This window comes from Urocitellus parryii, chromosome 7, assembly GCF_045843805.1.
Source record: "Urocitellus parryii isolate mUroPar1 chromosome 7, mUroPar1.hap1, whole genome shotgun sequence".
In the NCBI taxonomy this organism is placed as follows: Eukaryota; Metazoa; Chordata; class Mammalia; order Rodentia; family Sciuridae; genus Urocitellus; species Urocitellus parryii.
In genome coordinates this window covers 18,378,841-18,450,929 of record NC_135537.1, presented here as the reverse complement: position 1 = coordinate 18,450,929, position 72,089 = coordinate 18,378,841, and the positions used below count along the sequence as shown (strand labels likewise).

The 72,089-nt window shown below is 37.4% G+C and overlaps 1 protein-coding gene across 1 annotated transcript; it reads right to left on the bottom strand.

Moving 5' to 3' along the window:
* Positions 1-28,500: 28,500 nt before the first annotated feature.
* Has2 (hyaluronan synthase 2) lies at positions 28,501-41,936 on the bottom strand. The gene is made up of 3 exons (XM_026406678.2): positions 41,310-41,936; positions 30,860-30,961; positions 28,501-29,466 (listed from the first exon to the last, which is right to left on the bottom strand). Exons 1-3 carry the CDS (start codon positions 41,934-41,936, stop codon positions 28,537-28,539), a joined length of 1,659 nt encoding a protein of 552 aa, XP_026262463.1. The 3' UTR covers positions 28,501-28,536.
* Between the last annotated feature and the right edge of the window lie 30,153 nt (positions 41,937-72,089).

Here is a 72,089-nt window from a genome sequence, read left to right as displayed (position 1 = left end):
TATTTTTAAAAGTCATACTCCTATGGATTGTTATAATTTTACCATCTCCCTGCTATTAAATATATGGGTTCTTTTATTCTTTTCTCTTATAAAGAGTGCTGTGAAGAATGAGGCTTCACACCTGCATGCTTGTCAAAATCTCAACATCTATTCAACACAAATTCCAAGAAATAAAATTACTGGGATCAAGTTATAAATATCTGTGCTAAAATTTTTGATGAAGACTGCTTTGTCTAGAGTGACTTCAGAAAAGATTACAGAGATTCACATGTGGCCATACTTTCAGATAATTATTATTTTTAAACATTTTTAAGTGGGTAGTTAAAAGAGGAAAACAGTATTATTTTTATTTGCATTATTTAATCATTGTAGTAAATATTTTCCAAAGTGTACTAACTGTGGGTATGTCTTCTGTGAATTATTTCTTAAGGTATTTTAACCGTTTTCTATCATAATTTATGTGTTTTTAATGTAGCAAAGATACTAACTCTTTGCCATATTTACTCAATTTGAGTAAATATTTCCCATTAAAAAAATTTATTTAGGATGTGTTAGAAAATAGAAAGGATGCAATTTTACATGCAATGAATTGTTCTTATTGGACTTGTATAGATTGGTAAGCTTTGACAGATGTGTAAACTCACAAATACACCACCACAATTCAGATATAGAAGCTTTCTGCATCAACCCCTCTGTAGTCAGCTTCTCCCTGATCCCAGACCCAGAAACTGCTAGTTTGCTTTCTCTTGGTTGGGGTTAATTTTGCCATTTCTAGAATCTCAAAAAAAAAAAAAAAAAAAAAAAAAGAACCCAAGTTTTGGGATCATAGTATGATCTGGTCCTTCATCTCTTCCATTTAACACCTGTGTATTTCCATAAACTTTTAGAATCAATTAGTCTATTGTGGCCAAATAAATGAGAAAAATAAAAAAGTGTGCTATAATCTTTATTGGGATTATATTGAGTTGTAGGTCAATATAATTTAAGAGAATTAACATCTCATCAATATTGAATCTTTCAATCTGTGTGTATAAAATACCACTATTTATTTTGGGTTTCCATATCTTCTCTTAACATTTTATGTTTCCAGTGTATGTTTTAAGTGAACCTTGTGCTTATTTTATTAAAATAATTCTTATTTCATGATTTTTTTAAAAAAATTAAACTGTTTATTTCTAATATGTAGGAATTACCATTAATTTTCATTTATTAACCTTATTCCAAAGCATTTGCTGAATTTGTGTATTAGTTATAAAAAAAAGCTTTATAGATTTCTTAAGCTATTCATCTTACATAATATGGTCATCTGTAAATAAATACAATTTTTTTCTTTTGAATGTTGTACATCTTGCATTATGTTGCTTGTTTTATTACCCTGGTTAGGGCCTCTGGTACAATGTTCAGTAGAATGATTGATTGTGAAAAATCCACTTCCTAACTAAAGGTGAACCATTCAGTTTCTCATAGTTAAACATAATTTAGATTTATTGTGGGTGATATTTTTCACATTGAGGGAGTTTTCTTCAATTTCTGGTTTGCTAAGATAGTTTATCAAAAATGTATAAATACATTTTGGCCACTATTATACCTTGAGGCTACTATTATGATTATAGCATTATTTTTCTCTTTTATTCTTTTTGTATGGTAAATTACTTGCAGTGTTATTTGCAGCATTTTTCATAATATTTCTTTCTTTCTCATTACAAAGGCAATAAGTTGTCATTGCGGAATGTTAGAAAAATGTAAGAAAACACTCAGGACAAGTAAAAATTTAGCTATGACTCCACAACCCACATTCAGTCACTTGTTAATTTATTTCTGTAAAAACAAACAAACAAACAAAACAAAGCTATAGCAATTAAATCATGCAAATTAGACTTGGTGGGGATTCAGCCTGCGAGTTTCAGCATAATATATCTTTTTCTTCTTTGCAGATGCACTGGTCTTCTGGTTTCTGATGTGGGGACAATTGTTTTGCTTAGCTTTACTAGTTTTGAAAGGAAGATCTATCCAGATGTGATATTTGCCAACAAGCCTCTCTGAAAATTGCCCTTGGCTTCTCTCACTGCCCATTTGGCTGTAAGTTCCATCCTCTGTTCAGATTAATAGCTGGGGCAGGAAGGGAGGGAAGGGAGGATAGTTTGATGTGCTTTATGTCACCATTTTCCAGGCATGCATTCATTAGCTTTAACTTTGCCGACTTGAAATGGGCTTCTATCTAATCCCCAGGGTCTGATTCTTTATCACTCTGTGCCTAATTCCCAATGTTTTCTCTTACCAGACCTTTGGACTTTTCCTATCATTGCATTGCTCTGTCCCCTACTTAGCTGACTTCCAGTTATTTGGGAGTCAAAACTCCCTGGATGCAATGCTTACTGTGTTGTAGAAAAGAGATAAGGATGGTATAGTCTATGGATTTGTGTGAAGCAAAGCACTGTAACCCCAATTAGAGGACCCAGCATTAGAGGAACAGCAGCCTAATCTTTTCTTTTTGTTCATAATTTAAACAAGAATTGAATTCAGGTCTGTTGACTACAATGATCAAGCTGTATACTAAATGCTGCTTCTAGAAGCTGATCCATTGCCTTGAAACCTGAAACCAGAAAATTCCCACCTCATTTGTGGCACCAGATACACAAAAGAGGAAGATGTTTGTTGCTGTTAGAGATGTAAACGTTCCCATCTGAAATAATAGCATAATTCATGTGATTAATTCTACAGTAGAGAAAAAGTTCAGAATAAAGTTTTCTAATACAGGTACCAGACGATCATTCCTGTAACACAGTCAACCCCTCTATGTAGAGAACACTATAGAGACGGAGTGTGGGGGGAAAACAAGAGCTGCAGGACATTAGGTGTGGTCTGATTCATGCTGAGACTACAGGCCATCACTCCCTTTGGTCTGGACACTACAGTCCTGTTAATTCAGCTCCAGATCAAATTATGCTCTTGGCAGTCTCAACATGCTGGTGAGTCATGTTGGGCTGGCAGTCAACTGAAATTGCTAATCCCTCTCACACGTGCAGCTGTTTAGCTGAGTCTCCCGGATCCTGGCTTGGTGCAGTGCTTATGAGAACTTGCATACTGTGTTTTCATGTTTCTAAAATCATTTCATTTACAAGTAAGTATGGGAATTTCATATACTGCATAAGCATTGTGACTCAGGGATAAAACAAGCTTATTAACTATTATTAAGTCATCCTTTAAGACTAAAGGACCAGATAAATCAGAAAGATGCAAAATGTTAGAATAATGTCCATCTCTCCATCTTCCCCAGTTTCTCATATCTAATAAATTAATTTTCTCTTTCTGTCCTTCTAAATGCAGACATTACACAAATGCTTTGCATCCATATTTTTCTCTGTAAAGATCCCAGCTGAGGAGCTCAGGGAGATTCTTACACATGAGCAGAGGGGCTCAGAAGGCCCATGAAGCTGCTCACTTACACTACCTCAAACTTGGTTCCAAATGACTACATGTTCCCCTGGGAAAGATGACCTCCTCCTCCAAACTGGCTAGGGCCACATGAACTGGAAACCATTTTCTGAGCATATGCTACATTATTTAGGTTTAGGCACTTTTTTATATATGCTATTTTATTTCATCATTATAGCAATTTTGTAAGTTATATATGATTCTCTCTTTTAAAGTGAAAGAACCAGTACTACAGGGAGAATAAGAGTATTATCCCAGGTTACCAAAGAGAAACCAAGAAGCTTGGATTTGACCCTCACACTGTCTGGGTTTAAGACCCAACCTATTCAATGAGCCATGTAGACATACCTGTCAGTGCACAGAAAGAAGCCAGCTCTGGGAGAAAAGTTGTAGGGTAGAAAAGTGACCAGACATATGCACTAAGGGAAGATAATAAGGGTGTGCACTTACTTTGGTTTTAGCTTCTAGAGCAATGCCTAACTTATATGAGGCACTCAGTAAATCACTGCAAACTCATAAATTGGAAATTGTCAGATATTTGCGATATTACTTATTAAACTTAAAACTTTCAATTAATCAGCAGAAATTTATTACAGCCATCTGATTTGGTGGCAGTTCAGTAGACATGAACAATGTTCTCCAACTTAATTAAGTGCCAAGGTGTATATGATATTGATTGTTAATGCTGTGTGTATTTAGAGATGGGGGAATCTAGGGGATTTGGGGGGAAAGGTGTCATTGAACACACAGTGCTCATATGATGTCATCCTTGAAGGAAGGATAGAAGGTTAGTAGCTTTCGTGGAAGGAAAGCATCATTAGGAAGGAGGTCACAGATCTCACAGATGTCTGGGGGAAAAGAGAAACTGAGAAAAAGGAGTAATAAGAAATGATTTTAGCAGTAAGGGTTGGCTGCTATAACAAACAATCTGCAAATTTATAATGCATGAAAGGATCTTATCAGGAAGCTCTTCAGAATTGGATCCAGAAGGGCCATACGTTTCCATTCTCATTTCATTGTCTAGAACTCAAAATTTTGAGTAATAATCAGAGGTAGTAAATATAGCCTGTGTATACCTAGGGAGAAGGGAATGTGGATTTGGTGAAACGTTAGCCAGTTTCCATGGAAAAAATGAATGGACTTGGAAAGCAATAACAGACAACAAACACACACACACACACACACACACACACACACACACAGCTGAAGATTAAGAGAACTGATCTTTTTATGATTCCATTTTATTAATTTAAAACAGAACTATTAACCCTCACTACATGCTCATAGGGTTATTTAAGAGAGTCAAATGAGATAATAAATATAAAATTGCTCTGAAAAACCAAGTGTTTTCTAATTATTTTATTAGTAATGGGGTAAACTTCTTGGATGCCAAGAAATTCCTATACTCTAAGTATGTAAAGAGTTTAAAGGATACAGAAAAAGCTGGACCCAATGGCACATGCCTATAATTCACAAGTTGGAGGCCAACCTCAGTAGTTTGGCAAGATATTATCTCAAAATAAAAAAAAATTAAAAGGACAGGGGATGTAGCTCAGTGGTAGGGTACACCGGGTTCAATCCCCAGTACTGCAATAATAAAAAAAAATAGCAGTACATAAAATACCCAATCATCGATTTTGGAGTTTTGATTGGGACAAAACAGGAAATTATCCTTTTAAGACAACTCCCATTGATCCAAAATTTTATCAGCTGTGTATTAGTAACTAGATGAATCTTTGTTGAGTGAATGAATAGTGCCATATTCTCTTAATACACACCCACACGAGTGCAGATAATATGTACAAAAGGGAATTCAAAGAGTGAATATATAGAACAGAAGGAGGGAGGGTGGGAGGTGCTATTAATTAGCGAGGTAAGGGAAAATATGAGGAATTAACCTTTTTTAAAAGTTTCTTTTGGAAAATCAGAGTTAGAATCCTAGACTTTGTAGGGTCATTAAAAACTAGCAAGTTAAATTGAAGACCAAAAAGAGAGCAGTCATGACAGAGCCAGACCCAGGAAAACTCCTGATTTATGGTCCATTAGAGAGGTTGGGACTGGGGAAGTGTTTCTTAAGGCAGCGTGAGGTGCTGTAGGCACACCCTGTACACAGCAGTGCACATCCAGGAATTTCTCCTGAGCCTGCGGGGTTTTGAGACAGGATCACACCTTAAAGTAGAGCTGGGTTGCTGGGTCATTTCTGAAGGAGGGAGTGGGCTAGTCTGAGCAACCACACATCTGTAAACGTGTCAGGATTCTTAGGTGAGTTGCAAAATTGATGACCTGATTGTGAATTGAGAGTCAGGAGACCTGACTCAGACTTCATGCCTCTGGCTACCTCTATGACCTGAGCCCTCACTTTCTGTCTGTGCTACACTTCCTTGCTCATCTTCACTTTGTAAGATAATATCAGGGAGTAACTGACCAACACAGTATCTTTTGGGCTGCTTGTATTAACTGGAAAATTAATCCATACACAACATTGCTAGTACTGCTTCCCACAGTGTACACACACAAAGTTGGAAGGCTATTTATCTAGTTTAGACAAGACAAAATGTCCATGTGAATTTGGAATGTTTTCATTAAAATTTTTATTAAAAGGGGCACACTGATGGATCTTATATATGCTAACATGACATTCCAAACAAATTAATAATGATGATAAAAAGAATAATGACTGCAATTCATTGAGTGTTCCCAGTGCTAATTTTAATAGCTACATCATCTCAATGCTTTCACAATAAATCTATGAGCTGGGCACCTTGCATTTTAAGAAACCAAAGGTTCAAATAAGTTTGTGACTTGAGCAACATCACACAGAGTGGAAAGTAGGTCCCATCTGGATCACCAACCTCATATTCAAAACACAACACCATCATGATCCTCCAAACACATCTAGATTTAACAATTGGTAACATTTTACCATATTTTCTTTATCTTGTTTTTAAAAAAAGAAATATCAGATATCATGAAACTTTACTGCTAAACATATGGTATATATTAGTAAATATCTCTGAAAACTGAAGAAATTCTCTTCCTAGATGACAAGATCATTATCGTACCCAATGAAGTTTATTTTAATTTCACCAATATAGTCTAATTTTATCTTAGCTCATATTCAGCTTTCTCTGATTGTCTCAAAAATATATTTCACATTCACTTTCTTCAAATCTGGATTAAATCAGGTTCATTTGCATATAATATTTGCTCACTAAAATATCTTTTAATCCAGAAAATTGCCTCACTTCTCCTCCTCCTTTTTCATGACATCCGATTGTCCTACTGGAAAACCTTAGGCAGTTGTTCTGAAGATCCTGACCTTTCAACTACGGCAGAAAGACACACTGATGAGGTGAGCTATGAGTCAGATCTTGAGACAGACTTACCTGAAAAAGTGAAAAAGTACTGTGACCATATGACGAGTTCATTTTCATGTAATGGGTATCCACCCTATGATTGGGCAAATTTCATGCAGAACACATGTTGGAGAACTCCAAGCTTAGTAAAACAGTCCCTCCTTCAAGGAGATAAAATGATGCCCCCCAAACTGGAACAGTGTGAGAGGAAGGGTCAGGAGAGGTGTCCTTGAGAAAGTGTGCAGAAGTCTGAGCTGTGCCTTGGAGGGCAGAGCAATTTTGATGGTTGAAACAATGGAGAGATCACCTTAACTTAGTGTTTTCATTCATCAGTGAATGAACTGATCCCTTAAGCACTGAGAAGACAAGTGAGTCAATCAGATTAACAAAGTGGTATCCAATCTCTAACCCAGTGAAGATTTCATTTCCCTATCTTAAATTGAGTCAGATTTAGTGTCAGAATGGCCTATACTAATTTTCTGAGCTGCTTTAACAAAGTATAAAAACCTGGGTAGCTGAAAACAACATAATTTTTTCCCTTAAGTTCTGAAGGCTATAAATATGAAATCAAAATGTTAGCAGGACCACGTGCTTTCTGTTGGATGGAGGGGAACCTGTTTCCCTATCTCTTCCTAGCTTTTCATGGTTACTGGATGACATGTTTTTTGGCTTAGAGACTATAGACCCTTCCTCTGTCATCTCAGGACCATCTTCTCCCTGATTCTCTTATAAAGACACCAGTCACATTAGGTAGACTAAAGGGCCATCTACTTTGGAATGTCCTTAACTGAAGGTACATCTTCAGTGGTCCTGCTTCCCAATAAGGCGCACATTCTGAGATGCAGATTAATGACTTCAACACTCTGATATATCTTTGAAGTTACTTACATAAAAACCTGCAGCTGTAAAATTAAAATGTGTGCCTTGGGCTTAGCTTACTTAGAAATACTGACAACCTTTCTTCAAACACAATTTTCTCATGCTCTGTTGAACTACACACTCTCTGGGGGCACATGGGATTCTATAACTCTAAGATTAATGAATTTTTCTGATATGTTCTTCTCTTAATTTTGACTATTTAAATATAAAAACACATTTTATGATATCTTGATGGACCTATCTTATATTGTACAAACATAAGTTGATAATTTAAAGAGCAACCTCTTATTGTAATTTAATAACAAATGTGTGCGTTGGTTCATTGAGAAATAACTTCTGGCTGCTTGTAGGTTTCTTGGCAACCTGTAAGCTATTTTTACCTACAGAAAACTAAAGAGTAACTGAAGGATATTTAAAACAACAGAGACCCAACTGTTTGTAATTATGAGTCTTTCCCTGTGTTATGTCTTTCTGGACAGCTGCCTCTGTTGTACCAACTCAGAGCCCTGTGCTCACCAGGTAGATTTTTTTTTTTTTTCAAATGCCCTCTTGGCAGGGCATGTGGACACGGTCAGGCAACCCATGTCCCATATTTATGAGAAGTTCAAGATGCTTGTCAAAGGAGAAAATTGTGCAGCAAGTGGTGGGGGTGATCCCTATGTTGAGAAATCTATGCAATTTATTTCAATTATTTTCCATAACCAATTACTGAGTTCCACCACAGTCTCATGGCACCATGGGTCTGGATTAAACCCTGGGTCGGTATTCCTTTGGTTGTGTCACATCAACTGTTCTCTTAGCCTCTTTTATGCTCAGGTTCATGGTTGGTAAAAATTGAAAACTAATACACACCCTTCAAGTTTAGTGAGGAAATCAGCTGGTATAGGGCCCAAGGTGAAGGTCAATGATGACCTTGGGAAATGATGGTAGAGAAAGTGTTGCTTTGACCCTTTTCCAGGTGTGTGTGTGTGTGTGTGTGTGTGTGTATGTGTGTGTGTGTGTGTGTGCATGCGTGCGTATGTGTGTGTGTGTGTGTGTGTATGTGTGTGTGTGTGCGTGTGTGTGTGTGTATGTGTGTGTGTGTGTGCGTGCGTATGTGTGTGTGTGTGTGCGTGCGTGTGTGTGTGTGTGTGTGTGTTGTCTTATGTTCTTTACACTGTCCCCAGGGGCCAGGGATCCTAGGGCTCTAAATAGAGAGGAGTTTCACTTTAATACCATCAGCTCAAGGTGACAAGATACCCCACTGTCTTGGATTTCTACCCTCAAGAAAGTGACATCTGCTTGAGAAGGACAGAAGAATTTCTCTCAAACTTCTTCATTATTACCACGAACACATTTCCATGACTTTGTATTCTCATTTCTCTCATCAATAATAATCACAGCTAGAATTTATTAAATGCTTGCTGTAATAAAGGCACTGTGCTAAAAACATTTTTGAGCTTATTGAAGCCTCGTTGTGACCCTTTAGGGTAGGTACCAGACTTTTCTTTCCAACTAGAAGAAGTGTACGCAGAGGAAGCACCATCACACTGAGTTAATCCACATGCTGTGGAGCCCAGTTAACCAGAGCTAAGCTCGCTGGGTTAAATCCCTTCTCCACTGCACAGAACACTAGTTGTGTCCCCTGGCACATGTTATTTAATCACCGTGTTCTTTTGTTCTCAATAAAATCGTAGTGATAATTATGATAAGATTACCCGTTTTGTAGGAATATTGTGACAATAAATGATTTGAAAGCATATAGTGCTTCGAATACATCTCATACAATAAGAATTCAACAAGTGTTTGCTCTTTATCTCCATTTACTAAACGAAGAGAGGCTCAGGGGAGCTAACTGACTAGATTGAGGTTATTCAAGTTTTGAATAGAGCCAAGATTTAACCATAGGCAATCCAATTCTTGCAGCTTACATTTGAAACCTCTATGCCGAATATCTAAATAGATTTTAATCTCTAAACCCATCAAGCATTGAAGAGCTGGCACGATGCCATCTAAATCTATGGGTCAGGGGAATGGCACAGATGACAGGGGCTCTCAGAACATCACTATGGGCTGGAGTGAAAGTGAAATACAACTCTGTTTGGAGATTTCCATGACACTCTCCAAACAGGGTGGAGACACACTGATTTAAAACCCTCTAAATCCTGGAGATTGAATTGCATCAAAGGTCAAGAGCAGGAATACGGTCTCTCACTTGTCTTTTGAAGCCTGGGTTCAGTTGGAGTTTTAAAGGGAAAAAAAAAAAAAAGAATTCCCCTCTGCCTTCTCTTTCCTCTTGGGTTTGGGAGACTGAACCTGAGGACAGCCTGTTCTGAGTGTGGGTTGAGAGCAGAATTTGGTCACCCAGGGTGGTTTAAGTTTCTGAATTGAATGTGGAAAAGAGAGACAATGACTGGGCTACCCAGCCTGGTCATTGGCTTGGGTGTTGAAATGGAAAGATACATCACATCACATAATCCTACCTGGATACTCACCCCTGCCTATCACTTGAATGTATTTAGCACAGCTGTGGCTCAGTTTTGACACTTGAGTTTAGATGATAAATAAAAGCGGTGCCTCCATATTTTATAAGAACAAACACACACCATTTCCCTCTTTGTTATTTTTTATTATGTGCACAGGCTTGAGCCAAGCTTTTCTGGGCTTTAGAAGTGTTTCTTGTTTTGCTTTTTTTTTTTTTTTTCCTCCTCAAACCTGGCACCCTGAGTATTGCATGACAGAGTTGATTCAGAAGCAATCTACAAGCCTTCTACTTGGGGGACCCCGCCAGGCCTAAATGAAAACCATCATGGTGAGCCCTGGGGGAGCCTAAGGTTTGAGAACAAGCTTTGCAAGGAGGGTGGGTTGCCAGGGACCCTCCTCTTTGTTACAAGGAGCTCAGGGTACTTAATTAGGTGTCCCAGAATGTTGTGTTCTCTGTGAAGCATCCAGAAAGCTGGATATATTGCATGAGGCTCTGTGACTTTTTAAATTGTGGCTTTATTTTCATTCCAAAAATTAAGTCAGTTAGTGAGGTACATTTTAGAAAACCCCCTCTCTTTAGCAGTGAACTCTGAACAAATAAAACTCCTGTCAGCAGGGCTTGTCAGATAGGGTTATTCCTCCCTTGGATCATGCCTCCTTCACTTTCACTGGCTTTTTTTCCACAACCCCTAGCCTGGGACTAGCTCATTTGTCTCTTTATTCAGACACCTAGTTTAGTGTTAATTTTTGTACACTGCTTCTGGAGTTCTGGTCCCCAATGTGTGATTCATCTTTGGGGTATATGAACATGCCTCAGGCCCACAAAACAGCCTGGAATCAATGAGAGGTGGATTAAGAAGTCTCATGTATTTTTTAAAAAATATTCTTCAGATGTATAGACCTTTATTTTATTCATTTATTTATATGTGGTGCTGAGAATTGAACCCAGTGCCTCACACATGCTAGGCAAGCACTCTACCACTGAGCCACACAGCCTCAGCCCAAAAAAGACTCATGTATTAATAAATGATTTTATAAGTTACCTCATTCATTTGACCTGTTATTCCCAAGATTCCATAAAGTGGAAAACAATCACAAAACACTGTATATGCCTTTTGCAAGCCCCATTTCTCACAAAAAGGTTTAGGTGTTTTTCCTTAAATATCAGTGTTAGATTTAATATGTCCAATATTTCTTTTGAAGCTGAAATTATGTTTTTATTATTGGCATTTTAGTGCTCTGTCCTACAAAGAAGGCTTCTTGACCTTGTGAAAGAAATTTTATAAATAAGAAAACATACACTTAAGGCAAAGCACCTTACAATCTCTCCTGGTTCCATCTAATGATCAATTTTGTAGGAATTTTTTACTTTTAAAATATAAGGAAAATTATTTAGAAAAACACACCTGTAAGAGAGCAACAATATTAATGTGTACTATCAGGAAAGAATACCTGGACTCGCACCATGAAATATTGCTGATTAAGAATGGTAGTTAGTGTGTGGCTTGAAGACGAAGGAGCATTGCTTCCTTCTTAACCTCTCTTCCAATTCCCTTCCTTCAATTATCTCCTTCCTTACCTCTTTCTTCCCTTGCCCTTCCTTCCTCTTCCTATTCTTCAATGTCAAGGTTAAACAACATTAACACCTAAATATAGTGATCTCAGCACTGTGCTTACCACTGTGCCTAAAAACTGTGTTGGCAACTGATTTATGGCCTATCATCTCCAATTCACACATTTTTTTCTACTCTCTGAAAATGGATCTGATCCATTTAAACATTTTTAATTTTGTTAGCTGGTATGAACAGATTTTGTTGGTAGAGGGTACTGTGGCTCAGAAAGGCAATTTCAGGAAGAAGGAGATGTGCTTCCTGGTTGTGATCTGCTCCTCTTAGAAAGTTCCTACACAGACTTCCATTTCTAGACATCTCCAGTGATGGTCTTTTCTGCAGTGAATGACCCTGCAGCACAGGAAATTTCTCAAGCATTTGGCTGCTACCCAGCATGTGTCTTTCCAGCACCAATGTCCAGCATCATAGACTCAGAGAGTTGCTCCAGTCCCCTGCACCCACAGTGCATTGTAGCCAGCAACAGCCACCAGGGGCAGCCTCCCATAGCATGCCCTTTGGGTGGTCTCAAAAAGAGTGAGTTTTGGGTGATTGTTTCCTATTAATACCTTTCTGGCACACCCTACAGGACAGGTTTCAGGCAAGATCTAGAATGGTGATTGCATTCGTTTTCCAGCACTGTGACAAAATACCTGAGATAATCAACACATAAGGTTTGGGTTCATAGTTTCAGAGCTTTCAGTTCCGTGGTTGATTGGCCCATTGCTTTAGGGCATGTGGTATGACAGTTCATCATAATGGGAGAATATGGCAGAGTGAGATGTGTACCTCTGGGTAACTGGGAAACAAACAAAAAACCCAAGAAGAGAGAGAGAGAGAGAAAAGGAGGGACAATATCCTCCTCAAGAACATGTCCCCTGTGGCCTAATTATTTCCACTCAGCCCACCTCCTAAAAATTCATCCACTTCCCAATAGCACCCCGGGCTAGGTACCAGGCCTGTAACCCATGGGCCTTCAGAGGACATTCAAGAACTAATCTCAGCAGTGATCTCCAGCGGTTCTCTGCAGGATGGCAACATAGACTTTTCAGCTATTTAATGAAACAGAGTCTTGTTGTCCCCATCAGGAGCAGATCTTATCCTGTTAGGTGAGAGGGTAGTGCACTTCTGTGGGCTGTCCATCTCAGCTCTAGGAGAGGCACTTGGCCATTTCTACATTTTTTATAGTTTTATTTAATCCTTAATAGTTTATACCTCATTACTCTAGTCTCTGGTTATAGTTATTATTTATTTAAACTTTTCCTGTTGAAATTACAGTGTTTTTCTCTCTTCTGATTGGATCCAGAATAATACACAAGTCTGTACCGCCCCCCCTCAACAAAAGAAGAAGAAAGAGAGAGAGAGCGAGAGAGAGAGAGAACATAACACTGTTCCTCACATTAAATTTCAGTCTTCTGCAGGAAACAAGAAAGAAATATCTAAGAAACTAGAGAGCATGTAAATAAGATAAGCAACTAGAAAACGGAATATATAGTTAAGCCAGGATGGAGAACAAGACCTCAGAATTCTTAGCTGGAGGCTCTTCTTTCCTATGACCTGTTAACAGTGGAGCATTCTGGGACCCTGTCCTCAATTCTCTCTTCTCTGTCTACATTCCCTGCTTGGTGGTTTCAAACAGTCTCAGATCCTTACCTACAGTCCATGTGGTGACAATTCCCAAATTTGTATTCCTAGCTCTAATCTATATTCCCACTCATCATTGACGTTGAAGTCTAATAGAAATATCAAAATCAACCCCTCTAATCTTCTTTCCCAAATAGAATGCACCTTAATTTCTTCCATCTGTCAGGGAATTCCATCTTCCTGGTTCTCAAAACAATCTTGGGATCATCTTTGATTCTTCTCTTTCTCTCCAAACCCTCATTCACTACACCAGAATGTACTGTTTATTCTACCTTCCAAGGTTATTCAGAATCTCTCCTCCTGTCCCTGGGTGTGAACATCCTAGTCTGGCTGTCATCACTTGTCAACTGAGATGCTGTCACGGCCCCTTCACATGTCATCCTGCCTCTGCACCTGTCCTTCTGCAGTGGATCTCTCCAGTAGCCAGAGTTGTTGCCAGGGTTAGGGAATCCATAGGGGGCCAGTGAGTGTGGTCATAGTGTCACCACAAGGGACTCTTATGACATAACTGTTCTGTGCCTTGACTAGGTGGAAGACAAACAGATTATACATGATATAAATTTCTAGAGAACTAAACCTAAACCAAAGCACATACACGAGTACAAAAAGAAAAAAAAACTGGAGAGATCTGAATAAGACTGTTCTGATGTCAATTTTTTGTTGTTGTTGTTGTTATATTGTACTACAGAATGCAAATGGTACCATGAGCAGACTGGAGTACACTGGGTGAAAAACAGCAGATCTCTCTGTATTTATTCTTACAACTTCATGTAAATCTGCAATTATCCTGAAATGTTTAATTTGAAAATATTAAATTAAAAAAAAAAATAAAAGTGCTTTGTAGGTGACAGGTGGGAGTCATTCTTATCACCTTTCACTTGACTAACAGTCTACCCCTTTTTAGAAGAAAAGATTTATTTGCCTGGGGAAAGAAATCTCTTGATTCCTCTTCTGAAGTGAGACAGATGGGAACTGGTTAATCCACATTTTATGTGAAATGTTTTCCTGGCCTTTAATGAAGGGAGATGACCAGGTTTTATTTGTTGCCCTTCTGAGTTATCTTTCTTTATTCCTGCCTAGCTTGGTGGAATTTTGAATCTGCATTCAGAAAATCTGAATTCAAGTCCAGGCTATGACACCAATCTGGTTTGCCGTTTTCTTCAAATCAAGGTCTTCAAAATCCTTGGTATATTCTTCTGAAATTCAAAAAGATACATGGATAAAGAAAGGCAATCGCTCTGGGTGAAGTGGTGCACGACTTAATCTCAGAGACTCAGGAGGCTGACACAGGAAGAATACAAGTCAGAAGCCAGCCTCAGAAACTCAGTGAGACCCTGTCTGGAAATAAAAAGTCAAAGGGGCCGGGGATAGAGCTCTGGGGAAGAGTGCTTGGCGAGCATGTGTGAGGCCCTGGGGTTCAATCCCCAGTTATGGAAGGAAAGACCAACAAAGGCAAGGCAATCCCCCTGGCCCTTCCTGTGTCTTTGGGTTATGACTCTGTACTTTCCTGCCTGGGCCAAATGTTCTTTATGAACACAAATAACATTATGCATTTTGGCTTTGAAGAAAACAGCAGGTAGCACCATGCTTGACTTTTGAATTATAAAGCAAATATTTACAGAGAAGACTCGGGGACATCCTCTCTCCCAGAATTTCCATTAAAATATAACTAAGAACTAAGAGTTTAGTGAACTACCTCTTGGAGGCTTTGAGATTTATTCCCAAGTCTTGGCCACAAATGCCATATTTTATTGGGAGTTTGGGACTGGCAGGCTTGTTTCCCTTTCGAGTCATTAAAAATTGGTATTATGGTAGAAACTCTTGAGAAAAGGGAAGAGGGAAAATGATGGGTGAGAAGCCATTTTGGAAACTGAAGTGAACCTTGTAGTTACAAACTTTGGGGCGTTAGAGGTAAGTCCACTGTTCCCAAAGACAGGTTGGGAGATCCTAGAGGGTTGCACTGATGCATTGATGGGCAGAAGAAATTCTGACTGAGGAATAAAAATTAAGAGAAAGTTTTTTTCAGATGAGGAGTTGACTTCATTATGTATTGGAGCAATTCTTACCAAAATATAGACAAGATACAAAGGATAATGCACAGATTCCTGAGGCCCACGCAGGGTCTGCTGAATAAGAAACTTCAAACACCAATGAATCTGCACATTAATGAGCACAGTGTGGTAGACACAATGCCCACTTTCTCCTTCAGGACGGAAGTGCTCTTTCCCCCAGCTGCCAAGAGTTGACTACTGTTGAATTGCAGGTGTGTTCCTCCTCAAGGAAGAATATTATGACTTCAGCACTCATATGAGAACAAAACCACGATCGAGAATGACTTAATATTTTGTTTGAAATGTCTGAAAATGATAATGAATCTTTTTATATATAAAGATATATATATATATCTTTATATATATAAAAGACATACATCTTTATATATGTATATAAAGATATATATATGTGTGTGTGTGTATCTTTTGTAACATGAAGGGCTTAGAAGACTTGTTAATATTTTCTGAGCACTATTTTAAATGTTCTACATGTTAATCTATTGATTCAAGGCAGTAGACTGTGGAACATCTCCATCAACTATGTACCTGACCATGTACATCCTGTATGTAGCCCTTCCACATGGATCCTGAATTTAGGCATGTGAATTGATGGGGACAATCGGACATTCACAAACATGTCAGAACTAGGGACTTGAAAAATACTTGTGCTCTCGGACATTTTCCATTAAAGTTTTCATTCCTTCCTGAGTCCCGACCAATGAAACCATGTAAAGAGGTTTGGATATCCTGCTGGAAAGAAAACATGATAGAACAGAGAGAAATTGCGATGGTGCTGCCTGACCAAGAAATCACTGTGGTTGACTAAACTAGATTCGTTTCAGAAACTGTAATCGAGATAACAGACTCCTTGGGGAAGAAGCCACTGTGAATGTTTTAGTCCATGCTGAGAGATACTTTGTGAGGCAGACATACCAGCCAACCAGTTGAGCCCAGCCCAGAATTTCAAGTTGTGAAAAATAATAAGTTGTTATAGTTTGAAACCACTAGGTTTGGGGATGATTTGTTACACACAAAAGACCATTAGATAAATTCTCTAATCCTTGAGATAGGTAGTTTTATGATTCAATTTTTATGAATATAGAAAGTGAATCAAAGAGGTTACTTAAACTTCCCCATGACAACATAAGCCATAGCATAATAACCAACTTTCCAATCTAGGCATATTGCTCCAACCAGTAAGCTAAATCACTTCTCTAGGCTAAAGAAGCCTCTGTTGTTGATACTAAAAAGATATTTGTGAATGTTTACTACAAGCCCCACACTGGAATACTTTGTAAATACATTTAATCTTTATTTAACCTTTAACAAGGTATTTGTTGTTTTAAGGACTCTCATTTTTGAGAGAGTTTCTTGGTAAGAGGATCCCTATTCTGTCATGGAGAATCGTGTCCTCTTTGCTGTGATCAGAACTGATGGCAAGGGCTATTGAAGAACTCCGTCATCCCTTAGCCAAAAGTTAGGCATGTAATCTATGCTAGCCAATCAGAATCTCCCTTGTGAAAATGTGACTCAAGTGTAAATCAATACAAAGACAGAGACAAGGCTGGACCACATTCATGGTGGGACACAGGCTTGGGAAGGATCAGACATCAGGGTTCTTTAGCCATAACCGCAATGTCTCTACCTTTCTCCATGCCTGAGTGTCTGGTCTTTGCTCATGAATATCTTCAGTATATTCCTTGCTTTATTTGGCTACTGCTGCTCTGCTGGTTAGGAGAAAGGTATTATTTAGAGATGAGGAAACTTAGTTTCACTGTGTCTATGTAAATTACTTAGGGTTTTACATGTTAGAGATGATGGATTTGGAATTCTAATTTATACCATTAACCCCCAAATTTTGCTTTTAACCATTCTAATCTCAGAAGCATCTGTCTTTTATATTCTCTAGGCAGAATATTGCTGGATATCTACATTGTTTGATGATTTAAAAGTAACATAAATAGGCTCCATTATTTTAAAACCCTATGAAAGTGTGTTTACTGAGACATGATAAATGTCGATACACTTTGTAGAAAAAATTATTTGTCAAGATGGTTATGGGAGACAAGAAAGAGCATCAGAGTTAAAGAGAATAAATCTGTTTTCAATGCTGCCTTAATGTTTAATGGACTTTGGGGAAATCCTCTTATTTTTCTGAGTAACAATTCCTTCCTCTATCTTCCTTTTTAAGTTAGAGCTCTATGGTTATATATAGTAGTTGACAAACTCATGCATGCATGGAAATGGATTTCAGTTCATGACTATTCATTTTCCCTCCCTCTTTTCCCTTCCATACTCCCTCTCCTCTCCCATTCTCCTTCCTCCAGTCTACCTGACTTCCTTTCACTGGTCTGTTAATTTATATTTGATTGGTTCTTTATATTATCCTATCCTTCCTTCCCTCTGTTTTTTATTTTACTCTAACTTCCACATATGAAAGAAAACATTCAACCTTTGAATTTCTAATTGGCTTATTTCACTTAGAAAGATATTCCCATTTCTATCCATTTACTGCCAAATGCCATAATTTCATTCTTTTTATGGCTGAGTAGAACTCCATTGTGTATGTGTGTGTGTGTATATATATATATATATATATATATATATTTAAATATATATGTGTATGTATATAAAACAATTTCTTAATCCATTCTTCCATTGACAGACACATGGGTTGATTTCTATGATTTAGCTACTGAGAATTGTGCTGCTATAAACATTGAGGTGGCTGTATCTCAATAGTATGCTGATTTTCTATCTTTGATAAAATACCATGAGTGGGATACCTAGATCATATGGTGATTCCATATGAGGAATCTCCATATTGCTTTCCAGAGTGGTTGTACTAGTCTCAAATGCAATTATTAATGTTTAACTTATAGGTTTGTTTGGGTTAAATGAAATCACACATTCAAAACTCCTTGCCATTTGATTGGAAATCAATGAGTATTTGCTAGTTACTGACTTGAACAAGGATTTTGTATTTATTGCTTAGTCATAAATGACAAGATCACTTGTTCACTCCACTTATCTACTAATGTAGTCTTCCCTCAGTCAATAAGCATTTTGTATTGGTTAAAATATGTTTGCAAGGATGAATTAGACATAATCCTCCTCCTGAATGGATCACAATCTGTTAGGGAGAAGAGCAAAACTTATAAATAATAAGATATATTGAATGCACAATTAGTGGAAAATATAAAAGATGGAGTCACAGATTACCAGAAACACTTCACAGAGGAGGTTGATATTTCACCTAGGTCTTGTAGGATAATGGAACAAGTTAAGTGAAGCTTTAAAAAGTTAATTAAACAAAATCCTATGAGTAGGAAGTAGGTGAATTAGGAAGTAGATGAATTAGAATAAACTAATTATTGTGCACTCCAAATCTAAACCTCCCTTCACTACCAATCACATCTGTCAATTTAAACAGAAGAAAAACACTGATTTATTAGTGGGGTTAGAATGAAAGTGTAGATCTATGTTTCTCATTGGCTGTGGGAGAAGGGAGGAAGAAATGAGGCTATGTTGTGGGCCCATATTTATCTGACTGCAGAGGCTCTGCTGGGTTAGGTCACCTCTGGAGAGAGAGCTCAACCTTTGTATAGGAACTCTGACCCAGTCATAGTCCTGTAGACAGGCTGTTCCTTATCTTGTCTATGAAGGAAATGACTCAGTCATGCAGAGGGAAGATGGAAATACCTATGTCATCATTGGATTTGTCCTTCACAGATAGTATCATTCCCGTGGAGATGCTTTCTTCATCAGACCTCATCCAGGCTGGGCTCCTATCCATACAGTGAGATATCAGCTCTATACGCCCAGGAATAATGTTCTAAACAAATTGGAAGGTGGCCATCTAATGGGGTCACAGCAACACGAGGACCTCAGTCATCATTCTGGAAGGTCATCGGAGGTTCTTAGCTCTCTTTGTAGTCTCTAATCACTATGTTTCTCCTGCCAAAAATCAGGCAGTTATTGCTGGTCACAAATCACCACCCAGTGCCTTGATTCTTGGCTATCTGGGGTGGAACTTCTCCTGGGTGGGGTCAAATATTGGGCAAGCAATAACTGCAATAATCAGAATCTGCGTATTTCCCTTCCTCTCATTATCAGACATTTTTAAAAGTTTAAAAAATTTTAAATCCTAGCTGTGGACTTAAATACACATTCACTCAATCTTGATTACAACATTTATAGTAAAGAAGGAAAGTTCTAGTTCCAAATCTATACATAACAACAAGCCATACATTTTTAAAATATGGCTAAGTAGATCCAAGATTTACAAAAAGTTGGGGTATTTGGCACCAATATTGTGTATGTGCATGTATTCAACTGTATTCATAGAGCACTTTCTAAAATCTTAAGCAATGTTCTGAGCTCTGAGATACATATCATGGCCCCTGTTCTCTGAGTTTTATAATCTGGGTACTGAGGGAGACAATAGTCAAATAAACAGATAAGTAAATCTACAAATGTCCAATAATGAGGTGGCTGTATTTTTTGAGAAAAGAAACAAAACAATATGGTAAAAAGCGATGGAGGGTTAGAATTTCACTTTAGATAGGATGGGGAAGGGACTCTCTGAGAAGGTGATATAAATGACAAGAAGAGATCAAGCATGCTAAATTCTAGGAGAAAAAAATGCTTCAGTCACCAAAAATAGCAGCTGGTGAGGAATAGGAAGAACACAGTGTGTATTATAATATGGAAGAAAGAAAGATGTTCAACAGGTGGTCATTGAAAGAGATGGAGGCAGGCCCTGTTGAGCCTTATGGAACATGGTATCCTGAAATAAGAATAAGTTTAAAAAACTCTAAGCAGGTGGGTGTTGTGCTTTCCCACTGGTTGTTACCTGATGAAATATAGAACACCAAGAATGGAAGAAAGATAGGATAGCCATCTCTGACAATAGGCATGAAGTGTGGGCACTTGACCTGGGAGGTAGCAAGAATGAAAAGAAGAGTCCATTAGGAACTCAGGAACCTAATCCAACCTTTGCCATGGTAAAAGTCTGAATAACTTCTTCTAATGCTCAGAACTAATAACAGCAAGTCAAATATGGAGAATTTTTTTCTGAATTTACAGTGGGCTTTTTTTTCTTGTGTTATTATCATTTTTTTTTATTTTGATAGTGTCCCTTTATGAAGTTTGTATCAGGGGAGCTCTTACACTTTTAAAAATGAAGAAATTGGGGTGTCTGCTAAATACCAGAACCAATGAAGTCAGGACTCAAATTAATCAGAGGCCAATGTCATGCTCTTTTTAATATATTGACCCGATGTTTTAGACATCTAAAACATTTGTCAGGTTCAAAACTATTTCTTGAGTGTTCTTGTTAAGACATCAGCACATATTAGAAACATACACAGTTAAGAACAGAACAACATATTATACATTTTATGAAAATCTAGAAGAGTGGAGTTCAAAGACTCCAAATATTAAAAAAATAAAAATATGGAGACATTAATTACCTTGATTTGATCAGTACACACTCTATGCATGTGTTGAAATATCACACTGTACCCCAATCAGATGTACAATTATTACATGTGAATAAAAAATTTTTTTAAAGATTTTGCCAGCTCAGTGTCTGAATGAGAGGTTGGCCACCTATTCATAGGGAAAATCTTAAAGCTAGAGAAGCAAAGGAAATGGGTGAATTAAAAAATTTTGGACAGGTAAAATTTCTTTGTAGTTGAGTTACAGTGTTTTGAGCCCAGTATTTTGCTGAGTAGAGAAATTATAGGAAGGAGACCACACTAATGAACCTGGTTGTTTACAAGAGAGGGAAGAGAAAGAAAAATATTATTAAATTCCTATTATTTGGCAAGATTTTTTTCCTAGGCACTTTTCATATTTATTAATTACACAATAACTCTGAGAGCTGAATATCATCCCCTGTATTATTATTCACATGAGAAAAACATGGCTCAAAAAAGTGGTGTAATTTTCTCAAGTTTATACAGCTGATAAGTAGCAGAGCAGTACTCTGAATGCTAGTCAGTCTGCCACCAAAGCCCAAGTACACAATGAGTCAGAGGTTCAAACTTGTGTGGCCTTATCCACTTCCAAAATGGTGTGGGGAAAGAGCATTAGAATTCATTTTTGATGTTTTATGGAATCTCCTAATGGAGGTAAACATTTTAAGTACTGTGCTAGACTATCCTGGGTAGCTTTATATTTAAAACTTAAATATCAAAGCCCCATAATCCTAAAAGCTTATAATTTACAACTCCTTTCAAGGCAAACAAATTTAAGCAGAGCCTCAATGTATCACTTTAAGAGTGGAGAAGCTGTCTAGAACTTGCACATTTGAGATTTCCAGCATATAAAGCAGGACACAAACTCGTATATGGGTAGAAGAGACCCAGATACCTCAGAGTTTGTAACTAGCTTTTAAACCTTGGGCTAAGAGCTGAAGTCGGTTCTGGATCTCAGTTTCCTCATTTGAAGTAAGGAGCCTGGACTTTCTCTCCTCTCCTCTTAATACCTCTGCCTTAGTTCAGTGAAGAATTAAGATAGCCAACTTGGATTTATGTGCTTAAAGTTTCTTTTCTGCTGTGATTCTATCAATAGCTTCATGAAACACTCAATTTCGATTCCCCCAAAATAATCCTTTTTCCAGGGTTTTTATTTCTTTAAAACTTTCATCTTTTTTTTTTTTTTTAATTGAGAAAGACACATGATGTGGTGTCTGGAGAAGTTAAATGTTTACTTAAATGACACACAGTGCCTCTGTTCATTCTGAGAATGAGCACATGCACTGTGATTCTGTCCTGACCTGATGAAAACGACTTAATTGTTTTGTAACTCAAAAAGCCCAATCCAAGACAGAAAATCAGTTCCCTCAGTTCCTAAAGCAATTGTGTTTTTTTTTTTCTACCGTGTTCTCATACATGCCAAAGCTATGTCAAATATTGTCTAACCCACTAATTGTATATCTTCCCAAAACACCAGGATGACATTCCTTGCCCTGAACAGCCGAGCTAAACATGTCACTTACGTTTGCCTAAGCGACAGTGTGGAGAACTTTCCAACCACAGATGAGCAAATTGTGCTCTTTGGAGAAGAGCCTGATTCTGTAGTCAGAGGCTCAGCCAAGTGAACCTGAAAGTGTCTCCCCATTACCCCGTGATCTCCACACCTGGAGCTGATTACTCCAGCAATCTGGAGGTTAAGCTCTGAGTGGTGTTTCCAGATCTGGAGTGAAAACAAATCCAACCTGTGATGTCAGGAATTATATACCAGTGTGGCCTGGACCATGTTCTGCAGAATAATAATGCTCACCCAGATGATAAAAAACCATCCCTGTGGAACAAGGACTGTTGTAATTTAAGTGTGAGGTTTTCTGAATGTGATGGGTGTTTCTTGCAGGTTCATAAAGCTCATCAGTACATAGAAAATTTCTAACAATTTCTGCAGTGTAAAAATCAGACATATTCAGTGTTTGCTAATCTCATTTATTTATTTCATGGATGATAATTCAGCATCTGGGAGCACTGATAGCAAGCACTCACTGAGTCCACATTTCTACATTTTCCAATCACAAAGAAGAAAGGAAAAGTGAAAAAGAGCTTCCGTGTAGGCCCCAAATGTGGTGGGAGTTTGGCTTAGTGGGGGAACTCAATTCCTTAACAAAGTGTCCAAAATCCCAAGAAAGTCTGGCAAATAATCACTATTTAAAATCCACTTAATGAATGGATTTTTCTTAATTTGGTAGACAGTGCCCAAGGGACTCTTTATTGGAACAAAAGCATCAGCCCAAGATTCATTATTTGGGTCCATCTTCCCTTCTTTGTTCTTGGGCGCATTAATTTGTTTATTCACCAAGTTTTATTTATCACCTGTGTGTGCTAGTTACCATGGAGATATTAAAAAAAAAATGATGAGAACCTCGCCTTAGTCCCCCCAAAAACTTTAGTCTATCCAGTCGTGATCACACAGACCCAATCTGTTAGAAATGTGGGAGAAAGTGGGTATCCCATAACAGAGACATGAAATATAGTGAGAAAGAGGGGAGAGAAATCCCTTTAAGTTGAGGAATATGGGAAAGGAGAGGATAGTGAATTGAAGGAAGTAGAAGAATTCTGATCAATAGATGCAGAGATAGAGGAACCATTGAAAATCCATTTCCAGACGAGAGGAAAATGCAAGGAAAGATGAAGGTGAAGGCACAGTGTGCTCAGGAGGAAGCACAGCATCTAGCTTAGTAGGACCAAGGAAAACAGTAGGAGGGAGACTTCCAGGGAAGGTGGAGCTTAACCATCATCACTGAGAGCTTTCTAAAGTGTTCAATGCAACAAGTTATTTGCTGACGATGAGGCCAGGTGAAGCCTTTGTATCCCAAATTAGGCCTTTGACAGAAATTCAGAGCATCCACTGGATGAAACAGAAACGGGGTGAAAAGAGGGGATCAGGAGGTGCTTTCAACGATTTAGTCAAGAGACAAAAGAACTTCTTAACAAGGATGAGAGGTGAATTTGAGAGACATGGCAAAGGTTCAGTCAAATGGCTGTCGTGACCAGCTGGTTGTGACTCCTCACAGAAAGGAAACTAAAGATGGGGCTAGGTAACCAGCAGAAGCCCATGCCATTAATGAAGTGAGGGTGTGACTTCCGAAGGCATGGGAAGGTGTGTGACAAATGCTGTCAAGTGATTCGAAGACAATGCCAGCTTATTCTAAACATGCTCAGACCAAATCGTGACCATAAATACAATGGTTCATGTGGGATATTCAAGCCCAAACCACCTAAAGTACCCAACTTTGCAATACTGTAAGCACCCCATTGAAAACTTCCTGAATGTACCAGGATCTGTCTGAATTAATGTAAATACCCATTTCTAGTGTTTCTCCCAGTTGAGTATGGTCCCCTGCAGTCCACCTTCAAATTGACTTACTATAGTTACGCTTGCTTTAAATGTAACCCACACCTCAATTAAATATTAGTGCTGCTTAAAGACCACCTATTAAAATCATATGTCTATCACTTTAATCATATTATTTATTCCACAGAAAAGTCCTTAGTTCCCATTCATGTTGGCACATTCTTAGGAACCAACCCAAACAGCATGCTATCTATTATGAAACCTCCCTTCACACAGCTGACTGTACCTGTTCATTCCTTCTTTTTATATCTTCATGCCACTATTTATACCTGTATTTTGTTTTACATCAAATCTTTGTGTAGATAATAGTCTTTTTATTCAATGATAGGCTCCTTGAGTATAGAAACAAGTATTCTTCATCTCTGCCCATAACTGGTACTTATTAAACTTAGTTAAAACTGGCTGTCTGCCAATACTCATAAATGATACCAAAAGTAGCAAAGCTTAATAGGAGAATACAAATGAATGGACACATATATTAGAAATGATCCTCACTCTGGAGGGGAAGAATATGATTCTGGATTAGGGCCATGCCTCTCCCACTTACATGTCTACAAAAGTCATCTAGAGGTCTAATTATGCACCTGTTCCAGGAAATGCTATTAAATCCCATGTATTTTGATTCATAACTCCAGAGTAGGGCCATGAATTTGCATGTCTAACAAATTCCCAGTCATGGCTGATGCTGCTGGACTATGGACAACACTGTGAGTAGCCACTAGTATGAAGGGTAACCTTGATGTCAGGATGCCTGGAAACTGAACTCCAGCCCTGAAATTTACTGGTATTATTATCTGAAGTTACCAAATTCCCTTGAGACTCTGCTTCCTCCTCGCCTGTAAAATGGCAGTAATAGTAGGACCCCTTGGAACTGATATGGTGACTTAAATAGTTAACCTATAAAATCTGCTTCTGATAACACCTAACACATTGTAAAGTTCATGCTCAAAAATTAGGTGTCAGTTATTCCATGGTACAAATAAGTCAATAGGTTCCTAAAAGAGCAGGGGTCATTAATTTGTGGCCTGCAGAATAAATCTGATTCGTTGGATGTTTTGGTAATGCTGGTAAGCTATGAATGGCTTTTTATTTCTTAAATGTTTGAAAATTTCAAAAGAAGAGCATTTTCCACAATGTGAAAAATACATAAAATTCAAATTTCACTGCCAATAAATAGAGTGTCACTGGATCACAGTAACACTTTGTTCTACGTATTGCCTAAGGATGCTTTTGTGCTAAGATAGCAGAGTTGAGGAGGATTCGGATAACTGACCATAGGGCCAGCAAAACCTAAAAGGTACCACCTTAAAAGATCTCCAGTCCTTTTATAGCCCCAAATGACTATCAATATTGGAACTGGAACTATACATATTTCTGTTATCTACTGTGGCAATTATGCTTAGTGGCTCTAGTTTGTAATGTAACAGTACCAATGTAATAAAAGATTCACAGAATCTAAGTTATGAAAATTAGGAAATGAGATGAATTTGAGGGAGAAGTGGCAAGATGGGTTACCATCAAAGTTCCTCAAACCAGGAAATGCTATTAGATATCCCAACCCACTTTTAAAAAACATTTATTATCCTTTTTCTGATTATAAAAGCAATACATGTTTATGGTATTTAGAGAACACACAAATGTTTACAGAATAACAATTGGTCAAATTCCCAGTATTAGAGATAACCATTTTTGAACAATTTTTTTTTTTTTACAAAATGGGCATGTTACTATACAAAATAGTTATTTATTATTAAGGATGACACTTCTATGATTTCCTCATATATTCTGAGAACACTGTGCTCAGTGGATAACAATGTTCCATTATTTGGATATGCCATAGTTGAGTTAATTTTCCCCTTCATTATTGAATTTTAGGTTATTTTAAAGTTTCATTATTATTTGTAAATAATGCTATAATAAACTTGCTCATTTTTCTTCATATCTGTGATTTTTCTGCTATAAGTTACTATAATCAAACTTTTGTGTAAATTTGGTTTACTTTCAAGGGAGTTGAGAGAAAGAAGATAAAGACAAAAGGCTAACATTAAGATTATTTTTGTCTCTTAGTTTTCCAGATTTCCAAACCATACTAATTTTAGAGATTTCTACCAACTATGCCATTCTGTAACATTATCTTTGCCCAACATGATTTTTTTTCTATACCCCATTTTTAAATCCATACCATTACAATCAAGAAAACAAAGTTCCCCTTCCCTCAGGAAAAAAGGCAATGATTTTATCAAAAATATTTTATTTACAAAAAATCAATTATACTATACATCCTATACTGGAAATACATTGAATAATTGCTAAAATAAATACAGGCAATTAATTCAACTTTTTAAGAATGAGAGAATTTGACATTTGAATGTTATCAAAGCTTAACTTAGAACATAAATAGTTAAAAAGGCAAACTCAAGTTTTAGTCTTAATTATTGGCATGGTGTGTTTGTTTCCCACAGTCTCTCCAATCCGTGAGAGTCTGAGATTCAGAAGGTGAATGTACCTTTTTATACTCGGTAGGTAGAACATGCAGTTTTTTCCTTAGGATATTTGTACTAGGTATCTACATAAAAGGGAAGCAGAAAGACAGGAGCACACTGCTTGATCTTCTTCACTGTCTCTGCTTCACCACAGTGCTTTTTATTCAACTATTCACATGTTCTGATTGTGCATCAACACAGGTGTACACAGCACCAACTACAACTCAAGATCAATCATGTAAAAGACAAACTGAACAAATGAGGCCCCGTAGCAACTAACTTGGTCAAGTTCAGAGTATCAGGTTCATCAGCTTTTATATGTGCCAATTCTTGATAGACTTATTAGATCTTGCTGTCATTTCTATTGTGCAGACATTTTTATGGAGACCAAGAACAGGAGAGATGAGGCCATTCATTATCTGAATAATTCAGGGGGAAAAAAGTCTTCCCTGGAAAGTAGAAGGACACAGAGATTTAATCTGCCAATTTTGAATCTGTATGTTTTATATTTGTTATAATTTATCCAGTTCACCTGGGTAAACATCATATTAATACATAACGCAAAATGGCCAATTCAAAAAATAGATGAAAATGTTCAATGTACAGATAGGAACTGGTGCATTCAGGTTATAAAACAGGACCCTGAAGAACTGCATTACATTTGTCCAAATTATTCAGATAATTTTTCCACTTTCCATTTTATTTGGTTTGGGAAAACATAGCTAGAATTATTCCTCTTTGATATTCATGGTTTGTCCAGTGCTGAATGCCTCGTGTTTTCTTTCAAGGACTAGCATTCTCTTTTTATTACCTGAAGAAAAACTTGCACTTTTCTACCCTTGGACCTTGCTCTTCAATGAATTCTTTTGATACACACATAAGTGTATATGTTTACTACCAAAGTGGAACAGATATATTGGCCTTTTCTAAAATAAATGAAAACCAAAAGTTAGAATATTGAAGATTTTAAATTCTTTTCACAGAAACAAACTATTCAATTTTTAAAAGGTACAGAATAAGAGAAATATTTTATTCTTTCTATCATGAACATCAGTTAACCAAGCTTCACATTTTGGGCAAGTCTTTTTTTTTTTAAGTATGATTTTTTTTCAGAATTTATTTTTATTAAAAAAAGGAAGAACAGGTGTATTTTGGCAGAAAAGTAAAATATAGAATATGCAAAATTTGTTTTTAAAATCAGCATACAAAATTTTAAAACACAGTACAGTTATATCAAAATACAGCACAGCCAACGGCCTTCAACATTTCCTTTGGCATTTCATTTGGTAGAGTTAAAAAGAGGAGAAATCCTTCCTAAAAAAATTAGCTATCAAAACAGTCCATAAGTTAGGTCGTATAGGTTGAAAGAACTTTTCCTTGAGTTTCCAAAATCCTTTTCTTCCATGATAACCCACATAAAGCATGGCTAGTGAGGTATATAGGGCAAACACTGTCAGGCAGATGCACGGTAAGGAAAAAGTGCATAAACAAAGAATCCATCCCATTTTCATAGAAATAACAGATTAATTTCAATTTCTTCTTATTGATGTATCATTTTACTTTGGCAGAATCAAAATAATCCATAAAAATGTCTTTGTTCAAGTCGCAGCAGCAGTGATATGTCTCCTTTGGTGGCATCATCTGATGCCACAATTACTGTAGCGCCCCTGGAGGAACTAAGGTGTTGTGTGTGTCTGCTTGTGTGCCTGCAAACATCAACAATGTGAGATCATACATCGAGCACCATGTCATACTGTTGTCCCTTCTTCCGCCTGCCACACTTATTGATGAGAACCACATACAGTGTCAAAAGCATGACCCAATAGCATGCATAGAGCAATGTTCCAACAATTAGGACTGTCTGTTTGGATTCTGAAAATGGCTTTTTAGATTCCTTATAAATGGTGAAAATCACACCACCCAGGAGGATTGTAAACCAAACCGACACTGGAATGAGTCCTATGAAATTAACAACAATGGTTTTCCTTCCAGATGTGCCCCACCCAGCTTTGTTTATCGTTGCAATTGCAAACATCTTAGCAGGAAGTAAACTGGACATGTATAACACTGAGTAGAGAGACATAAAGACCATGACGATATTTCCTCTAAGGCAGCTGGCAAAAGATGATTTTATGAGACCCACGAGCTGGACTGTTAACAAGAAGAGGAGGATGTTCCAAATTTTACCCCGGTAGAAGAGCTGGATTACTGTGGCAATGAGAAAGAAAGGAAAGAATCCAGTGATAACGGCTTCGTAGGTCATCCACAAGTGATGTTTGTGGAACCACATGGCATTGTACAACCACTCCCGGAAGTAGGACTTGCTCCAACGGGTCTGCTGGTTCAGCCATCTAAGATATTCTATAGGCGTTTCAGTAAGGCACTTGGATCGAGCTGTGTATTTTGTTGCATAGCCCAGACTCAGCACCCGGTTCGTTAGATGCCTGTCATCGCCAAAACTACACTGGTTGCCCATAAATTCCTGATTGTACCAGTCTTCCACAAACTCATGCAGCAAGGAGTTTCTGTACATTCCCAAAGGTCCACTAATGCACTGGACACACCCAAAATAAGACTGACAGGCCCTCTCTATATTAAAGGCCATCCAGTATCTCACACTGCTGAGGAAGGAGATCCAGGAATCATACTTGTTTAAAATCTGCAAGGAGGAAAATAAAATAATAAATAAATAAATGTATGCTTTACCTAAAAATGCCAAGAAAACCTGAACCATACTGAGATGACTACCTAGCATGAGATTTGTTGTTTTATCCCCCTACTTGGGCTTCCTTCCTCTTTTTGACATAGTTAATTTTGTCTTCTGTTTTGCTAGATTAATTTGACCTGTGTGTGTGTGTGTGTGTGTGTGTGTGTATTCTTCTATGGTGACCATTTTCTTCAACTTCATTATTCTTGTCTTCTTTTTGCTGTTACTAGTTCCAGCTGTTCTGACATAATACTGAGTTTTTTAGGCTTTCGTTCTCAGTCCATAACTGCTTCCTCCATAAATTCTTTCCTACCATCTAAAGTGTGAAGGTTTTAAAGTCCTGCTCCTTCCTGTTCTGGTTAATTTCTAATTGATCCAATCCCTGGTTGTCAGTTTTCCTTCCTTGCTCTCCACATTGTCTTGTAATGCCAATGACATAAGAATTCACTCTGACCTCCCCATAAAATCTGAGTCCTGAAATAATGCTTTACATAAAGTCTATTGAAAATTATGTCTTTTCTTGGTGATATATCTAAATGCTCTTCACTGTCTCACTATTATTCATTTTTTATCTGGATTTTGCATGCTTCCTTTGTATCATCTGTCTATTTCTTTGTTCTTCCTAAAACAATTTGTTTTCACCATTTCTACGAACATGCATACACAAAATCTAAATTTTAAGGATAATTATCCATATACTTCTCATCTTTGTTAAAGTCTAACCCCATGTGTTTTAATCTTCACACATCTTCACATACTCATTTTTCCATTCTGTAAATTTCAAACTTACCTTCACTAATATTTCTTTCACTAAGTGTTTTTATACTGGTAGTAAATGATGGTTTATATTGGAATACCTACCTGCTGTTTCTTTGCCTTATTAGTACACATTTGAATTGCAATTATTTTCTCCCTTTGTTTTCAAATTTGTATTTTAATCAACCACACATTGGCCAGATTTTAAATAGAGACGTATCTTTTTTACCATATTTTCATTTCTTTACTTCTATAACTAAGTGAATTCCAATATCAGATTTTAGCAGGACACTGAAGATTAACTTGTGACCCCAGGAGATATGGTGGAAATCATTGCACATTTATGCTATGTTGTATATAATTTATCAGTTACTACAAACACAAGGGATACCCCATGACTAAGGAAAAAAAGAATAAATCATTTCAATTTAGATAGGAAATGAGACATTGAAATGGTCCCATGGCACATTCTAATGGGTCCAGCACCAAGAACAATACCTGGCACAGAATAATAAATATGTATTCAATAGATTGATGAAAGAAAGTATTCTTAAAAGTGTCTTTTTTAAAAAAATGAAGCTATATGCACCTGTACATCTCCCCCAACACCTCCAACCATGGGGTCTTCTTCTAAAACTTTCACCATCTCCACAGAGGAAGCAGGGTCAAGCATAGTATCTGAATCACACACCTGCAAAGGAGAAAAAAAGAAAATGAGTTAAAGAAAAGAACTATGAGTGCACTTTAGTCAAAATTAGGCATATGTGCTACACCCTAAGCCTTACTGTCACAGTGAACAAGTATCACAAGAATCTATTATTCTTGTTATATCATGGACAATGCAAAGAGTTGACTTTTCAGAAAGTTCGATATTTAAATTAGTGACATTGCTAGATAGAAGAGCTAAAATACTGTGCTGGGTATAATTTATAGGCTAACCAGGTTTTTCTCACTTTGCCAGGGATATTCCAAATTTTGACAACAAAAGTCTCCTGTTCCAGATAACACTCCATTCCAGGGAAACTCAGATGGTTAGTCACCCTAGATGTCTTTCTTCAGTTGCCTCAAATAAAAATTGAAAAAACGTGTCTCTCAGTTTTGAATAATAATAATAATAAAATTATCCAACTGTACTAAAAGAAGATATATTTAGTGGAGCCCCCACCCACCATTTCATTTTAATATGCTGATTGAGAGAAGAAGGCAAGTCTCCTCCAGGTGATTGTATGGTTGTAAAGCAAGAGCGTTCAGTGCCCATACCACCTGGGCTCGAAAATACCCCCTTTTGTTGCAAAGGGAAGGGAACTCATGTGACCTTCAGAAAACCTCTTTATTCTAGAGTGTTATTTGTTCTTCTATGCCTCAGGGTTTAAAAGCAGATATAAATCACCATGGGTTATTCTAGAACTGTCAATTGTTACTCTTAAAAACAATCTTTATAAAAGTCATAACAAGCAATGATGAAACCAAACCAACTACAAAATTAAAGTTAAGATTATTGGAATTCCTCTAAATGTGTGCACCCCTACTGGTCATTTTTATCAGAGGCCAAAGTGAGGAAGGTTATAAATAGTAATTTTCCTTCTGGCCTGACTTCTAAATCAAGTGAGAAATTTAAATGAATAATGAAGCAGATTAGAGAATCCATATTGCTACCTATACAGCTATGAGGCTGACATGAAGAATAGGGTTTCTCTGTGTGAAGAAGGAGGGTCATAATCCTGTCCCCCAGCACTGGACTCAGTCTCTCACAATGTCCAAGTGGGACTTGCCTCCTCTGCAGACACAATGTGTGCCCCTTCAAAAGGGTCTGACTGATGCTGTATCTTTTAGCAGCCCTATCCCAGAACACAGGGTAGAAAGAAGAGCTGGGCAAACCATTACTCCTTCCACACTCACCAATCAGATTAAGGCACAGCTCTTCTCTCAGCAAAGGAGGAAGTCAGGTGGCAGAGTCCCGGTGGGCTAAATTTATGAACAGACCTGCCTCCACATCATATGAGAAAACCAGAACTAGGAAAAAAAATGTCCCCATCTTCCTATCTGCTATGATCTGAAACTGTCTGTCCCCCTGAACACTCATGTTGAAGTGGAATCCTAACAGAACAGTGTTGAGAGGTGGTGAGACCTCTAAGAGGCAGAGCCCTCACAAACCGATGGCTTTTTCAGGACCAGGCTGATCCTCACTCAATAAGCTCTGGCTCTTTCAGAACTGGATTAGTTACTGTGAGAGCAGGTTGATACCAAAGAAATTTTTTGAAAAAAGAAAAAGAAAAAGAGGGTGTCCCTCGTATTTTGTTGTGTTCCGTCTCTCTTGCACATGCTCACAGCTGGCTTTCTGCTTTCCTATCCTATTGTGATGCAGTAGACAAGCCCTTGCCAGAGCTGCTGCCATGGCCTTGGACTTCTCAGTTTCCAAAACTGTGTGTTAAATAATTTTTTTTCTTTATAAATCACCTAGTCCCAGATAATCTGTGATGAAAACAGAAAATAAACTAAGACATTATCTCTGGAATATTTACTAATTGGACATAGTATTTTTTTCTGTTGAATGCACCAAGGTCCTAACAAACATAAATTGATCAGAATGCACATGAGCCAGCCAAACAATGAAGGACATGATTGGCATAGAATATTAGCTAATTTTTTTATTATTCTGCCACCAGGTCCAGCTATACTAGTTGAATTGAATCAAGATTTAGTCTATTTACAATCAAGTGCCACATTAACAATACTTTGTTCAAAGACTGACCACATTTTACCATGTGTCTATAAGATTTTCTAATGATCTTGTAGCCACCTTTGTTTGTGCCAGTGCATTCTATGTTGTCTGTAAGATGAAATCACCCAGTGATGCATTTCTCAGCCTATATTCCTGTCATTAAGTGACACGGACTATAATTATAATCAAAAGTAATTATCTTAACAGTTCTCCAAACTCTGCCATAAAAAGTCAACATTTAAAATAAATCAGTGTATAACTGTATAAAGACTCAAGGTTGAAGAAGATACTAGGTAAATGTAGAATGTATTCTTCATATTATTTGCTAAGGAAAAACAAAATTTTTTAAAAGTACCACTCTTAACTTTACTAATGGCTTTTTTTTTGTGTGTAAAGTTTTCCATTAATGAAAAATGCTGGTGAAAAGATTGATTTAAGTGCATTATTGGAATTTAAGGATTTAAGGAATATATGGGACATTCAGTAATAAAAAGTGAACTTATCACACCTATAGATTTAAGTATGGCAATTTGGGGGTTAACTCCTGTATTTTTAAATTTTTAGTTTGGTTATTTAGAAGCACTCACTTTTAAAACAAGAATCTATTTATTGCTTTTTGGCATTTCATTTAGGTTCAGCATAGTCTCTTTATCTTAAGGAGGAAAATTAGAAAAAAAGGTAGGCATTAATTTTTTATTTTGAAAAACAGGATTTTACTGGCACTTGGTTTTAAATCCAGCTATCCCAAGCCTCAGGAACTACACAAAGTGATCTGAGAGAGATGTTTTCCTCTCCTGTGTTTTGTCTGTCACCAGCTGGTACATGGCTTCAAGTCAGACAGGAGCCCTGCAATAAGGGTAGAGAGAAGTGAAGGCAGAAGTCCAGCCCACCTTAGAACCCAGCCTCCCAAGTTCATGGCCACACCCTCCTCTATTGACTTAAGCTGGGAAAGGTAAAACCAAAACGGCTAAAATAAGTCTAAAAACAACAGGAAGGGAGCAATCCGGAATTAGTGTTCAAATAACTCCGCCTGCTTGGGAGCCCAAGCAAGCAGGCAAAGAGCCTCTTTGAAATGACCACACTTGAACCAAACCTCTGAGGTTCTGCATATTAAAATTGGCCTGTGCCCCTCCCTGTTTCCAAAAGGGAAGTGCCAAATGTCCTCTGAGAGACTGTTCCCTTGGTGACCTAACTGCATTAGAAGGGAAAGCTCTCAGAAGTCTCCTGGGAATAGGGTTTCTTCTATGAGGAGTTATGAGTTTTAAAGAATTTCCATTCCTGGATGTTATTTGATGACTGAATGCCAACTGGAAAGTCAGTCTTTGCCACTCTGGAAAAGCATGTATATTCAGGGACACAGTGATGTTTGCTTAGTAGGATGTGAAGAACACTGCCTTGGCCCTTAAAATCCGCAAAGACAAAATATCTAGTTACCTCCTCACCAATAACAAGTGTGCACGTTCATGAATGTTGGCTGTTCAGCTCTGGGCTAGAATCTGTGGGAGACACACCAATTCATGCAGAATTGAACCTCACATAAGGAAAAATGACAGGCATGATTTGCATACAGGAAACCAGGAACAAATCAAAAGTCTTTTTGGCCACACTGAGAGTATCACTGCAATTTGTTGAAAGATTTTTTTACTAGGAGATTTGGAAATGAAGCAAAGTCACAACCTTTGAGAAAAGGGAGTGGAAAAGGACAAGATAAAATGAAATTATTGGGAAGAACCAGGCATCTCAGTTTTATCCACAGAATCAAGTGAAAAAAAGCATATGACCAGTGCCCTTCCAGTTATTCTGTTCTAGCCAAGAGTTAACACCTCCCTTTAGTTCCCTTTCAAAACAGGGGCTGGCCACTGGGTCAAGTCCAGCCTGCCACCTGTTTTGATATAGCCTAGTGGCTAAGAGTGTCTTTATATTTTTAAGCAGTCAGAAAAAAAAGTCAAAAGAATATTTTATGACACATGCAAATTATATGAAAATCAAACTTCACTGTCCATAAAAATTTTATTGGAATCTAGCCATTCTCACTCATTTACATGTTCTCTATGGCTGCTTTCAACAGCAGGACAACAGCAGAGAGGAGCAGTTGCAAAGCTGAATATTTACTGGTTAAAACTGAAGTGGCTGGTTCTTCCTAATTGTATTCTAGCCTTATTTGTTTTATAAGCAAAGTTTGCCAACCCTGGTTTCAAAATAATAATCTACTTTCATTAACATAACAGCCACCATACAGACTACTCTCAGCTGCTGAAAAGCTGAGACTAGAGAATTGCAAATTTAGGTCAGTCTGAGCAGTTTAGTGAGATACTGTCCCTTTTTTTTTTTTTTTTTAAGGAGCTGGGAATATAGCTCAAGTGTAGAGCACCTAAAATTCAATCTCTAGTACCATGAAAATAAATATCCTAATTAACAGTGATGTTGAGATTAAATATGTTTTAAGCCCCAATTTTAATTCTAGGATTTTTTAAAATTGCCTCCATTTTCTTATGCTACAAGGGCAGTAACTGCATAAAAAGGTATATTTTAAAAAAAGCAAACCTAAGTCTAAAGAATCATGGTAATCATTACCACAAATATATGTTTCAGTGGAGAAATCCAGTAAAGAATAGGATATTGAACTTTTTCTTTTCTTTTTTTCTTTCTTTCTTTTTTTTTTTTTTTTTTTTGTACTGGGTATTGAACACAAGGGGACTCTACCACTGAGCTATAACCCCAGCCCTTTTTATTTTTTATTTTGAGACAGGGTCTCACTAAGTTGCCCAGACTGGCCTTGAACTTGGGATTCTTCTGCCTCAGACTCATAAGTAGGTAGGATTACAGACATGAACCACTGATCCTCACTAATAAACTATTATGCAGGTTTTATTTAGACTTTGCCTATTTTAATGCCCACAGAATCAAGAAACCTAAATTAAATATTAAGTCCCATAACTTACAATGTCTATAAACTTGGACAAGCCCTGTACCACCATCATAGTGTATTAGTGAGACTCCACATATGAAAGAACTTTGTGAATTAGAAAGTAGATTCCCATTAGTATAAAGTGATGACCCTTAAATTTCTACACTTCTTAAGCAAATCTAAGTCTAAAGAATCATGGTAATCATTACCACAAATATATGTTTCAGTGGAGAAATCCAGTAAAAGGAACATGAAACTATCCATTGCAAATTTTCTCACTAATATTAAAAGTTCATCTACCTCACAGCAATCCCAATAAAGTTCTCTACAATGTTACTATTTGCTCCATCCAATACCTTTCAAATTCTAAGACCCCTGTCTAAAATGCCATGTGTCCATGTTTCATTTTTTAAAAAATATCTTTCCTTTCAGCTTGACTGATGGATCTCTTTCTCTACCTCTCATTCTACTTCAAAGGATGCTGAAAGCTAATGCAGCAAGAGAAAATCTTTATTCCTCCTACTGCCTTCAGTGAGGAAACAGGTTGAAAACAAATCAAGACCACTGCTGTTGCTACTGGCTTCACCCTTTTCCTGTTATAAGGCTCAATCCTTTCTTAAACCTGAGCTTCATCTTCATTTTGATCCTTCATCTTAACCTTGACCCTTCATCTTAACTTTGACCTGGTGAATCTATTTTTAGAGTGTCTGCAGTTTGCTCTTGGTCCCTGCCACACAACTTAACCAAAATAAAAGAAGATTCTGCTCATCCATCTCTAGCAATTTCTCTAAGGAAAAGGGGTAAGGATCAGAACAAAAAACAAACAAATGAATCCAAAAGACCTTACAAATAGTTAATTACTAGGAAACCCAAGATAGTTCTACTCTCTCTGAACTCCTAATGGTAAACCAGAGTAAACATACCATAGGAAGGAAAGGAAAGCACTATACAAGACCTTGGAATCAAATAGATCTGGTTCTCAACATAAAAATTCCCAGCTGTGTAAACTCAGACTAGCTTCTTAACTTGTACTCATCCCTTCATCTTCCTGAGTCTCCATCTATCAGGTGAAAAATATGACTACCCATACCATCTCCTTAATTGGTAGGGATGGTTGATTAATGAGATAATGCTTGTAAACCACTTAATAATGGCTAGCTCATAAAAAAAAAAAAATCCTCAATAAATGTAGGTCACATGTACTAAGAAGTGAAAATTCAAAACCAAAGGCACAAATTCAAGACAATAGTCCAGAGAGAAGGCATCTTTGTATTAATTATGGTAAATAAACAATAATCTACTCAGAACGAGGAAACCAATGTCTCATCCAATATCCAACCAACTTATATCAAAAAGCTGAATTCTAGAGCAGACAGTGCAAAAGTCCTCAAATTGGGTTGTTAATTAGGGAAAAGAAATAAAATAATTAGAGACTGGTTTGAGCTGATTTATGATTCATTCCTGACCTAGAATGTACCATTGTGAATTTTTTTAATTGATTTTATTTTTTAAATACATGATAGCAGAGTGCATTACAATTCTTATTACACATATGGAGGACAATTTTTCCTATCTTTGTATATAAAGTATGTTCACGTCAATTCATGTCTTGGTACTTTTTTTTTCCATTACATTAAAAAAGCTCATCATGTGGCCAATGGCATACTTAGACTCACTTAACTTTACATAAGTATGCGTTGTATCTTGCATCTCTTCATTAGCATTGAACTTGAAGAGTGTGACATTACTCAAAGCTTCAGACGCTAAGTCTGCAGTCAGCCAACACCATGACTCTGGGACTGAGGTGAGGCAGAGCATCATGGTGGAAGGACATGGTGGAGGGAAGCAGCTCCACCTGATTTGGACATGGCAAACAGGAATATGATCTTTGGATTTGGAAGTATATAAATGTAGATAACAAACTTATTTTTAAAATCTAGACCCTGAAAACTTCAAAGTCTGGTGAAAAGGAGTAACATGTGGCCGGTAATTTTTTTTTTGGGGGGGGGGACTACATATATGCAGGACATGGGAAAAAAACAGAAAACAAGGACAAAAAGTAACCTTTACAGAAACAAAATATTGCCCACAATTTAAAATTTCTGATATAATCAAAAATGTCAATGAAAGGCTCATCTCTGAAAGTAATTTGGCTTATGGTATGGGATCTCAAATCCAGCCAACAGAAAGCTTCTAATTCACACATATCTAAGCAGTTTGGCGGTTCTGTTATGTTTTTCTTGAATGGAAATAGAAAGATATAAGCATTCCTTTAGAGAATGAGTTATAAAAGTCATTATAATATAATTCCTATCTTTAGTCAACGTATAATCTCTTCCAAGCATTAAAGTAATACAAAAAGTTATTGGTTGTTCGTTCAGTCTCCATTTTTAAGAAAGCTTGAACATGAGTGAAAGTTACAGAAGCTGCAGAGTGAAGGTGACAAGCCACCAGGAAAAGTGGGGAACCAAATATTGTCAACTCTTTTAAGTCTTGAGCCATGAAACACCTTTTTTTTTTTTTTTCAAATGTTTGAAATTCTCATTCAAAAGAAACAAATCAGGAAAGCCCATAATGGTAGCTCTTAAATCAGAGTTTATATTCAAGAATCCAGATTTGGGGAAAGGGCAGCTTCAAAGTGATAAGCCCTGATAGTAACTAATAAATGAAAAGAAATTTTGATAATTCTCTTTGTTTTAGTCTCTAGCAGATCTCTAGTATGTTGCTGAAAAAAAAAAAAAAATCAAGAGGTCAATGGAGATAAAATGGTACTGAATTGAATCCCAAGCTGGGAGGGATCTCAGTGATCATGTGTTCTACAAGCTCATTTGATGATTCAATTGGAGCCAAGTCCATAGCAAATAAAGAACAGATCTGGGTCTGGAATTCAGATTTCTTCATTCCTATTTAAGTATGCTGTTAATCCTTTCCTCTGACATGGAGAATAGAAAGAAAAAAAAATATTATCAATTCTGGAGTCTAGCCCTCAGAACATTTCAGTTGCTTAGGCTTTCTGTAGAGAACAGGAACCAGGCAAATATTATACACAGTTAATTATCATTATTTATGGTAGTTATGTTCTCTAAAGTTGCCATGAAGATTGATTAGCTATTACCAAAAAATTGCTTCTAGCAGAAACACAGGGTTAGGTTCCTTTAAGTCTCTGTGTACAAAATCTTTCTCAACTGATCAATAACTAACCCTTTGCAGTTCCGGAAGCCTGGACAGTCAGAAGATCAAAGTGTTCAGTGTGTAGTCTAAACCTTAAGAAATTACCATTTTTATAGGTTAAGCATGGTCCAAAATCAGGAGATTTGAAGAGGAATAGCAGGATGGAACTATTAGCTTCAGAACATTAAAAGATTTTAGCATGTGTTGGAGTGCTTGGACTGGCTGAGAGTCCCAGGAGGCACTAGGGCCTAGTTCATAGCAGCTGCTGGGGTAAGTCTATCTGGAGGGGTTCAGCCTGGAGGAAGGACAGTTCACAAGCCTGATCAGGCCTCCAACAGGAAGCTTATTCTAACCTTTCATATTTTGAATTATTCTTTTTTCCTGGACAGGCACAGTGTGAAGTTGTATCCTTGGATACAAACAAAATTCAAAACAAGAGTGATGGAAGAAGGGGATTCGGGAGGGGAAGGTAAAAGAAAGAGAAAAAAACCCACACAAAGATTTCTTGATTATACCTGACAAATGTAGCAGTTGTTTTAACTATAATTAAAGGCAAAATATGAAAACAGATGTTTTCTCATTTTAGGCACAGAGCATCATTCTTCATATCTTCAAAGTTCCTCTCATATGCCTGCCTTTAAGAATATCCTGCCATCCTCTCATCTAGGCCTAGAGTGGCATATGTAGATCCTAAATGTCCTGCAATAACTGAAGCCACCTCAAATGTGAAAGTTCTACCATTGGAAATCAGGAGAAATCTAAGAGAGAAACTCAGCCAACTCCCCAGAGGAGAGCTTACAATGTGGATAGGTATCGACAAAGAAATACCTCAAAATTCTTCATATATAAACTAAAATTAATCCTAAGGGACAAATGACAGATACTATAATTTTTTTAGTATGGACTGGCTGACCCTATAATAAATATATTAACAGTAAAAGTTGTAATCATATTAACAATAATATCATGAACAACTCTTGCTAAGCACTTGGAATACATTGTTTGACAAAATTTTCTTCAAACTGTTTCTAAGATGGCTTTGTTCTTTCCAGTAAACTGATGCTTAGGAAGGTGTTTTTTTTTTTTTTTTTTTTTTTTTTGTAGTGGTGGTGCTGGGGATAGAACCCAGGGCCTTGTTCATGCAAGGCAAGCACTCTACCAACTGAGTTATATCCCTGGCCCAGGAAGGTGGTCTGCAAGGTCAATCAGTTAGTAATAGCTGTGATTATGATCTCAGCAAATTGACTCAAAAGCCAATGCTCATTCCCTTCTCGTAACTCTGAGATCCAACAGTTAAGACTTCTGGCAATAAAGACCCTTTAAAAAATAAAATGGGTATTCTGAAAACTAGGACTTTACTTTTAAGAGGGCAGTGTTCCAGTAGCTTTCTTATACCAGTGATATTTCTTCCTTCTTGATATCTCATGTCCAAAATCCAATTAAAGAATTTACAGAAAATTAAAATGAGAAAATTCGCAGGGATCTTCCTAATGTTCCAAAGAAGAAACCTCAGTGAGAACTGGGACAAGAGAAACCCCATAGAGAGCTGTTAGCCAATTACTGAGAGACACAGTCTGCCTAATTTTCATGCAAGCAAACATCATCACAGATGCTTTCAAAGGTCAAGTTGGAGTGAGTGAGGTAATGCTGTTTGGGGAGTGAAATAAACATTACTTCGATTTTGCTCTAAGTTTTTTTTTTTTTTTAACTTGTTTTTGTTTTCCTTGTCTTTCTAGCTCAATTTTGAATGCCCTGTTCTTTTTAATCAAAATCATCCTCTCCACTCCCATTTTTCCCAATCTGTGTCGAAAACATAATATAGACTTCCCTCAGTGTGCAGATTCTGTCAAGACCCCTCGCTTAGGTCGACACTATTTTCTTACTAGAGTTGGAGACTTTTAAGGGTGTGGAAAATGATGTTGGATTTGACTTGGCAGAACGTAGGAGACAGAGAAGGAAAGGTGGCACAGGAAGGGAAGGAAGGGTCTCCTGTCCAAATAATCTTGATTTCTAACCAAGAACATGACCCCCAAGTTAAGCATTTTCATAGTCTTAACAGTTTTACAAGATTTTTTTTTTCTGTCTTTCAAAATGTGCTTTCAACAGTCGTACTGTTTTCAAATGAACTGAAAGAAGTACTGTGTTCAGGACAAGGATGGGCTATAGCATATGACTGGAGAGACACAAAAGCTGCTTTATTTCAATGTATGTTTGCCCTGGCAGGAATCTGGGACTTACCTGTACATAATCCACACTTCGACCCAGGGCTCTGAAGGCCGTGTACATGACTTCTCTTTTTCCACCCCATTTTTGCATGATGCAAACACTTTTGTTGGCCAGGACCAATTGGGTTACATGCTGAGAGCTTTCTTTATGTGACTCGTCTGTCTCACCAGGTCCCTTTTCGTGGAAGTTGTTCTTCCAGATGTAGGTAGCTGATTTGTCCCTGCCCATGACTTCACTGAAGATGTCCATCATGTAAAGGTCATCGTCCGAGTTCCCATCGATGACCATGACGACTTTAATCCCAGGGTAGGTTAGCCTCTTCACAGATTGCAAACATTTCCTTAAGTAGTCTGGATCTTCTTGATAGGCAGCGATGCAAAGAGCAACAGTTTTGTTCAATTTAATGGGGGTTTCGAGGGATTTTTTCATTTTTCGGTGCTCCAAAAAGGCAAATAGGCTTTGGATGATGAGGTGTGATGCTAAAAAGGCACCATACAGTCCAAAAGAGAAATAGTAGTTATCCGTTTGGATAAATTGATAGCCAACAATATAAGCAGCTGTGATTCCAAGGAGGAGAGAGACTCCAAAAAGTGTGGTTCCAATTATTCTCAGGATGCATAGAAACCTCTCACAATGCATCTGCAATATAATCAAATGATACTCTCAGTTAACCATTCCTGTCCCAAGCTTGTTATACACATGGTGTCAACAGGGGGCACTACACGGAGCATGTAGAAGTTCTACCACTGTTACTCCCTTCACTTGCTATGTGACTTTTGGCACCCACTTTGCTCATCTGCAAGATGAGGCTAAAGACACCCTTCTGTCACAATCAAGAATCCAATCCATAATGGTGCTATTGAAATATCATAATGTATTAAACAACTACCTAGATGTATTAAACAAATACCATAATATATTAAACAAATTTCTTTGCTTTTATCAGCACACACACATTGTTTTTAATGTGTCAGCCTTTCTGACTATAGTGTACTCTATGTGGTCATAGCTAGGCATAGAATCAAAATTTCTGAAGCCCAGCATAATCTTTCTTCCTGTACCAGGTTATTCTTACTCTTTGACACTGACAAGTTCAACACCCATGGAAGATTTTGATAAATTTCTTATGTCTAATTTCATCTCATTTCCAATGCAAATCCTTCGATTTATGTCCTTTCCATGTATCTGGCTGAGATTGGAGATGGAGAAACCATCTCTTAGCTCATCAATTGACTGTTTGAACCTCACTTTCAGAGCTTCATTTTGTTTGTTTTCAATCTGTTAATGAGGAAGTTTATCCTTGATTAACTCCAAATCTCCCATTGACACAAACAATTCTCTACTCCTAGGTGTTCTGCACAATATTTTTCAAAGCCCTTGTAATTTTGAACTGGATACACACATCAAATATCTATACCTTTCATCTATCACCATCAATATTAGATGTTAGATCCTGGGGATCAGTAACCTTATTGGAACACAGTAAGCACATATAAGTGTTTGTAGAAATAATGAATATCTTCAAGAAGAAATAACATCATGCTTAATTCCAACAGGTGAATGTGCATACTATTAAAAGCTAAAGGATGTTAGGCCTAAAACATGTTTTTTAGTTTTTAATTATAACCAGTTTTATACTTTCCCCTATATTTTATGTGTCTCTTAAGTGAGATTCTGAACAACTCAAAGCTAAGAGAGCCATTTTTCTGTTCTTTTCAAAAATAATTTCCAGTGCTGGGCATAGAAAAGATGCTTGGTAAACCTATTATGTCATTTTCCCCCTTGAGGTTTTCTTTCCTCCTCTTCTAAGAATGGACTATCACAAGGACATAACTGATATAAATGTAATGCTCCCATCTTTGGACCTTTATATCAATTTTGGATATTTGTCTTATTGGTATATAACTAGTGCTTAATCTTTTTCTTTGACTCAACTAATGTTTTAAAAGCTAAAAAAGTTATTTTAAGTGGAAACTGGGGCTAAGATTTATCTCTGTAAAACCTCTTGCTTGATATGCATATTTATAGTTTCCTACTCCAAATCAAAATTTAAAATTGAATATCCACATAGAAATGTAGTATCATCCTAGTTGTTGACAGTTGCATAGCCACCATATTTTTTCAGCTCTATAAAGACACCATTCACACATTCCCATTCTGTTCATGTATCAAAATGGTCCTAAGTAGATATGCATTCTGTTTCTGCTAAACATTAGCATGGCTGCTTTTGTGTTACCTCTCTTCCCTGAGCACAGACTGTGTGGTACACCCATGACACTCTAGCCTCCTGAAATCTGAGATGTGCATCATTTAAGAGAGAGGGTGTCCTCCTCCAAATCGACCCCTTCTGCAGGCTGGGTACACACATCAACATCTAGGGCAGTGTACAGTCCCATGATGGAGCTTGGTTTTTGAATTGCTTTATAGAAGGGAGTCTCCCAAGAATCAGGATATCTGCTTGAACTCGGAGACCAGCACAGTGAGGCACTCCTATAATCCCAGCTATCTGGAAGGCTGAAACAGGAGGAGCTCAATTTTGAGACTTGATTGGTCAATTTAGCAATATTCTATCTCAAAATAAAATTAAAAAGGCTGAATGTGTAGTTCAGTAGTATGTGTGGGGACCTGGGTTCAATCCCCAGTACCACTGAGAGACAGAGAAAGAGAAAGAGAGAGAGAGAGAGAGAGAGAGAGAGAGAGAGAGACAGACAGAGAGACAGAGAGACAGAGAGACAGAGAGACAGAGCGAGCCCACAGACAAGGGACTTCCCTTGCATTCATATTAACAAGAAATGATTTCTGGATTTTTATTTGTTTCTGATTGCTGTTGTGCATTTGGGGGTTTAGTTTACCCTAGCTAGTAAAATCTAGGTAATACACAGCAGCCTAGAAACCAGATTTGTTGTTATTGTCATTGTTAAATGTAGATAATAATGTTTTTCAAAGACTCTTTACAGGGTTGTGCTGAGTAGCAAAATAAAATCATTTGTGAAAGTGTTTTTTTAAAAAGAAACACAATGCAGTTTAACATATCTGTTTTAAAAATGTACAAAACAAGCACGAACGTGTGTTCCACTTTTAGCAGCTGCATAGGACACCATACTGTGTAATATGGGAGCCTAACAGAAGCGACCTCAACACAAATGGAAAGTTGAGACTACTGCAAAAGGGTGAGATGGTGAGATTTTGGTGAAAGGCAAGCAAATACAGCATCCCCTTAATTAAAACAGCTGACGGGGTGCTGAGCCCTCCCATAGGGCACGTTAACCAATGCCTGAAGGTGCTGGGAGCACCAGACTTGGAACTTGTCATTTCCAAGACATGAGTCATTCTCACAAGAGTGAAAAATTTCATGGGGACTAAAGCACTTTGCCAGGCAGAAGCTTAAGTGAGTATTTAGCTTGTGTTTAAATCACCGTCACCAGCAAAAGAGCTGCCTGACATTCTTTTCCATTATTCACATTTTCCTTGCTTTTATCAGCACACGTGGACACAGAGAGTGGTCACATAGCATCTGCTGGCCACCGCTAAAGTGGGAACACCCTCTTACATCATGGGAGCCTCAGGATGTCCTTTTGAAGCCTGGGAAAAGTTACTAATGAACTGCAACCATGTCACTAAAATTGAACCTTTATATTCCTGCTCCATATCTTAGCATGGCCTAGTATGACACACAGCCTTTCAGTACAGCCTAAAGGGCAAAAGGCCCATCTTAGAGCCAGCTTTGCTGAGTGAAGACATTGATCTCAGGGAGTGACACACAGGATGTGTTTTTTCTTTTATTATTCCCCTGGGTCATTTCACAGCTATGGGCGCCATATGTGTAAGACTTTGTGAGACAATCCCTGATTCATGTGCTCTGGTTCGTAAGCATACTTTCCTATTAAAACAGGAGCATGGCTACATGGCTTTTCTGTCAAGTTGGAAAAACAAAGTCCCCTGCTAGATCATAAGAGCTTGCTTACTGTGAGACAGAAAGATTATTTAGAAATCTATATTCCACAAACACTTAAAATAGGAAAAAGTAATTTTTGCTCATTATCAGTCTTGAGCCTATCAAAAAATATTTAACCTTTAAATTGCTTTTGAACTTGACCCCAATTATTTAATAACTTCTGTTGTCCACAGAACTGAAATCAAGGTAAGGAATGGCTTAATAGAGTGTAATGTAAGATCCATAAAGTCAACACACACACACACACACACACACACACACACACACACACACATACACACATACATCTGTTCTCAAAGGACAAAAAACATTGCATGGTTTATACTATCTACTACTACCATTAAATAAATATCTGTTGAATGAATGAAATCCTATCATTCCTATCATCCTCGTTATGATGGCTGGTAACATTCATTCATCATTTAGTAGATTTTAGTCAGTGAAGAAATTTTTTTGCATTTTGTTTTGTTTAGTAGCATGATCTTATTTAGTCTTAGTGGCTTTAGGTGACAAATATATTCTTCACTCATGTTACAATATATGCATATGCCAAGGGATCCAAGAGGCTGAGTATGTAAATTTGCTGTCCAAAGTCAAAAACCATACTAAGGGCACATACTAGTCTAACGCCGGACACTTCTTGATAAATATTTGCTGAATAGAATTGAATTTTCATGACAGGCACCATCTTTTTGTTCTAATAAAATGGTGTTGTATAAGGGAGTTTGGGGGAAAACTTGGAAAGTGGTATCCCTGCTATTGTGGAAAGTGGGGGATGGGCACTTGTTCAAATACAGATCCTAGGCCAGCCAATATTCAGAGAGGATTTCTGGTCTCACATACTTTCCCATGTGAGTGCACCCTAAAGGGACATGGGGATTGTTTCAAAGAAGCTGCTGATTCCATCTATGCAACAGCAATTCTGCTTCTAATATCAGCAGCCAAAATTCTGTTTCACCATAAGAAAGGCATTACTGTTTCCATTGCGTCCACCTGTGGAGCAGATAGAAAGCCTTGCTGTTAGCTCATATACCCCAAATGGGACTCTTTGGGTCATTGGGCCTCAGAGCCTTTTCCTCTGCCTTGACCTTTTTACATTACCCAGAGAGCAAAATGTTGGATGAAGGGAGAACAACAGCTGCTCTCAGTGCCCTAGTGCAGTGGTGAAAACCAAGTTCCCATAGTTTTCATAAAGTGCTACTTCCATTTATTTATCAGCATCTCTGAAAGGCTGCAGAGATTAGGTCTGATAACCCTCTTGTGAGAGGTCACAGTTTACCACTCCTTTCTAAAATAATCCCCCACCCTGCAATCTCCTTACCCCCAGCATATGCTCACCCTTTGCCGTGCTGGGTTTTCTAACTTGTTCCTGTGCACTCTCCAGAACACAGGGAATTACAAGTCTCCATAACCATTAGGTCCCTATACTGAAACCTACTGAAAGCAGGGTTTGGCACATAGAATGTACTCAATAAATGCATTTCAAATGAATTCATAAATTCTTTTGGACTTAGGCAATCAATGTAGACAGATAGGCATGGGTCCCATTCCTGTCATCACTGCAAGAACACTGAATACATGATGAGAGTCAACCAGGCCATTAAGGTACCTCCCTTCCAATGGTTTTTCTTACTTTTTCTCCCCCATTACCATTTTTAAAAACAGCTCCATACTTTCTTGCTTAATATATATGAATGGCTGTAGGCAATACTAAACCAGTACTAAAAACCTTTGGATAACAAAGACAGAAAACACACAAGAGCAATGTACAGCAATTTTGAGCTGCAATTTGAGCCATCTTATGATTTCAGGGGTTGTGTTTGGGACATGAGGAATAATGAGATCTTCTTTTATCAACCTGCAATCCATTACCCTAGTATATTTATTGTTGACTAATCTATACAATGCTTTTGTATTTGGGTTCTAATGACCCAAGCACAAGTGTGCCTGTATGTTTTCTCTTCAATTGGAAAAAATTAATAACATTAACTAGACTAACAAAAGTTTTTAGATCATATACACTAGTGTTCAAAATCCACCTCTTATTCCAGAGAATTTGGCCTCCAGAACCAAACTCAATTGGGACAGAGTCCTACCTCTTTCTTTAATTAGTTGGTTGACCCTGACCAAGTTCCATAAGAGCTGACATCTTCATTTTCCTCTATAAAATGCAGCTAATCATACTGACTCAAACAACAGATAATGAGATTTAAAATGGAACTCACTTAAATACCTAAAATCTTCCCAGTTATATTATTGTCCTATCAGTGACAATTACCTAATGAACCCAACCCTCCATCCCTTTAACCTATTGTTGGTTAGATAACAAATAATAACTGTGTCATGGTGAAAAAAAATAGAAGGGTTAGGAATTAGAAGAAATGGATTCAGCCCAAGTCTTGCCTTATATTGGCAAACTGACTTTAAGCCAAACCTTGAGGGTTCTGTGAAGAAGTCGTATGTTCTTGGACAATTTAATTATCTTTGAACTTCAAAATTTTTAGATATATGATCAAGACCCATTAAGTTTAAAACTGCTACTACCATCACTGAGTGTCTATAAGCAGGAGGGAGTTTATCTTCAGTATTTCACTTTTTTTTCTTTTTTTTTCTTTTTTTTATTTTATTATTGGTCGTTCAAAACATTACATAGTTCTTAATACATCATATTACACGGTTTGATTCAAGTGGGTTATGAACTCCCACTTTTACCCCGTATACAGATTGCTGTATCACATCAGTTACCCTTCCATTGATTGACATATTGCCTTTCTAGTGTCTGATGTATTCTGCTGTCTGTCCTATTCTTGTGCTCTTCATCACTGCCACCTGATGAGAGTAGACGGCAAATTCTTCCTCCTATCCACTCTTTAAGCTTCACTGCCTCATCTTTAACATGGGAATAATTCCTTTTTACAGGATTATTCTAACTAGGAAGGATAGCATAAACAATGTCTAGCACTTGAAATATGTATGCATTCAAAAATTAATTATTGTGGGTATTATTGTTGTTGCAAACTAACATTTCAATCCAAAGGAAGAGTAGCTGAAGTTAAAGGGCACTTGTACTTCCTCTCTTCCTCATTATATTTTCAAATCCACTGAAGACTAAGTCAGTGTTGTTCTAACTTATAGTCAGAATATAAGCACACAAAGGCACAAACAATGATGGAAGACATTAAAGAATGTGTCTGTCCATAATGAAAGCATTGCTTGATATCATATCTCATCAACAGAACCAGTTCTAGAGCACAGGCTTTCTTTACATATAAACTTATGTTGTGTGCAAAGAGCAGGAAAAAGGCCTTGTACCATAAGGAGAACAATTAGAATTGGGACTATTAATATATGCAGGTGACACCAGCAAAGACAATGGAAATCGGCTTCTTGGAAATAAATCATAATCTCATGGTGGCGTCTGCCTGTGAATGGTGGATTAGGAAGGCACAGTGAGTTAAAGATTTAAAAGTAGTATTTCTCAAATTGTGCTGTACATCCAAATTACCTGATGACTTGGGAAAGTCCCTGACATGTGGCTCTAACAACATTCTAAGTTAATTGAAAGGAATTAATTATAATCTCAGGAGAGTCTAATGTGCAATAAAGTTTGGTTTGGCATTCACTGGGTTAAAGTCAAAGACATCATGCCTCATTTGCATTGATGCACGTCCTTTCTGTGATTCCCTCTGCTAATGTCCCCGTCTAGAAATCTGAGACAAAAATACTCACATGAAATCCCTTCCCAAAGTCTTCACATTAGAATCTTGCCCTCTGGGATACAGCGCACTGAGACCCCTTTCATTTCTCCCCCTTCTGTCCTCCTCTCCCTGTCTTTGAAGTCTGCCTACAGTTTCAAGGCAGTTATACTAGTAAATACCCTGGCATCAAGTTGGCAGGATTAGGATACAAGCCTTTTAAACACACCATCACACCAGTGGTAGCTGCATCCAGAGCCTTAGGTTTCAGATTTCTCTTTCTTTGCACCATCAATTTTAATCAATTACTCCTAGGATGCCAATGCTCCCAACTGCTTGATTAGATCCTGAACATTATCATCCTTAACTTAGTTACAGATAAGGGGAACATTCCAAAGATTTGACATGAAATTTTCATACTATATTAAATGTGCAAGTATGTACTCTGCCACTGAGTATCTTCACTACCTGTATTGAATCTTGAGAACTATCTTTGTAGGTCAAAATCATGGACAGTAAAAGGCAACACAAATGCTAAGTCTCTGTGTGAAATCTTTTCTGCTCCTCTCAAACAGATGTAGTTTCTTTTCAATTTGAGACCCCATAAAATTTAGCTAATCCAGCTGCAGCGTAGTACAGTTCAAGGGTATTATACTGAACTCTTGGATTAAACTCCATCCACATCCCTTATTAAAACTGTGACTTTGAATGAGTCACATAACTCTTCTGAGGCAAGGTTTCTTCATAAAATATTCTCTTCAAGTTAGGATAAGATACAATATACAGAAAGTGTCTACTTTGGGACCTGTAACATAGATATGTGATAAATAATGGCTATTGTTTCTTATAAGCTATATCATATTTTGCTTTATGAAATTTTGGTTATTTGACTTTTTAATGTTTATTTAATTTCAATTTTTAATTACCTGAAATACAAATGTATTCAATTAAAAGACATCCATTCATAAATACTTAATTTAAAAAATAAAACTTAACACTGTGACCTTATTATATTTAATCAACTCATATCAATTACATTTTCCTAGATTTTAAGCAAGGCAGTATATACCTATGAATTCCACATAGATAACATTCAAAATATTCTTAAATGGGAACTGGGGATGTAGCTCAGTGGTAGGGTACTTACTTGGCATGTGCAAGACTCTGGGTTAAATCCCAGGGCCCATAATATGCATGTATTCTTAAATAATTTAAGGCTACATGTGGTAGGGGATGATACTTATTCTATGCAGACTGTGGACAGATAGGAAAGGAATAAAGTGTGGAGCTGTCCCCAGGCTGCTCTATCAGCTCATCCTGGCAGCTTTGTAGAGGAACATGGCCTGGGTATGCATGCAAAAAAGGAGAACCCAAATGGAGACATGGGGTATATGCACTTCATGAAAAAGCCAGGAAGCTAATAATGCAATGACTTGTTATTTGATCTTGAGTTTAATGCATAACTGTGGGATAGACATTGTCAAAGCAGATCTCCACCTTGATCCTTAGACAAAGTGCTTTCCCTGCCTTGCCAATAATAGAAAAAGAAATGCATCAGTAAAAAGGTATGTGTTTTAAAATTTCAGAAACAAAAACATTTTAAAAGAAATCTTAGTTCACAAAGACATCTTGCAGAGAAAAGTACTATATCCTAAAGACCTAACAAAAATGATCACATCCAAGCTAATTTACTTTCTACAAACAGCTTTTTATTGGTTTGTTGCATAATTCCTGTTTTCCAGGAAGGTACTTGACTAAGTATCTCCTTTTCTTTGAAGAGAGTCATAACTTTACTTGATGCAAGCCACCAATTTATTAAATCTTTGAATTTCTATATGCTTCATAACTATCTATGTAAAATAAGTTTTCAATTCTAGGTACAATATAAGCAATCCAGGTAGCATGCATCTGCCAGTATACCTACAATACACTTTCCTATGCATTTGTTTCCGGTAATATATAAGCAAAAAGAGAATGGAAAGGATATTCTAGATTTAATCCAGAAACAATTATGTAGAATTTGGAATTTTTTTTCAGAATTCAAAGGCATACACAATATAGTATACATGCCAAAATAGGTATTTTAAGGTATTAAACTTTCATTGAAAGTGAAAAAAAGAATAGCCAAGCTACTAGGGAAAACTTCCGTGAAAGAGGATGGGTATTCAAAAAAACAGTATCTCTGCTGTATATGTAATTTTATTAAGTGTTTAAAAGGGATATAGTAAAACTAATTTTATGAATGAGTCAACTTGTACATATTGGAAGAAAAAGGAAAACAAAAGTTCTTTTCAACCCAATTCTGTAAAATCTAAAATATCTACAAATATATGTTGACGGGCGTAGCTGTTCTTGCCCATTCTATAGAAATATATATTTTAATTAAGAACCTTGTAGCATACATATGAATATGCATTGATCATCAAAACTTTATTATTAGAATGACCTTTTAAAAAATCACAAGCCGGCTTAACACCTCCGAAGGCATATTATCATATGCTTTCACCCAGGGCAGTGAGAAATCTGAGGCTGCCTTGAAATCTACATCGGGGAGTAAAATCCTTCTCCCTCTTACCAGCCTCCCCACGTCTTCAGCAAAACCCGTCCACCAACTTCCTTAGCTTTACTCTAGGCTGATTTGAAAGTCTACAGATACTCAGGCTGTGAGTTGAGGGGGAAAGCCCTTCCTGACCAATCAGGGCTTCCCTACCTATTGCGTCACACCTCCCCCTGGGTATGACGTCAAAGGCAATCCCAGCCCAGCCTCTAGGGTTGAGGAGGTGTAGCATTTCTGTGCAGCTGCAGCGACCAACTTGGCAGCCACTGTTCTAATGGGCGGGGAACTGGGCAGGGAGGTGCCAGAGGGTTTTTGCCTAAACCCTCTGGGAGCGCGGCTATAGCTGCTTGCTCCCCCAGGAGCAGAAGCGCGCCAGTGCCTTTCAGTCCAAGAATTCAGCGCTGGCGTTTGGGGATGGAGGGAGAGGCTCTGGATGAAACTGGCACCTAAGGCCTTGAAATAAGATCGGGTTCCTGTAAGCCCTCCTCCCCAGGCACCGCCTCTCTGCTCCCAGTCCCTCTTGCCAGCTTTAATGATCCTTTCAGCGCCGTTTCCCCTCGCCTGCGTTTCCTCGGGCAGAGGAAGCAGCCTCTCTGGCCTCCCGGTTCGCACCCTAACACAGAACCTCCTTTCAGACCCGCCCTCCTGTTCACGGGGACCCAGTTCAGAGCGCTGGCTCCTTCTGGGCGGGAACTAGCGTGACGAATTCCGCCGAAGGTGTTGATTATCCGTCCCAACTCTGCCTCTGGCTTCACTCCCACTTTCACCCGGGTTCCCGGGGGCCCCCAGCCCCCACCCTGTTGTGGGTGCTCGGGACGGCGCCCCCAAGTCCTTCACCCAGTGGTGCCCCCAGCTGCAGCTGGGGAAAGAAGCGCCGGCGTGCTCGGTGCCACGTCGGAATTGGCTCCTAGGTGGCTGCAGCTGCCTGAGCACAGCGCGCGGTCCCCTCGCACGCCCAGCCCTGGGCGGCGGGCGGGCAGGCGCTGCGCTGGGAGGAGAGATGCGCGCCCTCCTCCAGCTCCCAGCTGCGAGTGCCACCGCCTGCGTCAGGGACCCCTGGCCGGAGTAAGGCTTCCGGAGCTGAGCTGAGCTGAGCCGGGACAGACCCAGCCTGACACTTTAATGGGGTTTGGGAAGTGCAAAGGAGGGGAGGCTCGGTAAAGGGGGAGTGGCCGAGTGAGGCCGGTAGCTGCGAGGAGGTGGCGGAGGACCCTCCTTCTCGGGGGTCTCAGCTTGTAGGAGCTGGAAACCGGGATCGCTTAACCCTTTCGTTCCAAGCAAAAAGCGAGCTGCTTAACCGTAAAACCCGCAGGACAGTTACGTTCCGTCCAACGTAGTGTGTGGGAAAAAAAGAAGAAGGAGGGAAGGAGTGGGGAGACAGGGGGGAAAGGGACGGCTGTGCGGGATGCATTTTCCTTACACAGTGGAAATTCTCTTTTTCCTAACACAGAGTCCCTCTGTCGCTCCAGAAGATGTAGAATGGAAAAGTACATCTCAGGACAAACAGCGTTGCCCAAGAGAAGCTACCTGTGTACCCAAAAAAGCAGCGGATTTATGGCGAGAGCCGCAGGGATGGGAAAAGACGGATATGTTGCTAAACTTGATTCTGATAGGAAATATTCTCCGATTTTCAATCTGTTGGAAATTTTCAGACCTCAAACTTTTCTATAGAAACTGATATATTTTTTTTTAACATTCACGTGGACAATTTCTTCCATTTCCCTGGCCTGAGGACCTTCATACTTCACCCAAACGCCTCTGTGTAACGTACCTTGTTCAGCTCTTGGTCATAAAGTCGTCCTCAGCCTGTCTGTGTGGTCCCGGAGGGTCGCTGGAAGGCAGTTTCCAAAATTGAGGTAATAAGAGATCAGATGAATTTGAGACGACCGGCCAAAAAAAATAAGAAATTTAAAAACAACATTTAAAAAAGATGGGGGAGTCTCAAATGTTTAGTACTCTCCCACTTTGAAAGGAAATTCACTAATATTCTTTTTTATTATTTCCGTTGCACTTCAGTCTTCTAACTCTTTAAAAAAAAATTATCAGTTTTAAAAAATAAATTAACTTTTTTTTTGTGGGTTCCAGTCCCCCTCCCACCCACCGATAACGGAAAGTCTCTTTTTCCTATTAAAAAAAAAAAAAAAATGCCGGTGAAGACTCAGCAGAACCCAGGAAGCGCAGAATCAATCGGGAGAAAAAGTCTTTGGCTAGGGCTGGTTCAAGTCCCTGGTTCAATGGGCTGCTCGAAGCCAGGACTGGGTAATTCTTTCCAGACGCTTTGACTTCTCCTTCCTCGCTGTTGTTGCCTTTCTGCCTCCTCCAACTTAAGGGGGTCTTAACAAGTGAGCTGGTGGGTGTTTTAATAGGGCGGAGGAGGGAGTGGGGGGTTAGGGGAGTGGAGGAGGGAGGTGTGGACTGGGGAACCCGGAGGGGAGGGAACTGGGAGCGCGGGCGGGCGGGAGGGAGGCGGGGAGGCGGAGAGGGAGAGAGAGAAATTGGCCATTCAAAGCCCTCTCTGAGCTAGAGGCCGGTTCTAAACTCCAATGAATTCAATTAACTTGATTGTTAACGTGTGCAGAGAAATGCAGTGCCCACATGCTGGCCGCCACCTGATTCCCTCCTCTCCTCCAGCGGCGGAGCTAGGAGACCCTCTTTGTAGCTATTTCTGAAGTCTTGTCTGAGCTACACGCCTTCCCGATACGCGATAAACTCCCTGTTACGTTTAGGTAATTTGCTTTAAAGACAAATGATGCCCATCAGCTAAGTAGCTGCCCTGGGCAGGGACTGTGACGGGGTGTGTGTGTGTGTGTGTGTGTGTGTGTGTGTGTACGCGCGCGCACCAGGAGCCTCGGAAAGCCTCCGGGACCCCCTAAAGAAGGCGAGTGGTCTAGAACTTGTTAACCCTTTCTTCCTGCCAGCTCAAGTTTTTAAGCTGACATCAAACGTCAAAGCCTCCCCTTTGTCAAACCCTCGCTGTGGGTGGGCGGAAAAAAAAGTAGAAAAGTATTGTATTTTTTCCCTAAATATGGTCCTTTAAGGTAAAAATAAGCAAATTGAGAACATTAAAGATAAAAATTTAATAAAACATTGAGTCTGGAGAACTCGATACAGCACTCTTAAAAATAGTTATATATGTGTATATATAGCCATCTCTAAGGAAGTGGATGACTTTCCTTGCGAGTTTTCTGTGAAGCTGGCGAGTCAAAATTCTTACTCTTTTCCTACTAAGTTGGCTTTTCTTTTTCTTTTTTTTTTTTCCAATGTCCCCAAAGTTAAGTAGAGTTTATTTTCTCGGATACTTGCCCCCTTTTCTTTCTCCTTGGTCCTTGCTAAAAAGTCTGATAACGACTTAAAGTGGACAGTAGGTGGCACTGTTTAGGAAAAAATGAGTGGATTCACAAATGAACTGACTTGGTTTTGGGGGAGACTGATGAAATTGTTAACAGAGTAAAACATTTTCTTTTTTCTTGGCCTCTTTTTCTTACTAGGGCCCTCTGAGGTGTGCATTTCATTCGAACTCGACCAAGCCTTGATAAATTATTGGCCCACGATAAGGATCACATATAATAAACGTGGCAATAATGAACAAATCAGTCAGAAACCGAAACAGAAAAGTCCGATAAACTGGGGGTGATGCTTTCAATACGTCGTGCAGGGTGTGGTGTTGGGAGATGTGAAAAAGCGTTAAAAAAAATTTTCTCTGCAACCCCAGGTAACCAGCCAGCCAGCCCAGCCCCCAGGCGGACCTGCAAAGTGTTCCACCTTTCCAACCCTGCCCCACCCCCACATGCAGCGGTTACACCTCTGGGAAGCTTTACCTTGGCCCCTTGACTTCACGCCGCTCTTGGGAGACCCACTTACTCATTTCCCCAACAAAACTTCTTGGTTTCAGCCTTTGTCTGAACTCTGCCTGAGGTGGTTCAATTTTAGACAGACTGGCTTAAATTTCAGAGCAATTTCATCTCACTTAATCAGACTTGAGCTTCCTGATTTTTTTTTTTTTTTTTTGCCTCTTTGGTCGTTTTCAAATGCTAAATTATAATTGAAAATATATTCCCTAATTCTCTACTCCTACACGTGATGAGAATTAAATTGATGTCGGAATAGAGTGGACATTGTGGGGTGCCCACCGCCTGCCTGTGAGACCTTCAAGAGACATTTAATCTCCCAGCTCTAAACTTCCAGGGATATTACATGTAATGCAGGAGTGCCAACTATTGCTTAGTAGCATTTAACTTTTCCTATGCTAGTAATTCAAGCAGTGAGAACATTTAGTAAAACTGAAATTTCTTTATTAAAGGGAAACACATTTATTCTTTCTCCCCTTGAATTTATAATTCATGAGCCATAAAGAAAAAGGAACGTGTCCTCTAGCTATGGATGGATATAAAAGTTGATATACATCCACACATTTCTCTCATCCCCTCTCCACCAAGGGAATGGGGAAAAGGCCAACACAACTTAAAGCCAGAGGATTAAGTTCCTTGTATGCAAAAGGGATCCGAAATAAAAGAGATCTTGCATGCAAATCCCATCTTTAATGTTTGTGGGATCCTGGAAACACATTTCATCTCCCTGGACCTTGATTTTCTAGTTGATAAGTAGAGAAAAATACCTGCTTTGTATAGTTGTTGTAGTGATGGACGGAATGTGTTAAATGTGAAGTGTCTTCAATGCTGTGGACATACTCAAAAAGCATTATAGCTCATCTTCTGGTATTATATTCCTTAAATTTTTGTTGGTAAATGTGTTAGCTCTCTGTTACTGTGACAAAATGCTTGAGATATACACCTCATGTGCATGAAAGATTTGGCTCACAGTTCCAGAGGTTTCAGTCTATAGCCTCTGGGCCTCGTTAGTTTTGGGCCCTGGAAAGGGAATATATCATGGTGAGAGTATCTGGTGGAAGAGGCAGCTGGGAAACAAAAAGACAGAAAAAGAGTCCAGGGTCCCAATATCCCCTTCAAGGGCACAGACCCCAGTGACCCAACTTCCTTCCACAAGACCCTACCTCCTAAAGATTCCACTACCCCCAAAAAGCATCCCAGGCTAGAGAAGTCTTTAACACAGATACTCATTCAAAGCAGAGCAGGAAGCATCACCAACTGCTTTGTCCTGTGCTCACTCATGTGACCTGCTTCAGCTTTCTACCATCTTCTCACTGAGTCTCAGATTGAGTTATTCTGTGTGCCCATGGACACATCCCAAAACTTCCCATTTAATCCAATTTATGAGTTTCCCGTCAGATTTTCAGCTACCAGTCAGCCAGTCTTGGTTCGTAGGCACCAAATTAAGAGATATGAGCTCCAGATTCATACATTATGATATGAACCAATTGAATAACATGGGGCAACTTGCATTTCAGCTTTCTTTCTTAAACAGGAGTTGCTTGGATCACAAGGATGTCATCTTGTGATCCAAGCAAATAATGTCATCTTTCTTCCACCCACTTCAGGTTTTGACATCCTAAGACCTAACTTTTCCAATCCATGTATTTAGAAAAGTTTTTGTTAATGTGTTTTATGTGTTCAGCTTTGCAAGACAACAGAACAAATGACTTCAGACAAAGAACTTTTACCTAAGGTGATGGGAGTTAGCAGTACACTGTATCTGATCTCCCTTTCAAAATACAAAACAATGGTCATATGTCTGATATAAACAAAGTACCCATAACCAGGGACTTAGTACTTCATAATTCTCTATGTAAATGGTTCTTACACTTTTGGGTAAAGAACTTCTTTATACTCTTAAAAATTATTGAGAGCCTCAAAAAATATGCATTGATATGTTTATCAGTATTTATCATATTAGAAATTAAAGCTGACTGAAAAGTTTAAAGAGGCATATTAATTAATTTAAAGCAATAATAAACCAAAATATATGTCAACTTCATAACATCTTTTTTGTGAAAATAACTCTTTCAAAATAAAAAAATAGAAAAGTAGGATTGTTTTCTAATTTTGCAAAGCTCTTTACTGTTTTGGCTTTATAGGAGATAGCTGTTTTCTTATATCTTCTTCTCATTAAGTTGTTGTTTTGATTGAAGTATATGAAAAAAAACAAGTTCTGACCTCATAGAGATATATAATTCAAAATGGAAGAATATTTTAATCGCCTATTTACACGTTCTTCTTTGATACTACATCAAAACTTGGTAAACTGTTATGTTGAGTCTAAAACAGTATAGAGAAACTTCATCTACTCTGCTACATTAAAATATGCTGGTCTATCTTACACTTCAAATGCATCTTCTGCTCATCCCGGTGGCAAGTGCCTGTAATCTCAGACACTTGGGAGGCTGAGGCAGAAAGATTGCATGTTCAGGACAGTCTGTGCAACTTAGCAACCCTGTTTAAAAAAAAAAAAAAGGGGGAACAACTGTTTATGAATTTGTGATGTCATGTATTGATTATTTGAAAAATATGAATTTACTGAGATCTGCAGATTTTCCAAATGTTGATGCATTTTTCATTTTCAATATTAAAAACAGTCACAATTTTCAGATCACCAATTTCTATCTAATTGTCTATCCAATAAATGTTATTCTGACATTGTAACACAAATTTTCTAAATTCTAATTTTCTCTTAGGACCCAGTATTTTCATTATCAACAAATGCTATCCATTACTCTCAAATTTTCTAAATTCTAATTTTCTCTTAGGACCCAGTATTTTCATTATCAACAAATGCTATCCATTACTCTCAAATTTTCTAAATTCTAATTTTCTCTTAGGACCCAGTATTTTCATTATCAACAAATACTATCCATTACTCTCATTGCGGTGACAGATCAATTCATTTAATTAAAAAAAAAGTCTTCAGAATATCTCAGTCTGAATAATAGGAATTGGTTTGTTAGTTGTTCTTTCAAGTGATATTCCATGATTAAAATGGCCAGCTTAGCTCACAATTCAATCACAGGAGAGTTCTTCCTCCAGACAGCTGTCATAGCTGAATACACAGAAATCTTGTCTGTATACTTTCCACCTTTTCACACAGAATAGTGAAAAGCCATAAACTCCAGAGTTCAAATTTAATGAAATTAATAACTTGTACAACTTCATCTAGGACCTTACATGAAACTTGCTTTTTATTTCCCTGGGAGTACCTGTGTGGGCCACTAAGCCAGTCAGCACTCCTAAGTACAAACTCTAAGTAGAGAAAGCTCCCACCCCTTTAAAAGACCATTAACACACCTTAAAAGCTGTTCTTTCTTTTAGTTAAAACTTTTTGAAGAAACTTATGAGGAACCAGCTCAGGTCACTACCTCACTCTGATTCATTCTTTTAGGCCACCCAGAGTACACTTGTCTCTGTACTAAAGTGAGCATGCCCAGAGCATTGGTATGGACCATCTTTCCTTTTGGAACAGGTGTTCTAGAACTTAGAACTGAGCATGCCCAAAACAGTGTTCACCTTTTCCAACTAGGGCCTTAAACCAAAATGCTCAGAAATGTACACTTAAATGAGCGTGCTCAGAAACACAACCATCCTTATCGGTGCTTTCCTAAATAGACATGTGTATCTTCCCTGAATGAAATCCCCATCCCCATGTTTCCATTTTTCCATGCGAGCATTACTTTGCAAATAACTTCTCTGCACTCCTTACTCCCTGTGGGTAATTAGTCTTCCTCCATTCCCTTAAGTCCTGATAGTGCTCCTTGGGTTTGTGCTCACCTGAGAACCTATTGTGTTCAGTTATTCTTGGGGCACAATTTGGTGCCACTGACTCATTTCACACTAAGGCATTACCAACTTTACATACCCTTGTCTTTGTGCCATGTCAACAAAGTGAAGGATAAAAGTATATTATTATAAAAATAAATTGATCCCTTGAAAGGATCTTGGATTTCCCCAAGAATCTTCAAACTACACTTTGGAAAATACAGTTTGATATTAGTTATACTCAATGCAGTGATGTATAATTTTGGCTTTTAAAAATTTTAAGATTATAGACAACCTGCTGAAAGCTCCCACTCCTTTAAACACTAAGAAAATACTTCTTGAAAAAACAGCCTCTACCTCAGAGCAAAGCCTGTCCAAGGAACGGGGCTTGACCCTTGTGCTTGGAAAGACCCACAGAGCACTCATAGGCACATACCCACCCTGCTGAGTTGTTTATATACAAATAACAGGAGAGATCTGCTGCACCAGGTGTCCCTGACTCAGTCAGGCCAGGTGAGGACCCATAGCAACCCCCTAGCAACCACCCATCAGCATGAGACAGGGAAAATACCTGAGATGCCAGATGACTCTCCCAGTAGTTAATCCTGGTTGATAACGTGTTGGGGAACCAAGTAGTTCAACACATACTCCTCTCATGGCTTAAACCAATCAGTTCAAACAAATCCCCCTCTTGTACTAACCAATCACCCTTACCCAACTTGTTCCTGCCAGCGAATGTGCTAATCATGTTTTAGAGTTGTTTTTATGATTTTCCTGTGGTGTGTGATGATTTGCTAAGAGATGCTATGATGTATGTGAAGTCCCTGCCTTCCCCAAAGAGTGTATAAAACTGCTGCAAACCCTGGGCTCCGGGCCTCTCAGTGTCACCAGTTGCTGTGTGCTCGTGGAGGATGGAGCTAGCTCACAATAAACACCTCTTTGCTGCTTACATTGATCTTGGTCTCTGGTGGTCTTTTGGGGGCCCCAAATTCAAGCATAACATTCTAACACTTAGAAAAGGAATATCAATAATAGGCCTGACACATGAAGTATAAACATAAGAAACATAGTAATTCTTGTTATAACATGGAAGATTCTGAGAACATAACATATTTAGGACAACTTCTATATGTCTTGTATATACAGGTGAGATTTAACACATTGTCTATCATTAACACTGCACAGCAGTGGAATCAAAAAACATCATATACCAACTCCACAAATGATAGGATTATTTATCAATAACTTTATTATTTATCATGGTTTCTGAAGATTTCACTGCATCAGAGCAGCAATTTATCAGCCTTTGATCATTTTAAATTAAACTCTGAATACTGTTTGAGCTACTTTTAAGGATTACCAAAATGAAAGAGAAGGGTACAAAAACCCCCCAAATCATTAGAAACCATTTGTAATCATCTCTCAATAGCCCTTTCCATAGATAAAGAAACCAGCTTCAAAATATTGTATGACTTAGACAAAACCTTAAATGATTGATAGATATCCAAACGTATATGAGGTCAAGATTGTGATTTGATCAACAACAAAATCCCCAGGTGGCCATCTGAATGATGTACTTTAAAAGAGAAAGCAAACCCTGGATTTTGGTACTTTACCTTAAAACACTGAATACTTATGTGGAAATACTTTACTATTCCATTATCAAACTATTTAAATTTTAAGTACTATCTCCAGATTCGTGCATGTCTCAGATTGGAGGGTGTGGAAGGTCCATAGACTAAAAGATATCTTTTTTTTTTTACTTTCACTTTTCAGACTCAGATTTCATAAAAGGAAAAAAAAAACTATCTTTGATACAAATGCCAACACTTTCTATCAAGGAGGTTTTCACTTTCTAAAATAAAGCAACAAAAACAGAAAGTGGTACACTATCAGGTCTCTGTAATACAATTGGCCTTTGATATTTTAATGGTCTTAATGGCAATGACTAAGGAAAAGATTTTGAAATGTCTGTTTGTCTATAAGCAATTACTAGCAGTCTGGATTGTGGAAACAAGTTAAGAATCTACAATGTATAAATAATTTTCATTGCTATAGCTAATAGTTGAGCACTGTGCAAATCCACTGAGAAGGTGGATCTTGAATGTTCTCATCGAACATGTCCCCTATTTAATGTGAGGGAGGGATTGGTTGGCTTGATTTGCTCATTCAAACTCTATTAAAAATTATAAGACCACTTTGTACCCTATATATATTTATAGCTATGATTTGTGAATAGATAAGGGAAATAATCAATTTTTAAAAAGTAACCTTCTGTAGAAATTATGTGGCATTTCATCTTATTCATGAAACCTTAACAAAGTTTTTAGCTTTTTAAAAATCTTAAAAAGATAGTCTTAATTTCTGGAAAACTGATTTCTTATGAAAAGGTGTAACTGTTAAGCTTTTCTAGGTAAAGTGACCTTTTTTGATAATTTGGAGTGGGGAGTTACTCTGTTCCCAGAATAATTAATATGTACTCAAACATTACCATCCAATTTCTTTTTTTGTGTGTGGGGGAGGAGGATACCAGAGATTGAACCCAGGGGTGCTTAACCACATCCCAAGCCCTTTTTGTTTTTTATTTTGAGATAGTGTCTTGCTAAGGTGGCTAAGGGACTTGCTAAACTGGGGAGACTGACTTTGAACTTGCGATTCTCCTGCCTCAGCCTCCTGAGCCACTGGGATTATGGGCATGTGCCACCATGCCAGTGTGCCATGCAATTTCAAAGGCTTCACAGACTGTTCCTCTTTAAACAGAGACAGGGTAAAACTTACCTATCCAAGAAAAATATGGCACAATCTTTGAAAAGACTATGAAATCCTAAAAATTGATAATTATTTAAAAATAGCAGCATATACTTAAAAGTTTAAAGAGAAGATAGAAAGGGGGTTAAAAAAACCCTTTATTTTCTTTTAATACATCAATTTAGGGAAGAAAGGAGTCACAAGAGAATTTTGTCACTTTGGAAAAAGCAGGGAATATATATCTTTTTTCTTTTTTTCTGAATCTATTACATTTCTCTTGCCCCAGATATTGACACCTGATATTCTCTCTCTCTCTCTCTCTCTCTCTCTCTCTCTCTCTCTCTCTCTCTCTCTCTCACACACACACACACACACACACACACACACACACACACACACACACTTCAAATTCTATTCCATGTTTTCAGGTTAAGAAAGGTGCCTTCAAACACTCATGGTGAAAATCCTTGAGGGTGGAAAGCCTGGATCAATTCAGTAAAGTGAGACTTCCTTCCTATCTTTATTTAAGAAAGGTGTTAGCCCAAGACCCCATTAGGAGAATTACCTAGGGCTAGTATGGAGCTATCAGTCCTACAAATACCATTAAGAAGTGTGACTCAAAGCATTTCCTGACTACCCTGAAAGCCACTGCAGGATAGCTTGAGGATGAAAGCAACAAATTGTGATGCTTATCAAAGGAATGGCATTTTCTTCAATTATAGATATATCCTGTCCCATAGAATTTTCTTCTTAGCATTTTAAAATTTCAAAGTTGAACTCAGATCAGTGTGAGCCTGGGAACTTAGCAACTATATATTATGCTGAAGCAAAACAACAAAACAAAAACAAAAACAAATACAGGAGGTATTTGATTGGGTTCCAAACTCATCTTGCAAACAGCACCTGTTGTTTGTTCTCACTGAATTTGTCAGACTTGTAATTAAGCAATTTAGGAAGTAGCTTCATTGTTTGTTTTGAAAAGCCAGGTGGCTTCAAGAATCAGAGGTGAAAAGAAATATAAAACTGTGTTTTTGAAAGTGGTGGGAGGGTGACTTCCATTGCCATCATCTGGATGCTTTTAAGAATACAGATTCTGAGTTCAAGCTCCAGATCCATTTCATCAGAATTTAGAGTAGTGGGCCCTGGGAATATGCCCAGTTTGAAAGCCTTCTGGATGGTTATAGATGAAAAAATAGATTTCCTGCATTTTTTTACATAATTCTTAAAAGTATAGGTTTTCTCCTTAAAACTTCTTGGATAACAAAAGAATAACAATGCTCTTTTTTTTTTTTTTTTTTTTTTTGGTAAAATGTGATTGTGAAATCCAAAGAACTTCTGTTACCTTATGGTTGCCTTGAACACCATGAGGTTTATGTAATCTATAAGTTACCTGCTGGCACATTAATCCGGTAATTTCTATCACAGGTAAGTGAGTATCAAGTGGAAAATTGAGGGCTGTAGTCTTAAATTTCTTTGGGCACGCAGAAATTTATTATCTGCATGATCTTGGGAAAATCACTTCATCTAAGCCTTAATTTATCAATATGTAAAATGAGTGTACCTTAGAAATTAATTGTGGGAAATAAATAAACTCATTATTTTAAAGCTCTGATAGAAATAAATGTTGGCCATAATTATTGATGTTGGTGAAAACACTTATGTTCTAAGATGACAAGTGTACTTGTCCCTAAGAACTCACTCCTCAGTTGCAATGGAGGTGTTCGATTTCCCCTGTTCTGATAGACTTCCTTCTGATAGACTAAATATTTTTAGATGAGGCCCAGAATTCAAAAACTAAAATGCTACCAAAGACATTTTTCTGTGCACAGTACGGGGGATCAAATTCATGCTAGCAGAGTGCTCTACCATCTGAGCTACACCCACAGCCTGTGGTTAAGTCTTCTGGAAGATTTAAAATCTGTAGATTTGATTTTCAATTCCTAAAGAAAAAATTTCTTTAAAATATTGAGCACGTAGTATGGAAGGAAGTTTCTGTATTCACCAAGTCTACCTAAAGTTTAGAATTGTGTTAGCTTTTTCATCACCATGACCAAAATACCTGACAAGAACCACATGGAGGAGGAAAGATGAATTTTGGCTCACCGTTTCAGAAGATTCAGTCCATGGGCACCTGCCTCCAAGGCAGAAACACTAATCCAGAGGAAAGGGCCTGATGAAGGAAAGCTGCTCGGTTCATGACAGAGGAGAAAGATAGAGAGAGAGAAAGAGGAAGAGACCAGGTTCACATATCATCCCCAAGGCCACAGCCCGGTGACCTACTGCTTCTAGTCATGCCTCACCTACCTATAGTTTTCATCACCTCCTCTTAAATCCATTCAAATTATTAATCCACTGATGATAATCAGAGACTCATGATACAATCATCTCACCTCTGAACATTGTTGCGTGGCCTAACACATGAGCTTTGGGGGGAATTTTTTCATATCCTAACCATGACACTCTTATGTTTTAAAGGCTTAGAAGCAAAATTTGAAATATTTTCTTGAAAGAGTTTCTATTGTTTGAAAATCCTCTCCAAAACACATGTTGAAATTTAATTGCTGTTATAACAAGATTAAGAGGTGGGGCCTTTAAGAGATGATCAGGCCATGAGCGCTCTGCCTTCATCAATGGATGAAGACCATGATTTCAGGTGGGTTGGTAATTATGGGAGTGGGTTCCTGATATAAAGATTGAGTCTTCAACTTTTGTGCATTTTGACTTACCTTCCCACCATGAAATAATAGAACAAAAAGTCCCTTGACCAGTGTAGGTAAGCCATACTCACAGACTTCCCAGCCTCCTGAACCCTGAGCCGAATAACCTTTCTGTTGTTTTACCCGGTCCTACTGCAAGATCTTAGGCAAGGAACTTGCACTGAGTTCAAGATTCTTCATGTGAAAAGTGGATATCACATCATCCTCTCTATCTTTTCATAGTGTTGTTAAGAAAATCAAATGACACCAGCAACATTCACTGCAAATATCTCTTACTCTGTTATTTCAAATCCTATTTTGTCCTTTTTTAAAAAATTTATTGCAATCATTGCTCTATGAAAAGAAGTTACACAAATCCAGTATGGCACTAGGTCAGTTATTAGATATTAGATTATTAGGTATTAGTTATTAGATATTAGGTAACCAGTCACTAATTGAATCATGAATTTGTTTGTTCAGGTAATATTTATTAAAGAAATATTATGTTAAGGATTCATGTCAGTTACCCCAAGAGACAGAGTGACATGAAAAGAATTCTAGCTTCAAGATTTTATCTACTTACTTAAAAGGCAGAGGGTTGTGTCTGAGAAAACACTACTCAGTCTTTTAGCTAAATAATGTTTTTTTACCACTTCAATGGACAACAAAATTTTGCTGGAGGAACTGGCTTCTTAGATAACTATGATTAGGAGAACTCTACTTTTTCCAGAGGAAAAACCCAAATTGGAGAATAAGACTTAACAACCTTCCATTTCTTCATTGATGTCTAAGCGTCAGACTATCATCACCTGAGGACCTAGTACCTGCTTTGCTTTCTTCCATTTACTGAAGATTAAAGTTGAAAATAAGTAGCTTATTTAGATGAAGAAGAAATGTGTTCTATGAACTAAGCATACATAGTTCACTAATAGCACGGACACAGTCTTTCCTAGTTCTTATGCTACCAGAGTCCTTGGATGAAGGCCCAGCCCCAGCTTGGACTCAAAGACCAGGCTTGACCACCCCTCTCAATATGTCAATTAGACAGTTGAGCGTTGGTGGGCCACATTAGGAAGAACAGATATGAGGGTATAGAGACAAAACATCTGCCTTCAAGGGACTGGCAGAAACTCTGGGACTTTATAGAAAAGAGCAATAAAGGCTAGGGCTGGGGGCTCACATGGTAGGGAGTTTGCTTACCTGGTGGAAGAAACCTACCTTGTTAGAGCGTGGTCTGTCTGATTGATCACTATCTCAGCTGGTTTCTATGAGATTCTGGAAGGTCATCTTTAAAAAGGGGGTGGTTTTGTTCACATTGTGAGATTTCTCCTGCTTTGGAGTCAGCGTCCTTGGTTTTCTTTCAGGACAATTGCTCATTATGGGTGTTCTGTTCTGCAAGGCTCTTCTTTGCTTGTAAGTAGTTTCAGTGCCTTATCATGAAGGTACTTACCAGTTGGTCCTGTTGTTCCTAGAATCCAAGGTAACTTGCAGAAGGAAATTGCTCAGAGGGGAAAAAAGTCAAAAGAGGCAAATGGAGCCACAGATAAGACGGAGTTGGTTCATTCAGTGACTCGGCCCTCCTCCACTAGCTTTTGAATAATCTTTAGCACCTAGTACTCTGCCTGGTATATGTAAAGTATATGTAAGTAGAGTGAAAGAAAGAGAAGGGGAGAGAGAGCGAGAATAAGAGCTTAATACTGATGTCTAACACAAAATATTCTTTAGTAATCAATAACTAGCTTATTTTCATTTTAATAGATGAATTTTTTTGTTATCTCAAAACCTTCACAATAACTGACCTAATTAAATTTGATCAGTCTTCAAATGTTCAAGAAAAAAATGGTGTATATTGAGAAACAGATATATAAATGTTAGCTTATATATATAAGATACGTATATATATATGATCAGTCTTCAAATTTTCTAGGGAAATCTAATATATTAGCTTATTTGTAGACATACAAAGATATCTATATATATTCATATTTAAACAAACATACAAATAGATCTAAATTTATCTATTTTAAAAATTTTTTCTCATAGGTTTTTTGACATTTCTTCAGTTCTAATGGAACTAAGTAGCCTTAGGAATTCCTTCTCAGCACTGTTTAGCTATATTTCACATGTCTTAATATACTGTTTCTGTTTTCATTCAGTTAAATGTTTGTTTTTTGTTTTTGTTTAATTTACCTAGGAACTTTCTCTGGATTATATAAAAGTTTTTATGTGTTTGGCAGTTTTCTTCCCTTTCTGTTGTGAATTTCTAGACTGACATGGTCTATCTATGTATTCGGTGAGTACTTGAAAGGAATGTATTCTGCTCTTGGAGAATATTCTATAAAACTGTTGGTTAGATTTTTTTTAAATAATTGCTATTGTTGAGTTTTACTGATTACATAGTTGTTTTCTCCATTGATTGAGAAAAGAGGTGTTGAAGTTTCTAATTATCATTGCAAATTTGCCTGTTTGTCCCTTGAGTTCTATAACTTTTTGTTTTTTGCTTGTTTTGGTACTGGGGGCTGAACCTAGGGGTGCTTTACAATTGGGTAATATACCCAGCCCTTTTTATTGTTTTTTTTTTTTTTTTTTTTTTTTTTTTAAGACAGGATCTTGTTAAGTTGTTTAGAGTCCCATTAAGTTGTTGAGGCTGCCCTCCATCTTGGGATCTTTTTACCTGAGCCTCTGGAGTCTCTGGGATTACAGGCAAACACCACTGCACACTTCACCACATACAGTTCTATCCCTTTTGCCTTCCTAGGCTTTGCAGTTCTGGATCGGATGTACCTCTCTGTGTTTGGTAATTTCCATTGCTCTATTTGGGGTGATATTAATACAACATTCCTGCTATATTAGTCGGGGTTTTCTCTAGAGGAACAGAATCAACAGGAAGTATAATTATAAAAGGAGGACTTATTAGGTTGGCTTAGGTGACCAAAAGCTGGACAGTCCACAATGTCCATCTGCAGGCTGCAGAGCTAGAAGAACCAGTAGCTGTGTAGTCCAAGAGGCTGAAGCCCCCCCCTCACCCCCGAACAAATGGATCAATGGTGCTACCCTAATCTGAGATGGAAGGGTTCTGGAGAATCCACTTTGGAAGAGTGAAGAAGCCAGAGTCTGTTATCCTTAGAGGATCACAGCAGCAATCCAGAACCAGTTCAAGAATAATGGAGCTGACATCTGCTACTGCTTTCCTTGTTCTTCCAACTTTTATTTTAACCAAGCCATCATCCTATTGGACGGTGCTGCCCACACTTAGGGAGGGTCTCCACTGTCTATCCCACATGCCCAACATTCCTAGACCCACCCTCATTGACACACCCACAAGCCCCTTAGCCACAGACTTCTCTTAATCCAATCAAGTTGACTATTTAAATTAACCATTACACCTGCTTTCTTTTAATGTTTGCATGATGCTCTTTTTTTTCCATTCTTTAATTTTCAACATATTTCTATCATCATACTTGGAATTAGTTTCTTAAAGTCTACATGAATTTGCATCATTTTTTGTTCCACTCTGCTTATTTATATCTTTTAGTTGGTATATTAAGACCATTTACATTAATGTTATTATATTAAGTTTTAAGTCTACCATTTTTATTGTCTTTCTGCTTGGTTTTTTTAAAAATTTTTATTTCGATGTATTCTTTTCCTTAGTTCATTTTCTACTGTTTTAACAGAATACCACAGGCTGAGTAATTTGCAAAAGAAAAGAGATTTATTTTTATGGTTCAAGAGGCCCAGAAATGCAAGCTTGCAGGTCCCTAATGGTGAAGCTTCTTGCTGTGTGATAATATTGCAAGAAAGCATGCACAAGACAGCAAAAGGAGGCCAAACTCCCACTTCTAAAAGGAGTCCTCCTGGTGAAGACTAACCCATTCCTATGATAACTGCATTCATCTATTCATGGAACTGGAGTGGAGCCCTTGTGATATAAACACCTTCTACTAGGCCCCAACTCCTAATACCATGGCAACAAATTTTTGCATGAAATTTGGAGGGGTAGTCTAACCATAGCATCATCTTTCCTGTGGTTTGCTTAACATTATTTTATTCCATTTTGTTTCATTTATGATTTTTTCAGTTTATCTCATACATATACATATATATAAAATTTTACATAATGAATATAAAAATTTTAGATATATAATCTCTTATGTAATATAAAATTTTGAATATGCATATATATAAACATATATATGTACATATATATATATATATCTTGTACAAAGAATATGCTATAATGTTATTTTATTCCATTTTGTTTCATTTATGATTTTTTCAGTTTATCTCATACATATACATATATATAAAATTTTATATAATGAATATAAAAATTTTAGATATATAATCTCATATGTAATATAAAATTTTGAATATGCATATATATAAACATATATATGTACATATATATATATATCTTGTACAAAGAATATGCTATAACATTATTTTATTCCATTTTGTTTCATTTATGATTTTTTCAGTTTATCTCATACATATACATATATATAAAATTTTATATAATGAATATAAAAATTTTAGATATATAATCTCATATGTAATATAAAATTTTGAATATGCATATATATAAACATATATATGTACATATATATATATCTTGTACAAAGAATATGCTATAACATTATTTTATTCCATTTTGTTTCATTTATGATTTTTTCAGTTTATCTCATACATATACATATATAAAATTTTATATAATGAATATAAAAATTTTAGATATATAATCTCATATGTAATATAAAATTTTGAATATGCATATATATAAACATATATATGTACATATATATATCTTGTACAAAGAATATGCTACATTATTTATATTGAATTTTTAACACAGACTACTAGTGTTGAGATTTTGACAGCTTGAAGGAATGCAAAAGCTCTACATTCTACTTTCCTTTAACCTCAACCTTTTATAACTATCTTAAGAATTTTTCCCTATATTTTTAGAGCCATTTTATATATTAGAACTTTTGTTTCTATAAACAAACAGCTTAGAAAATTCAAGCCAAGAAATAGATTACTTTGCATTTGCTCATATTTTTAACCCCTTTTTTTCTGTTCTGTTGATGTTCCAAAATTCTTTCATTTATCTTTTCTTTTCTCCTTAGCAAACATACATTGATTGGCCATCCATTTAGGGCAGGGCCATTGGTGACAAATTATCTTAGTTTTCTTTACCTGAGAATATCTTGATTTTCCTTTCCTTCTTTAAAGATTAAAGAATGTGGGACATTCAGAGTTGACATTCTTAGTCAACTGTTCTTTTCTATTGGTGCTTGAAACATATTCCAACCTCCATAACTTCTGAGAAGAGATTACTCTCATTCAAATTATTTCCCATATTGGAAGGAGTCCTTTCTTCCTTGGTGCTTTCAAGACTTTATATTTAGTTTTCAAAAGTTTGATTATGATGACTCTGATGTACCTTAATGTAATTTCTTTAGGATTGTCTGTTTGGGCTTTGTTCAACTTTATGAATATGTTTGTCTATTTTATAAATTGGGGATGTGTCTATTTTCTACACTTGGGATGTGTCTATTTTCTTTTTTATTCCCCTTTCTTTTATTTATTTTTAAATACATGACAATAATGGAATACATTACACTCATTATTATCCATATACAGCATAATTTTTTATAACTCTGTATATAAAGTATGTTCATGCCAAATTATGCCATTATACATGTACTCTTTATTTTTGCATTACAATTCTTAATACACATATATACCACAGTTTTTTATATCTCTGTATATAAGGTATGTTAACACCAAATTCAAATCTTCATACATGTGTTTTGTATAATGATGACCATCACATTCCACCATCCTTGCTAATCCCCTTCCCCTTCCTTTTCTCCCACCCCTCTTCCATATCTAGAAATAATCTTCCTCCCATGCTCTCCCTCCCTGCCCCCACTTTGAGTCACCGCCCCCCTTATATCAGAGAAAACATTCAGGATTTATTTTTTTGGGATGGGCTAACTTCACTTAGCGTTATCTTCTCTAACGCCATCCATTTACCTGCAAATGCTGTGATTTTTGGGGATGTGTCTATTTTCTACACTTACTTTTAGGCACATGCTTTTCCTCCTTTCCCTCCAGAACTCTATTGATGCAAATATTAGGTCTTTTGTTATAATCACATGGGTTCCTGGGGCTATGTTCATTATTTTTCTTTATATTCTCCATTTTCCAGATTAGATTACTTTTGTAATACAGCCCAGTTTATGGGGTTTACATTTGTCCTTGCATTCTGTGTTGAATCTTTTCATTGAGTCTCTTATTTTGTTACTGTATGTTTTAGTTCTAAAATTTAAATGAGGTTTTTTTTCTTTAAGATCTATTTTATTTTAGTTTAAACTTCACCTCTCTGATTTTATAATTGTGATAAGCACATTTCAAATGAGATACATACTTTGGACAACTTTTTACATGTGTACTACATTGTTATTGACTATAGGTACAATGTTGTACAGCAGATTTTTAGAACTTACTCATATTTCTAAAAACGTTAAATTCATTGATTTAAAACCCTCCATTTCTTCCCCTACCTCAGCTCCTGGAAATGACCACTCCACTCTTTAATTATATGAATTTGACTAGGTGCATTATATAAGTGGAATTATGCACTACTCATGAGTATTCATGCAGGTATAAGGTGGCCTTGTGTTAAATTCCATTTCCCTAATACTTAGTGATATGAAGCATTTTTTTCATATATCTGCCAAGAATTTGAATGTCTTTTATGGAGAAAGATCTATTTGAATCTTTAGCTCATTTTAAAATCAGGACTTTGATATTTTACTTGTGAGTTGTAGGAGTTCCTTACATATGTAGAGATTTACCCCTTATCAGATATATGATTTGCAAATGTTTTCTCCCATTTCTTAGTTTGCTTTTTCACTCTGTTGATTGTTTCCCTTGCTGAGTAGAAGCTTTTCCATTTGTTATGATCTTATTTTTTTATTTTTGTTTTTGTTGCCTGCTTCTGGTATCATACCAATGAAATCATTGTCAAAAGTCAATATACGAAGATTTTCCCTGTATTTTCTTCTAGCTTTAATTTTACCTCTTATATTTAATTTTTTAAAATCTATTTAAAACAAATTTTTGTGTATAAAAGAGAACAACTTTTATACATGTGGATATGTATAAAACTTTTGCATGTGGATATAAGTTCTTCTCAAAACCATTTGTTGAAGATACTATTTTCACTATTGTGTATTCTTATTTTTGCCTTTCTTGATTAACTCACTTACTAAACAAATATTTAATTTTCTCCAGATGTGTACCAAAGAGCAGAACTAACACTGAAATTATGGAAAGAACAATAGGCACAGATCTTAAAACATGTATATAATATGACTCTTTATACTTGCACATATATCATATCTCATTTTTATTAGTACATAATAGGTACGCATAATATTGGGATTTATTTTTACATATTCTTACA

Bases quoted from the DNA above. Each gene is read 5' to 3' on its own strand.
- Has2 (XM_026406678.2), bottom strand. From the start codon at position 41,936: ATGCATTGTGAGAGGTTTCTATGCATCCTGAGAATAATTGGAACCACA. The intron at 30,962-41,309 runs GTAAGTCCCAGA...TCTCCTTTGCAG, and splicing joins GAAGTGTGGATTATGTACAG to GTGTGTGATTCAGATACTAT. The intron at 29,467-30,859 runs GTGCATATAGCT...TCCTCCTTGCAG, and splicing joins GTGTTGGGGGAGATGTACAG to ATTTTAAACAAGTATGATTC.